Genomic DNA, 72,089 nt, shown 5'->3' on the forward strand with positions numbered 1-72,089 from the left:
GTTTCCGTTACAAAGGGTGTCCTGCAAAGCTACCTTATTCCAGCAAGAGACGTAGGCTGTGAAAGCTTCGATTTCCTGGTTGCTGGCGGTTGCCATGGAAATGGTGGCGTCCGCTTTGCAAATGAATCACGTTACATCCGTAACTTCAGCATCATGTGACCGCCCTCTCTGGCTCCTTGCTTCTGAATTTGTTTCCGTACTTCAAAGCCCTGCCTGGTGTTTTTGTTTTCTCAAACCTTTGCCTGCCTACGACTTGTCTTGGTCTGCTCCTTGCCTGTTCTGGTTATTTCCTCCGACCATGGTCTGCTTATTTGGATTGCCTTCGTTTCTGATTTTGTCTTTGGTCATTGCCCCCCTGACGTCTGACTCGGACTGCCTCACGGACTGCTTCGTCTACCCTTCCTGGATTCGAGCTCCGGTCACCACGTTGTACAGCCTCTCTTTGTCGGATATTGCTCGCAGCTACACAGGATCTCCCCCCAACCCATGTCCACCATCACTTGCATAGCGGAAAACAGCAGTTTCTTTGGACTACACAGCGAATGCCTTCCATCAGCCAAGCCCCTGCTGACAAGCCTTCTTGCAAAAGCAGTGTCACATTTGCCTCCTGTTTTGAGACCAGCACAAACTACTGCATTCTGTGCCTAGGATTCCTATGCCTCCTGAATTTGGGATTATTGCAGACACTTGGACTAGAGACTGCCTCATTGTGTCTGTTTACTAGGCGTCCTCATGCAGGTGGGAATAGTTCTCTGGGACAATTAGGCATCCCTGCGCTGTCAGAGCAGGTATTGGGACACTTTGCCAAATGAAGGAATAAATCTCGGGAACTTTTTGGAACCTATCCCCTGGTAAGAACTCTCTCTTCTTTGTTTCTTGTGTCTGGTAATTGTATAGCCCTGTCACTGATCATATTCTGTATTCTTGCAGAACCACCTTTCACCAGCAGCATCTATGAGCCCTTGTTCCCTGTTTTAGTCATCTACTTTTGGGGTCCAAACAGGTTAGTTTCGTTCTCAGCCCTAGCCTCCTATTGTTTCAATAGTACCTTAAGTCTAACCTGTGCATTGCTTTTCCTTGCAGCTGTTGGTGTGTCGCTGGGTCCAATCTTTCAATTAATTGACACCTCTGTATGTTCTCTTGAATTATCCAGAGGGGTACATTAGTGGGAAGAATTCTTCTTCTTCACTACGTGATCAACGAAAGAGAATTCTGACAATGAGTGGTCAGATATTGCTCAAACTTGATTGGAAGAGCATCGAGGGAGTAAGTCAAGAGGAAGATGAAGATGAGCAGAGGAAAAAAAGACAGGTTACGAGAAAAAAAGATTGAGAGAAGAGTAGACAAAGACGAGAACAGATGTATCAGGAAGAACAGTTAAGGAAGGAGGAAAGAACAGAAGAACAAAGAAGACATGACAATAGACAAAGAGCAATCGAAGAATGGGGCAGATTAGAAAAGAAGAGAGAAGATGAGGAAGAACAGAAATTAAGAGATACAAGAATGCAAAGACGAAGGGACGAAGATGTGCATAGGGCAAATGAAAGGAGAGAAGCGGAAAAACAAGAAGAAGAAAGGGTTAGAGGGAAAGCAAAGAAACAAAGGGAATTTTATGAGGAAATGGAACGAAAGAGAAGGCAGAGGGCACGCGATATTGATCGCATGGAGACAGAGCTAATGGAAGCAAGTCCAGTAGTATTGTGGTGAGACATATAGGAGTTTCCCCCATCACAAGAAGCAATGCCAGGACCCTTCAATGTAAGCCTAGAGGAGAATTTAGAGATAGGAAACATCGGAGACAGAATCAAAACAGCTTATCTGTAGATGAGGACAAATAGTGAATTGAGGAACAGAGGGAAAGAAGATCAATCTGAAATGCCCAGTCATGAGGCAAGGAAGGAAGCCTGTTTAGTCTCAAGCATCGAGGATTGTCTTTGTACAGACTGACACTAAACAGAGATGAGAAAGGTGATAGCCATGCTAGTTGGGGACAAGATTTGTCAGAAGAAGACAGGGAAACCTTCCGTGAGGAGGAGCATGTTAGTGCATGCCATCCTGAGTGATGTTTCCAGACAGATAAGGAAGTAAGATGGTAAGATTTGGACCAACCTAAAGAGAGGACACCAGAGTCTATGGCGTATCCAGTATGACCTAAAAGGCGATCTCACAGTGGGGAATCGCCATCATATGTGAGCAAACTAAGGTCATAACCAAGAAGAAGGCGATCAGGAACCATTTGTCCCTATTATGGATAGGCAGATGATGGAGCCGATTGCGATTTTGGGATTCCGCAACTCCCTTTGTTAGAGAAAGGAGGGGCCAGACCGCAGTATATCCCTTTGCCTCAAAAGGATAAAGACAATCTAAGATGCAAATTGCCCAACTTAACGACCAGGGCCGGGACATGGATTTATGAATTAGAAAAATGACATGAGTTAATATGCTAGCTATAGGGGACATTAAAGGTCTTCTAGCAGCTATCCTTGGGGACATGGCTGACGTCATTTGGACGGGAGCAGGATACTGAAGTGTCACAACAAAGAACACAGTGCATGATGGCGCACCATTTAATAATTGCAGAACGGCAGTCTGGAAAGCTCTTTAAGTACAATATCCTGATATATTGGATATGGGTGCAATTATGGCTGGTAAGATGCAGGAAGGTGAAAATCTGCTTGCTTTTATTCTGAATTTTCAGGAACAGTGGTCTTTGGAAACTTGAGAGCCTTGGGGGAAATCAATACATGTATTCTATTAAATTCTGTGTCAGAGACTGCCAGAGCAGGTCCAGAGACAGTTAAACAAGCTGGTGGGAATAAAAGCAAAGCCATGGCTGAAATGCAGCTGACCATTGTGCACCATTGCCGATTGTTGCAAGAGAAAAATCGGAAGAGGGAAGATGCTAGGAAACTCGAGGAAGCCAAGTTAGTTCATAAGAAATTGTCAAAATACACTAGAGAAGGAGCAATGTTTACAAGCGGAAAGGGGCTGTTGACAGAGCAAGTAGGGGGTGGGCCTCAGGCAAATAATCAATGACAATCAGATCAAGGAGGGAACAGTTTCAATCCGAGAGGCAGGGGAACATGTTTCAGAGGAAGAGGAGGCTTTCAGAATAATCAAGGTGGTTTTCAGAATATGCAGAATGACAATCAAGGCATGCAGGGAGGGCAGATCAGAAGACTCTCTTCTGTGTGTTGGACATGGAGAATGACAGGGCACATTGCACGAACATGTGGAAGCCAAGGGTATGTACGAAATGGGCAATTCTCAAGAGGGAGGACAGCTTAAACTCTGGGTAAGGCCAAAATGAGAGAGGTTAAAAGGTCAGAGCACCTAAAGTCCAACTACCATTTGTTCGCATAGATATATGTGGGGGGGTTAAAGGTAATAGAAAATGTATAGGCGTAAGGTGGGGGGCTTTGGGGGGTCTCCCCCCACATGTATATATGTGAACATATGGGGGGAAAAGAAAAGAAAAATCAGACTTTTTGTGGTTGGACTTTTAAACTCGGTCATTTCACGCATATCCTTAGCCTCCAGCATATAGCCCACAAAGTAGGGATGGGTTTGCCCAAGATCAGACAGTGGGCCTCATTCCAAGTCCGGTGGTAACCGAGCCGGAAAAAGCAGCAGGTTGCTGCCGTGACACCACCCGCCTGCAGAACTCGGAATCAGCCGCTCCGAAAACAACGGTGGCGGCAGGTTTACTGCCACCGTTGTTTCCGGACTGGCTGATTCATGATGAGGCCCAGTGTATCAAGCACAAGTACCGCAAACACGACAGGCTTTACAACCACAGCAAGCACCATCGAATCCTCTGCAAGGGCAGTCACAGCACGCACCCATGCAGATACAGCAAAGTGCAAACGCAACACAGTTATTGGGCCTCATTCCGAGTTTGGAGGTAGACATGCCCTTTATAAGGGCATGGCTGCCTCCAAACTTGGGTCCGGGTCCATGGTCCCTGAATGGGGAAATACCGGGACATTCTGACTTTGGAGGGCCCGGTATTTCCCCATTTAGGGAACCCGGACCATCCCCATTTCCATTTGAGCCCCCATAGGGCTCAATGGGAATGGGGAGCATGCTAACAACAGGCCCGTTAATGACGGGCCCATTGTTAGCATGCTGGTCCCCTCGCGGGACCCGCAAAGGACGTCTGGTCTGACCAGACGTCCAGAGCGGGTCCCGCGAGCGGACCTCGTAATGAGGTGGTACGGGGTTAACGGTGCCGGCACCTTTACCGGTGCCGTTAACCCCTTACCGCCTCACTTGTAATGAGGCCCATTGACTCCTAGAGTAGAAGGGGTCACTGTCGCTGGAGGGAATCCTTTTACAGGCACGGGAATAAGCATGTACCTACAATAGGACAGCTGACAGGGTGACTTGATGTGTTCAGTACTATCGGTGACACCAAATCCTCAAGAGGAACCAAGGGTTGATGTTACCATAGGAGGCAAATCTTTTTCTTTTTTAGTATTTTAGTAGACACTGCAGCAACTCGCTCATGTATACGAGAGGGAACATTTTCGTTATCAGGAAATGCCATGAATGCTCAAGGATTCTCTGGAGCTACAAGTAGAGTTCCTTTCACTGACAAGTTATGAGTCTCTATAGAAGAGTGTGATGTGTCTGTCCCATTATCGTATTCAAGGCAGACACCAGTCAATATTTTGGGACGAGATTTAATGACAAAGCTAAATATGATGATTTCCTTTACTGACAAAGGCATAGTGTGTTCCACGCCAGGAAAACATCATTTAAATGTGAGTGAATTTATCATGGCATTTACAGAACAAATAGCTCTGCGGGGAATACTGTTAGAGCCAGAGGTTTTCCACTATGGGGTATGCATTTTGTTAACGTGGCTACCCGGTTTAGTGGGCAAGATTATGACAATACCTGTTGAATTTAAGTTCAGGCCACAGATACCTAAGGATGAAGAGGGGGACATATTGTTCTTCTAGAATTGCAGACTGCCATAGTGCAAGGGGAATTGGCCATGCTCAAAGGATTTGATGATGAGGGCAGGCCATGGAGAACAGTAATTGCTATTGAGGAAGGGTACAGACTGACTGACGTCACTGATGAGGATATGTTTAAAGATGATTCGTCAGATGATGAAGTGGTGTTTGAAATGAGCATTACTTATTGGATCAGGATAGAAAGAAGAGAAATCCCACAGAGAATGGTGATAGTGTGGCAGCGTCCTGCATATTTTGATGAAGACATGGAGAAGTTTATGGACTATGGTCCCCTATGATATAGGCCCGTTGAAGGGGGTGGGAGAATTTAAGATTAAGTTGAAACCAGGACAAATTTTGCCTCGAGCAAGGCAGTATCTTGTGTGTCAAGAGGCATATGAGGGCATTTTTAAGACTATGGAGGTTATTACGACCTTGGAGGTAGCCATACCGCTATTTGCGGCATGGCTACCCCCATTCCGGTTACCAGGTCCGGGTTCCTGGAATGGGGAAATACCGGGCCATTCCGAACTTGGAGGGCCCGGTATTTCCCCATTCCAGGAACCTATCCCCACTCCCATTCGAGCCCCCATAGGGGGCTGTTATTAACAGGCCTGTTGTTAGCATGCTGGACCCCTCGCGGGTCCCACTAAGGTCGCCTGGTAAAACCAGGCATCCTTAGCGGGTCCCGCCAGTGGAACTCGTAATGAGGCGGTAGGTTGTTAACGAGGCTGGCAGCTCTACGGGCCCCTTTAAACCCCTACCGCCAAGGTCGTAATGACCTTCTATATCATCAAATGATGGAACAAGACATTGGGCCTCATTACACGGAAGGCGGTAATCCAGGGTGCTATTAGCACCCTGGACCATGCCGGTAAATTACCGGCACCGCCTTGGCGGAAAGAGGATTTACCGCCCCATTCCAAGGTTGGAGGGGCGGTAAATCCCCTTTCCGCCATTGCCCTTCCCCATTCCCATTTCTGCCCCATAGGGCTCTATGGGAATGGGGAAGGCGCTAATTACGGCACCGCAATTTTGCGGTGCCGTAATTAGCTCCGAGGTCCCTTAGCGGGTTGGTTTTTAACGCCTGCAAGAAGCAGGCGTTAATTCCTCCAACCCGCAAAGGGACCTCGTAGTACGGCGGTAAGGGTTAACGGTCACCGTTGCCATTAACGGTGACCGTTAACCCTTACCGCCGTCCGTGTAATGAGGCCCATTTTGGTGACGTCAGAGTCACCATGTAATACCGCAGTGTATCCAATTAAAAAATCAAAGGGTGTGCATTTAATTCAGGATATGAGGCTGATTAGCCATATTGTAGAGGCAGAGTTTCCTCTGGTTCCGAATCCTGTGCAAATTTTATTCAGTATTCCCCAGAAGCACAATATTTTATGGTGATTGACTTGAAAAATGCATTTTTCTCAATCCCATTGCACACTGATGCCCAGGATTTTACATCATTCACGTTCCGTCAGCCTAAGCTGAAAAGCACACATTTGCCCCAGGGGTACTGAGAGTCTCCATCGATCTTAAATAGGATCCTGCAGATGGACTTAAGCAATATTGATTTGCCAAGCATTGTGATGCAGTAAGTAGATGATATTTTGGTTTGTAGCACAACAGAGGAACAGTGCAGATGAGACTCGATTCAGCTAATGATTATTCTAGAATAAAAAGGATAGAAAGTGGATAGGGAGAAATTGAAATATTGTCAGGAAGAGGTGTTATACATAGGTCAGTTCATTTTGCATGAAGGAAAGAAAGTTACACCTGAAAGAGCTGAGGAAATCATGAAACCATCAAAATCGCACACAATAAAGCAAATGCAATAATTTCTGGGACTGTGTAATCATGTCAGAGCATAGGCAATTGATTATAGTTCATATATGAGACCCCTTTTGCAGGCTCTGAAGAAAGCACAGGTGAATGAGGAATATATTGGGCCTCATTATGAGGTAGGAGGTAAGGGATTACCGGCACTGATAAGAGTGCCGGTGCCGGTAATCCCTTACCTCGATATTCCGCGGTCCCTTAGCGGGTCCCTTCCTTAATGCCTGACCTGACCAGGTGTTAAGGATGGGACACGCTAAGGGACTTCAGAAATAATAACAGTACCGCAAATTGTGGTACCGTTATTAGCTACTTCCCCATTCCCATTGAGCCCTATGGGGGCTCAAATGGGAATGGGGAATACTTCTCAGAATGGGGACTTACCGGGTCCTCCAAGGTTGGAATGACCCGGTAAGTACCCATTCCGAGAACCCGGACCCGGTATGCGGTAAGGGGGTAGCCATGGTGCTAATAGGAATTCCCAATTATTCTGAGGAGTTATTTTTTTTTCGCACACAAATAGAACAGTTATGACAGCAATGCTCACACAGAGAACCACATTGTGGTACACACCTTTGGGATATTATAGTGGGATTTTAGACCCAGTTATGAGAGGTCACTTCCCTTGCGAACAATCACTGACAGCATGCGCGTTCCCTATGGAGAAATCTGCAAGCATAGTAATGGGGTGTTCCCTGACTTTATTTATCAAGCATGCTTTGTTTACCCTTTTGCAGAAAACTAAGGGTACACTGAGGTCTCAGAGAGCTTCTGCTTATGAGGTGGTTATATCGAAGCCAGTGATCAAAATAGTTAGGTGTAGACTAGTGAACCCTGCCACCTTTGTAGCCAAACCATTGGCAGCAGATGATCAAGTTCATGATTGCTCTAACTATAAGGAGTTCTATGATGAAATCCCGAGGGTAAGGGAGAATGATATAGCAGTGGTGGAGGTTCTCTTTATTGATGGGTCTTCGAAGATAGATCAAACTGATGGAGAAAGGCATTCAGGTTCAGCTGTGGTAAGGCACAGAGCTAACAAAGAAATTTGAAGTGGTAGCAAGCGTGAGACTACCGTCTCAATTTTCAGGCTGCAGAAATGGTGGTGCTTATTGTCATGCTCAAGAATCTGGCAGGGCAGGAAGTGATGGTGTACAATGACTCTGCTTATGAGACGTCAACCATGCACGCAGGGTTAGCATATTGGAAAAGGAGGGGCTACCTCCAAGCGGACGGCACTTGAGTGCAACAGGCAACATTATTGGACAGGCTTATTAAAGCACTACAACTCCCAGTAGCCATTGCAATAGTTAAGTGTGCAGCACATACTAAGAGAACTGACTTTATTTCACACAGAAACCAAGCAACAGATGAAGAGGCCAAAAGGGTTGCATACTCATCTGATATTTTTTTGTTTTGATACTCCAGATGTGAAAGAGAAAATGGTTTTAATCATGGTTGTAAATGAAAGGTTTCATCATTTGTCAAGAATGCAATTGATGGAAATTCAAGGTGGAGCTCCACAGGAAGAAAAATAACTGTGGAATACGACGGGGTGTTCTTTATCCCCTTCCGAAGCACTATGGCGACAAGACAGCACTGGTAAACCGATGATGCCTGTAGCCTTATTAAGGGTGGCGCTAGAACAGCTAAACTACCATCCGCATGTCACTAGGGAGAGCCTTGCAGCAACTATTGTGGAGGTCTGGTTCATACCGAAACTGTTAGAACACGTTGCTTGTTACATAGAAAATTGCATTGTTTGTCAAATGTTTACTGCTGGGCACAAGCTGCGAACAGTCAAAGGAGTAATTCCTCAACCAAATGATCATTTTCAGCATTTACATATTGACTATGTTGATATGCTGCAAGTATGTAATGGATACAGGTATATGATAGTGGTAGTGTGCCCCTTCTCGAGATGGATTGAGCTGGTCCATGCACCCATCCTGATGCCACTTTTGCTGCAAAGTTTTTAGTACAAGAAGTATTTCCTAGATGGGGATTATGTGAGGTGCTGAGATCAGACAATGGACCTCATTTTGTAAAGGTATTTGAACAGATTGCCTTATTGCTTAGTATTAAGTACAAGTTTTGTTCTGCTTATTATTTGCAATTCAACATGATATGTGAGAGACTCAATGATCTTCTCAAGGAAAGGATAGCAAAGCTGAAATTGACACTGAAGAAGGGGTGGCTGCATTGCCTGTCCCGTGCATTGTATGCATTGAGAAACCATCCCGGTTTGGACCACCACCTCACACCCAACAAGCTAGTTACAGGGAGGCGGATGAGGACGCCTCTGACTCCTCCACTGAGGACTACGAGTGATGCCCAGGCAACCGCAGAACTGTTAGGAAATGAGTTACATGCGTACTTAACATGTATGACCGCTAGTATCTCTGTCATGTCAGTTCAACTCAAGCGGACAGGGTGTCAGTCTCAGGACACAGATGAAGAGAATACAGCAGTGCTGAAGCAAATGAAAAATGCCAGATCTAGACTTCCTTTTCGACGACTGGAAAAGGGAACAGTTCCCTGACTCGCTTTTCACAGATTTTCTCTTTGGAGGTACACATGTTTCTGTCAGATGTTGCTGTACACAGACTACTTCTTGCTGACCTTGTTTTTATACTCAAAGTTTACCCTGCTCTTGTTGGGTGCAGCACTGACATGCATACTTTGTTCAAGATCCTAAAAATGTGACGAAGTTGCCGGATTAAAAATAATGTTTCCTTCCTTAAAAGTAATTACATGCATCATGTGGTTTGTTGTACATATTGCAGTTCCAGAGAGTGACCAGAGTCAACGACATGTGGAAAGACAATGATGGTGGGGGCTAATGTATTGGTGCACAATATATGCCTGTTTAGCATCTAGTATTGTTTTTCTGTTTCTATTGATCCACACTGTTTACTTTGTTGGCCCCAAAAGGGAAGGAGTTCCATTAATCCTTCCCACTCCAGTCACCTTTGCATAACTAGATACTGTAAGAAGTCCAAGGCCATATGTGATTGTTCCTACACCAGAGGCACATGTGAAGACATTGATTGCTGTGACAAATGGTCCAAGGCTTCCCTTTGGAGGTAGGTCTGTTTTTTATTTACTCCATGATCATTATGTGCAGAATCATTTGGCAAGAAAGAGACCCAAGAGAAGTGCAAGGGAGGATGATTATGAATTAAATGACTATTTAGACAGTACAGCACATTCGGGGAATAACATGTGGCATCAGCACATGAAAGAAGTGGGAAAAAGTACTTCTAAGGAGGATTTCTATATATGTGCTCTCATGCCTTATGCAAAGGTGGCGAGTATTAGTATGGCACAGAAGATAACTTGCACTTGGAATGGGCTTAGTTGCCCTCTTGATTTTAGAGACCCAATCACAACCCCCATCAGTATGGAGCATAAACCTAAATGTTCCCTTTAAGCCTATCAAATCCCCAAGTAGGTTTTCTTAGTTTGCCTCTTAGGATGACATCAGTAGTAACAAATTTGTAGTATAAGAATGTTGTTTTTTCATGAAATGCTTTGAGTGCGAGAAATCGAATGAACGTTCATTGATATCCGTTGTAACTCCCTGTTTTAGATAATTGTTAATAAAACAGTACTAAGTTTTGCCAACTTCCTGAGTCAGTTTGATTATTGATGTATGAGTACGTTCTGCATCCCCATCCATTTCTAAGTATTGCTACCTAGTCTTAAAGGGCCCCAGGTCCCAGGGTTCAGTTTTAAGAACAGCAACAACACCCCCACCCCCCTGCCACCATGGGCAGCCTCCACCAGGCCCCCACTCATGTCTACCACCACCCCCACCCCCCAGCCACCAGGGGCAGCCCCCACCAGGCCCCCACCCATGTCTACCACCACCCCCACCCCCCAGCCACCAGGGGCAGCCCCCACCAGGCCCCCACCCATGTCTCCCACCACCCCCACCCCCCAGCAGTGCAGGGGCAGCCCCCACCAGGCCCCCACTCATGTCTCCCACCACCCCCACCCCCCAGCTACCAGGGGCAGCCTCCACCAGGCCCCCACTCATGTCCCCCTGCACCCCCACCCCCCAGCATCCAGGGTCACCCTCCACCAGGCCCCAACTCATGTCTCCCACCACCCCCACCCCCCTGCCACCATGGGCAGCCTCCACCAGGCCCCCACTCATGTCCCCCTGCACCCCCACCCCCCAGCATCCAGGGTCACTCTCCACCAGGCCCCCACTCATGTCCCCCTGCACCCCCACCCCCCAGCATCCAGGGTCACCCTCCACCAGGCCCCCACTCATGTCTCCCACCACCCCCACCCCCCAGCAGTGCAGGGGCATCCTCCACCAGGCCCCCACCCATGTCTACCACCACCCCCACCCCCCTGCCACCATGGGCAGCCTCCACCAGACCCCCACTCATGTCTACCACCACCCCCACCCCCCTGCCACCATGGGCAGCCTCCACCAGGCCCCCACTCATGTCTACCACCACCCCCACCCCCCTGCCACCATGGGCAGCCTCCACCAGGCCCCCACTCATGTCTACCACCACCCCCACCCCCCAGCATCCAGGGTCACCCTCCACCAGGCCCCAACTCATGTCTCCCACCACCCTCACCCCTCTGCCACCATGGGCAGCCTCCACCAGGCCCCCATTCATGTCTCCCACCACCCCCACCCCCCAGCAGTGCACGGGCAGCCTCCACCAGGCCGCCACTCATGTCCCCCTGCACCCCCACACCCCAGCATCCAGGGTCACCCTCCACCAGGCCCCCACTCATGTCCCCCTGCACCCCCACACCCCAGCATCCAGGGTCACACTCAACCAGGCCCCCACTCATGTCTCCCACCACCCCCACCCCCCAGCATCCAGGGTCACCCTCCACCAGGCCCCAACTCATGTCTCCCACCACCCCCACCCCCCTGCCACCATGGGCAGCCTCCACCAGGCCCCCACTCATGTCCCCCTGCACCCCCACCCCCCAGCATCCAGGGTCACTCTCCACCAGGCCCCCACTCATGTCCCCCTGCACCCCCACCCCCCAGCATCCAGGGTCACCCTCCACCAGGCCCCCACTCATGTCTCCCACCACCCCCACCCCCCAGCAGTGCAGGGGCATCCTCCACCAGGCCCCCACCCATGTCTACCACCACCCCCACCCCCCTGCCACCATGGGCAGCCTCCACCAGACCCCCACTCATGTCTACCACCACCCCCACCCCCCTGCCACCATGGGCAGCCTCCACCAGGCCCCCACTCATGTCTACCACCACCCCCACCCCCCTGCCACCATGGGCAGCCTCCACCAGGCCCCCACACATGTCTACCACCACCCCCACCCCCCAGCATCCAGGGTCACCCTCCACCAGGCCCCAACTCATGTCTCCCACCACCCTCACCCCTCTGCCACCATGGGCAGCCTCCACCAGGCCCCCATTCATGTCTCCCACCACCCCCACCCCCCAGCAGTGCACGGGCAGCCTCCACCAGGCCGCCACTCATGTCCCCCTGCACCCCCACACCCCAGCATCCAGGGTCACCCTCCACCAGGCCCCCACTCATGTCCCCCTGCACCCCCACACCCCAGCATCCAGGGTCACACTCAACCAGGCCCCCACTCATGTCTCCCACCACCCCCACCCCCCAGCAGTGCAGGGGCATCCTCCACCAGGCCCCCACCCATGTCTACCACCACCCGCACCCCCCTGCCACCATGGGCAGCCTCCACCAGGCCCCCACTCATCTCTACCACCACCCCACCCCCCTGCCACCATGGGCAGCCTCCACCAGGCCCCCACTCATGTCTACCACCACCCCCACCCCCCTGCCACCATGGGCAGCCTCCACCAGGCCCCCACTCATGTCTCCCACCACCCCCACCCCCCAGCAGTGCAGGGGCAGCCTCCACCAGGCCCCCACTCATGTCCCCCTGCACCCCCACCCCCCAGCATCCAGGGTCACCCTCCACCAGGCCCCCACTCATGTCCCCCTGCACCCCCACCCCCCAGCATCCAGGGTCACCCTCCACCAGGCCCCCACTCATGTCTCCCACCACCCCCACCCCCCAGCAGTGCAGGGGCATCCTCCACCAGGCCCCCACCCATGTCTACCACCACCCCCACCCCCCTGCAACCATGGGCAGCCTCCACCAGGCCCCCACTCATGTCTACCGCCACCCCACCCCCCTGCCACCATGGGCAGCCTCCACCAGGCCCCCACTCATGTCTACCACCACCCCACCCCCCTGCCACCATGGGCAGCCTCCACCAGGCCCCCACTCATGTCTCCCACCACCACCACCCCCCAGCAGTGCAGGGGCAGCCTCCACCAGGCCCCCACTCATGTCTACCACCACCCCCACCCCCCAGCCACCAGGGGCAGCCCCCACCAGGCCCCCACTCATGTCTACCACCACCCCCACACCCCAGCAGTGCAGGGGCATCCTCCACCAGGCCCCCACCCATGTCTACCACCACCCCCACCCCCCCTGCCACCATGGGCAGCCTCCACCAGGCCCCCACTCATGTCTACCACCACCCCCACCCCCCTGCCACCATGGGCAGCCTCCACCAGGCCCCCACTCATGTCTACCACCACCCCCACCCCCCAGCCACCAGGGGCAGCCCCCACCAGGCCCCCACCCATGTCTACCACCACCCCACCCCCCAGCCACCAGGGGCAGCCCCCACCAGGCCCCCACTCATGTCTCCCACCACCCCCACCCCCCAGCAGAGCAGGGGCATCCTCCACCAGGCCCCCACCCATGTCTACCACCACCCCCACCCCCCTGCCACCATGGGCAGCCTCCACCAGGCCCCCACTCATGTCCCCCTGCACCCCCACCCCCCAGCATCCAGGGTCACCCTCCACCAGGCCCCCACTCATGTCTCCCACCACCCACACCCCCCAGCAGTGCAGAGGCATCCTCCACCAGGCCCCCACTCATGTCTCCCACCACCCCCACCCCCCTGCCACCATGGGCAGCCTCCACCAGGCCCCCACTCATTTCTCCCACCACCCCCAACCCCCAGCAGTGCAGGGGCAGCCTCCACCAGGCCCCCACTCATGTCCCCCTGCACCCCCACCCCCCAGCATCCAGGGTCACCCTCCACCAGGCCCCCACTCATGTCCCCCTGCACCCCCACCCCCCAGCATCCAGGGTCACCCTCCACCAGGCCCCCACTCATGTCTCCCACCACCCCCACCCCCCAGCAGTGCAGGGGCATCCTCCACCAGGCCCCCACCCATGTCTACCACCACCCCCACCCCCCTGCCACCATGGGCAGCCTCCACCAGCCCCCCACTCATGTCTACCACCACCCCCACCCCCCTGCCACCATGGGCAGCCTCCACCAGGCCCCCACTCATGTCTAACACCACCCCCACCCCCCTGCCACCATGGGCAGCCTCCACCAGGCCCCCACTCATGTCTCCCACCACCCCCACCCCCCAGCAGTGCAGGGGCAGCCTCCACCAGGCCCCCACTCATGTCTACCACCACCCCCACCCCCCAGCCACCAGGGGCAGCCCCCACCAGGCCCCCACCCATGTCTACCACCACCCCCACCCCCCAGCCACCAGGGCAGCCCCCACCAGGCCCCCACTCATGTCTACCACCACCCCCACCCCCCAGCAGTGCAGGGGCAGCCTCCACCAGGCCCCCACTCATGTCTACCACCACCCCCACCCCCCTGCCACCATGGGCAGCCTCCACCAGGCCCCCACTCATGTCTACCACCACCCCCACCCCCCTACCACCATGGGCAGCCTCCACCAAGCCCCCACTCATGTCTACCACCACCCCCACCCCCCAGCCACCAGGGGCAGCCCCCACCAGGCCCCCACCCATGTCTACGACCACCCCACCCCCCAGCCACCAGGGGCAGCCCCCACCAGGCCCCCACTCATGTCTCCCACCACCCCCACCCCCCAGCAGTGCAGGGGCATCCTCCACCAGGCCCCCACCCATGTCTACCACCACCCCCACCCCCCTGCCACCATGGGCAGCCTCCACCAGGCCCCCACTCATCTCCCCCTTCACCCCCACCCCCCAGCATCCAGGGTCACCCTCCACCAGGCCCCCATTCATGTCTCCCACCACCCCCACCCCCCAGCAGTGCAGGGGCATCCTCCACCAGGCCCCCACCCATGTCTACCACCACCCCCACCCCCCTGCCACCATGGGCAGCCTCCACCAGGCCCCCACTCATGTCTACCACCACCCCCACCCCCCTGCCACCATGGGCAGCCTCCACCAGGCCCCCACTCATGTCTCCCACCACCCCCACCCCCCTGCCACCATGGGCAGCCTCCACCAGGCCCCCACTCATGTCTCCCACCACCCAAATCCCCCAGCAGTGCAGGGGCAGCCTCCACCAGGCCCCCACTCATGTCTACCACCACCCCCACCCCCCAGCCACCAGGGGCAGCCCCCACCAGGCCCCCACCCATGTCTACCACCACCCCCACCCCCCAGCCACCAGGGGCAGCCCCCACCAGGCCCCCACCCATGTCTCCCACCACCCCCACCCCCCAGCAGTGCAGGGGCAGCCCCCACCAGGCCCCCACTCATGTCTCCCACCACCCCCACCCCCCAGCCACCAGGGGCAGCCTCCACCAGGCCCCCACTCATGTCTCCCACCACCCCCACCCCCCAGCCAGCAGGGGCAGCCTCCACCAGGCCCCCACTCATGTCCCCCTGCACCCCCACCCCCAGCATCCAGGGTCACCCTCCACCAGGCCCCAACTCATGTCTCCCACCACCCCCACCCCCCAGCAGTGCAGGGGCAGCCTCCACCAGGCCTCCACTCATGTCCCCCTGCACCCCCACCCCCCAGCATCCAGGGTCACCCTCCACCAGGCCCCAACTCATGTCTCCCACCACCCCCACCCCCCCAGCAGTGCAGGGGCAGCCTCCACCAGGCCCCTACTCATGTCCCCCTGCACCCCCACCCCCCAGCATCCAGGGTCACCCTCCACCAGGCCCCAACTCATGTCTACCACCACCCCCACCCCCCAGCCACCAGGGGCAGCCCCCACCAGGCCCCCACCCATGTCTCCCACCACCCCCACCCCCCAGCATCCAGGGTCACCCTCCACCAGGCCCCCACTCATGTCTCCCACCACCCCCACCCCCCAGCCACCAGGGGCAGCCCCCACCAGGCCCCCACCCATGTCTCCCACTACCCCCACCCCCCAGCCACCAGGGGCAGCCTCCACCAGGCCCCCACTCATGTCTACCACCACCCCCACCCCCCTGCCACCATGGGCAGCCTCCACCAGGCCCCCACTCATGTCTCCCACCACCCCCACCCCCCTGCCACCATGGGCAGCCTCCACCAGGCCCCCACTCATGTCTCCCACCACCCCCAGCCACCAGGGGCAGCCCCCACCAGGCCCCCACCCATGTCTACCACCACCCCACCCCCCTGCCACCATGGGCAGCCTCCACCAGGCCCCCACTCATGTCTCCCACCACCCCCACCCCCCTGCCACCATGGGCAGCCTCCACCAGGCCCCCACTCATGTCTACCACCACCCCCACCCCCAGCCACCAGGGGCAGCCCCCACCAGGCCCCCACCCATGTCTACCACCACCCCCACCCCCCAGCCACCAGGGGCAGCCCCCACCAGGCCCCCACCCATGTCTCCCACCACCCCCACCCCCCAGCAGTGCAGGGGCAGCCCCCACCAGGCCCCCACTCATGTCTCCCACCACCACCACCCCCCAGCCACCAGGGGCAGCCTCCACCAGGCCCCCACTCATGTCCCCCTGCACCCCCACCCCCCAGCATCCAGGGTCACCCTCCACCAGGCCCCAACTCATGTCTCCCACCACCCCCACCCCCCTGCCACCATGGGCAGCCTCCACCAGGCCCCCACTCATGTCTCCCACCACCCCCACCCCCCAGCAGTGCAGGGGCAGCCTCCACCAGGCCCCCACTCATGTCCCCCTGCACCCCCACCCCCCAGCATCCAGGGTCACCCTCCACCAGGCCCCCACTCATGTCCCCCTGCACCCCCACCCCCCAGCATCCAGGGTCACCCTCCACCAGGCCCCCACTCATGTCTCCCACCGCCCCCACCCCCCAGCAGTGCAGGGGCATCCTCCACCAGGCCCCCACCCATGTCTACCACCACCCCCACCCCCTGCCACCATGGGCAGCCTCCACCAGGCCCCCACTCATGTTCCCCCCCACCCCCACCCCCCAGCATCCAGGGTCACCCTCCACCAGGCCCCAACTCATGTCTACCACCACCCCCACCCCCCTGCCACCATGGGCAGCCTCCACCAGGCCCCCACTCATGTCTACCACCACCCCCACCCCCCTGCCACCATGGGCAGAATCCACCAGGCCCCCACTCATGTCTACCGCCACCCCCATCCCCCTGCCACCATGGGCAGCCTCCACCAGGCCCCCAGTCATGTCTACCACCACCCCCACCCCCCAGCATCCAGGGTCACCCTCCACCAGGCCCCAACTCATGTCTCTCACCACCCCCACCCCCCTGCCACCATGGGCAGCCTCCACCAGGTCCCCACTCATGTCTCCCACCACCCCCACCCCCCAGCAGTGCAGGGGCAGCCTCCACCAGGCCCCCACTCATGTCCCCCTGCACCCCCACCCCCCAGCATCCAGGGTCACCCTCCACCAGGCCCTCACTCATGTCTCCCAGCGCCCCCACCCCCCTGCCACCATGGGAAGCCCCCACCAGGTCCTCACAATCCCCAATCATGTGCGTAATGGTCAGCCTCCACAGCCAAAAAGCCCTACCAAGTAACCCATTCACCCACATGGAAATGGAAATCACATGTTACACCCCCAATGTTCATGAAGCTAATGAACCCATGTCTGTCACACACAATGGTTGCAATTGAATGGGAAAACACACAACATGACATGCATGAAACCAATGAGATGATACCACACAGTGAAGTATGGAAACAAAATTGTATTGAAAAAAATAAAGAATGCTAAAGAAAGAAAACAAACTACAATGTGAATGATAAAAAAAAGTTGCATATCCGTATAAAAACACAAAACTGCAAATCCGATTCCAAAAAAAATTAGTCCAAAGTCAAATGTAAAAAAATCTCCATGGAATAAAGAACTATGTACAAAACTACCAAGGGTCCATGAGCCCAACTGAACAAAGGAAACCTACTAAAAAACCTACCTAAAAATCAACTATATACAAAAAGTGGAGCAGTGTCCGTCGACTCCAAATCATAATGAGAAAGAAAAGAAACCTAAAATTAAAGAACTATATACAAAGGCGGCGGGCAAGTCCAGCGGCTCACTCCGTGGTGTCCCGGGCCAGGGCATCATCGAACTCCTGTTCGATGTCCCGGAGGCGGTCCAGTTCCTTGGCCCCGAGGGTCCGCAGGGACGACGCCGTGTCCTCCTCCAACCCCCTGCGGATTGCCTCGAGGCACTCCGCCCGCCTCAGGGCCCTCCGCATGGAGTTCTCCGCCCTGACCATTGTGAGCCGCGCCTCTTCCGCCCGCCGCCGCTCCGCACCTATGGCGTGGCCCAACCGCTGCCACACGGAAGACACTCTCTGTTCTGGGTCCCCCTGCCCTCCGGCCGATGCCTGCCCCTCCGATGTCGAAAGCCCAGAGCCTTCATGTCTCCCACCATGTTGCTGCTGCTGCTGCTCTGCCTCTGCCCGTGCACTGCCTCCTGCTGCCTGCACATCCTCCGTTGGCTGGGGTGCAGTTGTTGATGTGGCCACCCCTGCTGGACCTCCGACTCCCGACTGTGGCAGGGATGCCTCCTCCACCAGCCTGGCCGCACCGTCAGAGGCAGCTCCACAGGGCACCCAGGTGACTGATGGGTGGGAAGATGGCACAGAGGACGACTGGCGCGTAGGGGGTCCAGTTGAGGAGGGGGTTGAAGCAAGCCCAATCAGACAGCGGAATCCGGCCTGGGTGACCTGTCCCAGCAGGCTGACGTGGTCAACGAGCCATTCGAGATGACGTGCAGTCTCTCCATGAAAAGACTGCAGGTCACCTCGCATGGCCCGTTGACGCAACGCCACACCAGCCAGGACAGGCTCAACCCGGACCTGGATGGCCACGTCCGCAGGCAGAGGAAGGCCAGTTGATGTCAGCTCATCCCCTGCCTGAAAACTGGTCTGGACGTAGGCATCCCTGCTGGTGCAAGATGATGCAGGAACAGGATCGGGGACAGGATTGCACACAGGCACCTCCGCGGCCGCCTGTGCTGCCTCCTGTCCCTGGTCCTGCACTGCACCACTAGCACCAGTGGGATCCCCACCTCCAGACCCCGTCTCTGGTGCTTGCACGGCTCCCTCCTCCACCAAACCCCCCACCAACCTGGATGACTCCGTGCCATCTTCCCCTGTTGGGCCCTGTGGGGTCCCAGCTGCCCCTTTTCTGCCGAGGAGTCTAACTGCAACCTCCGCCTCTTGGACCTCCCCCTGGCAGCTGCAGCCTGGGACGTGGCACCGGACTCCTCACTCCCCGACGAGATGACAACACGGGAGGGGAGTCGGGCCTTGCGTCTCCGGCTGGCGGTTGGATCCCTGCCGCTGTGCTCCACAGCACCTTCTCCGCCCTCTTCATCAGTTGACGCTGCAGACAGGGAGAAATAAAACACAGGCATCAGGGCACTGTACAATGGACACATACACGCATGACTGTTGCACATGAGTGGCATTGGCAAACCTCAGACATGTCATCACAATCCCCAACACACATGTCATTGCAACTCGCACACATGAGCCATACCACAGCCATATCGCAACTGCCACCACCATCCATACACATACAACAGCATCAGCAGCCAAAGGGGAGCCAGACATCACATGCAACACAGGAAGTGCACCACACATGTACACACACCACCACACTTGCATGCATGTCTACACCTCTGCCAAGTGTCGCACTGTTCAGACGGGCATCCATGTCACATCTGCCAATCAGGCTTCCACATACCGCTGTCACATGCATCCATGTTGCATCACTGTTGCACCCTTGTCAAATACACACACATGCACATGTACACAGTGCTCATACATGCATCCGAAAACAACATACATGCCTGACATCATGGACATGTCTACTTACATACACATTCATCCACACATGTGTGCACGCACAACTGCATTTGCCATGCAAGCCCACACACACAAGCACCATCCATGTCTCACACATTACAGCCCTCGCATGTGTCAGCCCCACGGCCCTGTACACCCCCACCCATACTCGACCCCATACAAACAGATGTGCAACCGGCACAATACCGAATAATCACCACACGCACTGCTCACAATCAGGATGCATGTACACTCACCGCTCGACTCCAGACGGGTCTGCTTCTCTAGGACCTGGACGTGGAGCGCTGGGGATATGCGTTCCAGGACCCCCATCTGTTCTTCCGACAAGTTGCCCCGGCGCCCCTTGGCATTCGCTGCCTTCAAGAGGCGCCGGCCTTGTTCAGGGTCCTGGACCTGAAGTCCTCCCAGCGCTTCCTGACATGTTGTAAGTCCCGGACTGCCACCCCCTCCGCGTTGATGGCAGTCACGATGTCAGTCCAGATCCGAGTCCGTCCTTCCTTGTCGGCGCGGGAACATCCGAAGAGGGCATCATACTGCCCCAGGACTTGCTCCACCAGGACACCAACTTCGGTGGCACTGAAGCTGGTGCCCCTCTGCCTCTCTGGCCGGGGGTTGTCAGTGGTCACAGATGGTGTTTGCCCTGACATGACAACCCCAGAGGCAGGAGTGGGTGGGCAACTGGGTCCTGGGGCTGGGCTGTGGAGCGATGGAATTCCAGTCGGGAGTCTTCGGTTCCAGCAGGGGTGGTCACAGCAACAGCACCCCTGGCTGATGTGCAGGCAGCAAATGGCAGTGCACGTGTGCAGCAGGCAGTCAGGCAGCAGCAGATGGCAGGTGGGAGCATGCTCGGGGCTCTGGGGGGCAGTAGTTCGGCCTTCTGGGCAGGAGCGTGGTCTTCCATGTGGTTACGCGTGGCCAGCTTGGTACGGAGTGATTTGGCACGTGAAAATCGTGCACGTCAGCGTGAAAACTGAGGAAAGGCCCTTAGCGCGTAAGCGCGTCAGCCCGCATAAGCGATTCTATTGGACCAAAGGCCCTCAGCGCGTAAGCGCGTCTGTGACGTGACCCGCACGGGTATTTCCCACACAGCACGTGATGACAGACCACACGTGGAAAGACTGCACGTCAGAGTGTCATCGCGTGTGATTGGTGGAAATGGCCCTACACGCAGAAGTGACAAAGCGTGTAATTGGTGGAAATGGCCCTACACGCAGAAGTGACAAAGCGTGTAATTGGTGGAAATGGCCCTACACGCAGAAGTGACAAAGCGTGTAATTGGTGGAAATGGCCCTAGCGCGTACACGCTGCGTAAGTGATGCTGGACGTGTGGGCCTGTATAAAAGGTACGCGTAGAACACCATTTCCTTGTACGTGCTTTTCGTGGAGAGCGAGTGGGTGAATTCTGTACTTCTTGTCGTTTCACACGCGATTTACTTCACGGCGTTTCAAGTTCGTATTCCCTGTTACCTCTGACAGCTTTTTCTCTTTTTTCTCTTTTACTGGTTTACCTGGGCCTGTTCCCTCAAACAGTGTTCCCTTCTACTGTTGTCCTGTCTCCTCAGACAGCGTACAAATCTTCTTTTGGCGGGGGTGTTGCCAACCATACGCGCTCCTTTTTCACGCTCTTTTACCTGGCAGACGGTGAGTCACGCACGTATCTAACATCTGTGCTTGCCCCGTGTGTAGCCTACCCCTTCAGAGGTCATTCTAGGCTGCGTGTGACACGCATACGTTCATTCTTGTGTTACTGGGTGCCACAGCGTAGTGCAGGTTTTTCTTTCTGCACACGTGGTCTAGGAGGGGTTGCGTGCACGTCATCTCCCTTTTTTGGGGCTCCTGTGCGTAGCGTGACCAGTCATCTTTCCCCAGGGGTTACAATCAGCCTTGCAAGAGCACTAGGGTACAATTACCATCTGGTACCCAACCCCTTTTACCCCCAATTTCCCAGGACAATAGTTTACAGCCACTCCCATACGCACATTAACATCAGTGTCATGGCTGGGAGGCGAGGATTCCGTAAGGGTGGCAAAGGTGGAAGAGCCACAAGTGGTGGCCGTGGTGGATCCGGTAGGGGACGTGGTTGTTACTTGCAGGGTGAGCCTGTCCCCCCATGTGTGGAGGACCAGTCAAGGGCACCCATAATCCCCCCCCCCTCCCGTTGAGGCTAATGTGGCTGACACCATCCATGCTCAGCCCTTGTTGGACCAGCCCATTGTGGCACCAGACCTGGCTGACTTCATGGCTGACTTCCAGGTCAGCAGGCCTATGACACGTGCGCTGGTGCACGTTGATGTCACCATGCCACGTGCATCTGGGGCAGCAAGGTCATCTGCTGCACCAAGTAGGCAGGGCGGAGAGGCTGCAGGGGCAGCTGCGGCTCCATCCACCCCAGCCCTCACACACCCAGCCCGGACAGTGTCGGTCCTAGTCCATGCTGCTGACATTCCCCCTGACACCATCACACTAGACCCAATGCCTGCACCAACTCCCATGCTGAGTGTGCAATCCCACACTCCTGATACAGAGTCCACCAGGGCTCCTGCCCCTAGTGTCCAGAGCGGCGCAGGACACTCAGGATCACCACCACCTTCCAAGCGGAAGAGGAAGAGTGCTCGTCCGGCACAGGCTGATGCCCCAGACACGGCTACACAGTCCGGCCCGTCCAGGAAGCCCAGCTTCACGGATGACGAACTGAATGCACTTGTCGAGTATGTGTCCGCACATGACAACGAGATGGTCATTGTTGCAGGATCCAAGACCACACCTGCACAACGCCAGGCACACTGGCAGACCGTTGCGGACATCGTAAGTGCCCTTGGAATCGTGAGGCGCACAGCCAATGATTGCTATAAGCGCTGGAATGACCTAAAGCGCAGGGCAAAGAGTAAGCTGGCCTCAAGTCATGCCGCAACTCTAGTGACTGGAGGTGGGTCTCCAGTAGTAGACATGGAACTCACTCCACATGAGTCAGTCGCTGGGACCTACGTCACGGAGGAACAGATCCAAGGCGTGGGAGATTTGGCTGATTACGAGGCATTGTCCGGTGAGTGCACATGCATGTGTGTGTCATCCATGTGCATGGTGTGTGTGAGGGCTTCCATTTGGGTGCCAGGTGAGAGTGTGTGCACCTGAGTCATGTGGGTCAGCCATGTGCTTCATGCAATACATCCTGCGCAGCTGCATTTTGCCATAGCAGTATCCCTTCTGCCAACAGTAGACATCTAGCCCAACTGCACGCCAGTTGCGCTTGAAGTATCACCTTGCCACAACATCGTTGCTTAATTTTTCACTCTTCATTTAGTCAGATTGTTTGCATTCCACCACTTTTACTAGGCATGTCGCAGTCCTCTAGTCACATGTCTGACATGGCTATGGTAAAGTGGAGTGACTTTGTTACCTGGATATCATTTGTTCAAACATGTCCCTGTCCAATTGCACCATTTCGGACTGGCAGCTCCAGGTGAAGAATCTGACCTGTTTGAATTAGAAAAGCTATTACATGCGGGAACTGGACTGAATGAATAGGTGCTGCCCTCCTCTCCATCTTCACTCAATAGCAATGGTACATGCCATCTGTGTGATGGCATGTGTGTTTCACCTGCCAATCACAGGCCAATGTGTGATGCCACTGCCAGGCAGCATGCAGAAAATGTGTTAATCTTCCATCTTGGTGTCATCAGTGTGTGCCATTTGCCTGCCCTTCATACGCAGTGAGGGTGCATGCATGGGAGGGTTTTAGTCATGTTTTGTGTCAAACAAGTACTGGTTCTCTTGCTTCTCAGCCCTCATTGTGTGCCATGGTGCTAATGCCTGTTTCCATTTCTTTGTTTTTATGTCTTTGCAGGGGAAGACGCACCTGATACTGCTGGGGTTGTGGAGATGGTGCAGACCCAGGAGGGGTCCGAGGGCCGACCAACCACCAGTGAGGGACGTGGTGTGGTGGTGGGTGAGAACCCACAAGTGCTGCAGGTCGTGCTCTCAAGGGCTGTCTCTGGCTGCACCTCCCCCGAGCTGTACTCAGGTGTTGATTCGGATGAGACCTACGTGCCGTCGCAGGTGAGTGTTCCAGGGAGGGATTCTGTTCTGTCTCACCCACCTGCACCAGGGTCAGAACCCTCAATGGGGATGTCAGTGTTGGCAGCTACGCCTTTGGTGGTTACGGATGCAGGGTCACACTCCGCGACATCTGATCCTGTTCCTGGGCCAGCAGATCAGAGGGGGAATGCAGTCCTGCAGCCTCAGGCAGTGCCGGCACAGCAAGGCGCAGTTTGCCTTGCCCCAGACAGGTGTGGTGCCCGCCGACGTGGTAGCCGTACACCACCTGGCAATACCGCATGGGAGCAATCCATTTACGGTATGGCAACCCAACAGGCAGCATCATCCGAGATGATGGCTCAGGCCATGGATAGGGTGGCCACTTCCATTGTCCCCCCTGAAAGGCTGATGGAGCGACTAGAGCAGGCAACCGACTCCATCTGCCAGTCACACAGGGAGGACATGTTGGGGTCCAACAGGGACAGGCGGGCGGCACTGGCGACTCTGCAGGAGGCCATCTCCATTGAGTCCCAGGGCCACAGGGAAGCCCTGAGGCAGGAGCTCCTTCACCTCAGGGCGACTCTTGTTGAGCTTGAGGCTTCAACACACCAAAGGACAGAACAGCAGCTGGAGCGTCTCACCCGTACGCTCTCAGCTGAGATGCAGGCAACGAGGGCGGAGGTCCGGGCATCCCGTGAGTTGTTGCATGGGGACCTCCGCACACTCATCCTCCAGAACCAGACCTACCACACCCGCATGCTTGCAGCCATGGAGGAGCAGACTAGGGCCTTGCGTGGGCTGCCTCCCATAGTGCAACCACCTCCGGATGCAGCTGCACAGGGTGATAATAGCAACAGCAGTGATACTCCCACAATAGGGTAGCCGTGTGGGCCATGAGCCCATGGAGGTGTTTTATTTTCCCAGGATCCACGCAGGTTGGTTCTGGTGTGCATCCTGTCTTCGGACCTCCTGGGTGGCCTCCCCAACCCCCCCGGGCCCTTCAATGGCCATTTTTGATTTTATTTTTATTTTTATTTTTATTTTTATTTATTTTATTCCCTATTTTTTTGGGACGATTTGTTGGCTTCCGTGGTTCCTGTGGGCATACGCTGCATTGTGGCTGGGCACATGCAGGCTTGTAATGTATTTGTTTCAGATGCTTGGGTTTGAGTCACACACACCCCTCCTGCTTCCCGTTTCCATGGGCTTGCAAAGGGTGTGCCCAAGTGACAGTGAATTACACAGTGACGTTGGACTCCCATGAGCTGTGTGGGCAGTCTGTAGTCAATACTGTGTATACATTCCTAGTGCATATTGCTGTTGTGTTGTACACTGCATGTTGCATTGATGTGTAAGTCATCTTCTGTGTCTACCTCCCGATTTGCAGGTCCCTTCCTCATGTCTACACAAGGACCTCTATTCTGGAGATGTGGTCCATGTTGGCAGCAGTGCACCTACAATTCTACATGGCGCCAACACTGCACAGTTGGTAGTGGTGGGAGTGCAGGCATTTCCAGGTGGTGAGACTACTAATATTTAACATTAGTGATGTCATGTTAATGGTAGTACGTGCTCAAGTTTGTTGTTGGTCCGGCATTACTGTGAGCATTTCAGGTGTTGCAAGTTTCTAATAGGGACACTGTACATTGTGACACTAGTGTCATGTTGTGGGGATTACTTTGTTTACCTGCAAATAGCATGACATGGCACGGTGTGTCGTGTGGCGGTGCTGGGGTTGGGTTGGCTGACATGGCACTGTCCTCTTGTTGCGTTTTGCAAGTGGGTATTCATTTTAGCTGCTTGAATGTGTAACTTCACAAAACTGCATTGGTGGTGTCTGTGTGGGTAGGGATGCACACATTGTGACACTTCCAGGTGAACAATCTCAGGCTGATATGGTTTTCACGGTTCTTTCTCCAGACATTCAGGATCAGTGTCAGGTTGAGTCATCATTGATTGTCAGATGGAATGTGCCAGGGCAGTGTGCACTCCACAGGGGTGTGATTTCTATGTGAAGTAATTAGCCATTAGCTGTGTACGGGCTGCCTCCCCCCGTGCCCTTTCCCCTCCCATGCGCAGCGGCTGTGCATGTGGTTGGGGATGGGGGGGCACCACCATGTCCACGGCCAGGCCCCGGCGTGTTGCAACGTTGTGCAGGACACATGCTGCCACTATGATCCTGCACACTACTGGGGGAGCGGACAACAGCTGCCCGCCAGAAAGGTCAAGGGAGCGAAAGCGTGACTTCAGCACTCCGAATGTGCGCTCCACTATGCCCCGGGTTGTAATGTGGGCTGCGTTATATCTTACCTGGGGTGGCGTGGTGGGGTTCCGAATTGGCGTCATCATGTGGGGGCTGAGAGGGTAGGCACTGTCCCCTGTGGAGGTGGTGATTGGTATCATTGGTGGGGTTGTGACCTTGCTCAGTATCTGACATGCATGCATGTGCAGTGGCATTCATACTCACCAAGCAGCCATGTATTGCCATGCCGCCCAGCTTCTAGGTCCCGGCTTAGGGTGGACATTCGGTAAATGAAGCTGTCGTGGGTTGACCCGGGATAGTTGGCATATACTGAGGTGATGATTCCCTTGGCATTACATACTACCTGCACGTTGATGGAATGCCAGTGCTTGCGGTTCCTATAGATGTGCTCAGATGCCCTGGGGGGACGTAGAGCCACATGGGTGCAGTTGATGGCACCTAGCACTTTGGTGAATCGTGCCACAGCGTAAAAATCCAGGGCGGCAGCATGCCTTTCTGCAGGGATTCTGGGCAGGTATATGTGCCTGCGGACTGATGGGCGTGCAGTGATGATGTTCAAGACCTGGTGTAGGCAGCGTGACTGGGTGGCCTGTGATACACCACCCACAATGGCACTTGTCCGCTGAAATGATGCAGTGGCTAAGAAGTGCAGTACATTGAGGACCTTCTCCAGGGGGCTGAGTGCTTGGGAGCACAGGGTGGGTGATGTGAGGTCATCCTCCCACTCACTCACCAGGTCCAGTATGATGTGTGGTGGAAACCTGTACCTCCCATGCACCTGGTCATCAGGCATCCCGAAAAGGCTGGTTCTGGGAGTGAATATTCTGGCCCTGACTATCCTCCTCCTCCTCCTTTGGTAGGCCACGCCCACTGCTGCTAGGAACGGTATGTTCATCCTGGGTCTGAGCTTGTTATTTTGTTAGCGCGCAAATTTATGCGTTGCGCGTGTTGTAGGCGAGCGTGTGACCCGCGCACCCCTGAAATCCAGTACCCAGTCCAATAGCGTGTGGAAATTCCCGTGCACACCGGGACACGGGTGCGCTGACGTACTTGCGTGTGTAAGTGTCTGCGCACACCTGATATACACGTACATAGGCCAATCGCGTGTACGCGCACTTTTGTCCAATTACACGCGATGACACCCTGACGTGCTGTCCAATTACACGCGATGAGACTCTGCCGTGCTGTCCAATTACACGCGATGAGACTCTGCCGTGCTGTCCAATTACACGCGATGACACTCTGACGTGCTGTCCAATTACACGTAATGACACTCTGACGTGCAGTCTTTCCACGTGTGCTCTGTCATCACGTGCTGTGTGGGAAACACCCGTGCGGGTCACGTCACAGACGCGCTTACGCGCTGAGGGCCTTTGGTCCAATAGAATCGCGTATGCGTGCTGACGCGCTTACGCGCTAAGGGCCTTTCCTCGGTTTTCACGCTGACGTGCAGGATTTTCACATGCCAAATCACTCCGTACCAAGCTGGCCACGCGTAAGCACATGGAAGACCACGCTCCTGCCCAGAAGGCCGAACTACTGCCCCCCAGAGCCACAAGCACGCTCCCACCTGCCATCTGCTGCTGCCTGACTGCCTGCTGCCCACGTGCACTGCCATTTGCTGCCTGCACATCAGCCAGGGGTGCTGTTGCTGTGACCACCCCTGCTGGAACCGAAGACTCCCGACTGGAATTCCATCGCTCCACAGCCCAGCCCCAGGACCCAGTTGCCCACCCACTCCTGCCTCTGGGGTTGTCATGTCAGGGCAAACACCATCTGTGACCACTGACAACCCCCGGCCAGAGAGGCAGAGGGGCACCAGCTTCAGTGCCACCGAAGTTGGTGTCCTGGTGGAGCAAGTCCTGGGGCAGTAGGATGCCCTCTTCGGAAGTTAAAGCGCCGACAAGGAAGGACGGACTCGGATCTGGACTGACATCGTGACTGCCATCAACGCGGAGGGGGTGGCAGTCCGGGATTTACAACATGTCAGGAAGCGCTAGGAGGACTTCAGGTCCAGGACCCTGAACAAGGCCCGGCGCCTCTTGAAGGCAGCGGATGCCAAGGGGCGCCGGGGCCACTTGTCGGAAGAACAGATGGGGGTCCTGGAACGCATATCCCCAGCGCTCCACGTCCAGGTCCTAGAGAAGCAGACCCGTCTGGAGTCGAGCGGTGAGTGTACATGCATCCTGATTGTGAGCAGTGCGTGTGGTGATTATTCGGTATCGTGCCGGTTGCACATCTGTTTGTATGGGGTCGAGTATGGGTGGGGGTGTACAGGGCCGTGGGGCTGACACATGCGAGGGCTGTAATGTGTGTGACATGGATGGTGCTTGTGTGTGTGGGCTTGCATGGCAAATGCAGTTGTGCGTGCACACATGTTTGGATGAATGTGTATGTAAATAGACATGTCCGTGATGTCAGGCATGTATGTTGTTTTCGGATGCATGTATGAGCACTGTGTACATGTGCATGTGTGTGTATTTGACAAGGGTGCAACAGTGATGTGACATGGATGCATGTGACAGCGGTATGTGGAAGCCTGATTGGCAGATGTGACATGGATGCCCGTCTGAACAGTGCGACACTTGGCAGAGGTGTAGACATGCATGCAAGTGTGGTGGTGTGTGTACATGTGTGGTGCACTTCCTGTGTTGCATGTGATGTCTGGCTCCCCTTTGGCTGCTGATGCTGTTGTATGTGTATGGATGGTGGTGGCAGTTGCGATATGGCTGTGGTATGGCTCATGTGTGCGAGTTGCAATGACATGTGTGTTGGGGATTGTGATGACATGTCTGAGGTTTGCCAATGCCACTCATGTGCAACAGTCATGCGTGTATGTGTCCATTGTACAGTGCCCTGATGCCTGTGTTTCGTTTCTCCCTGTCTGCAGCGTCAACTGGTGAAGAGGGCGGAGAAGGTGCTGTGGAGCACAGCGGCGGGGATCCGACCGCCAGCCGGAGACGCAAGACCCGGCTCCCCTCCCGTGTTGTCATCTCGTCGGGGAGTGAGGAGTCCGGTGCCGCGTCCCAGGACGCAGCTGCCGGGAGGAGGTCCAAGAGGCGGAGGTTGGAGTTGGACTCCTCGGCAGCAGAAGGGGCAGCTTGGACCCCACAGGGCCCAACAGGGGAAGATGGCACAGAGTCATCCAGGTTGGTGGGGGGTTTGGTGGAGGAGGGGGCCGTGCAAGCACCAGAGACGGGGTCTGGAGGTGGGGATCCCACTGGTGCTAGTGGTGCAGTGCAGGACCAGGGACAGGAGGCAGCACAGGCGGCCGCGGAGGTGCCTGTGTGCAATCCTGTCCCCGATCCTGTCCCTGCATCATCTTGCACCAGCAGGGATGCCTACGTCCAGACCCGTTTTCAGGCAGGGGATGAGCTGACGTCAACTGGCCTTCCTCTGCCTGCGGACGTGGCCATCCAGGTCCAGGTTGAGCCTGTCCTGGCTGGTGTGGCGTTGCGTCAACGGGCCATGCGAGGTGACCTGCAGTCTTTTCATGGAGAGACTGCACGTCATCTCGAATGGCTCGTTGACCACGTCAGCCTGCTGGGACAGGTCACCCAGGCCGGATTCCTCCGTCTGATGGGGCTTGCTCCGACCCCCTCCTCAACTGGAACCCCTACGCGCCAGTCGTCCTCTGTGCCATCTTCCCACCCATCAGTCACCTGGGTGCCCTGTGAAGCTGCCTCTGACGGTGCGGCCAGGCTGGTGGAGGAGGCATCCCTGCCACAGTCGGGAGTCGGAGGTCCAGCAGGGGTGGCCACATCAACAACTGCACCCCAGCCGGCGGAGGATGTGCAGGCAGCAGGAGGCAGTGCACGGGCAGAGGCAAAGCAGCAGCAGCAGCAACATGGTGGGAGACATGAAGGCTCGGGGCTTTCGACATCAGAGGGGCAGGCATCGGCCGGAGGGCAGGGGGACCCAGGACAGAGAGTGTCTTCCATGTGGCAGCGGTTGGGCCACGCCATAGGTGCGGAGCGGCGGGGGGCGGAAGAGGCGCGGCTCACAATGGTCAGGGCGGAGAACTCCATGCGGAGGGCCCTGAGGCGGGCCGAGTGCCTCGAGGCAATCTGCAGGGGGTTGGAGGAGGACACGGCGTCATCCCTGCGGACCCTCGGGGCCATGGAATTGGACCGCCTCCGGGACATCGAACAGGAGTTCGATGATGCCCTGGCCCGGGACACCACGGAGTGAGCCGCTGGACTTGCCCGCCGCCTTTGTATATAGTTCTTTAGTTTTAGGTTTCCTTTCTTTCTCATTATGATTTGGAGTCGACGGACGGGGGTGGTAGACATGAGTGGGGGCCTGGTGGAGGCTGCCCCTGGTGGCTGGGGGGTGGGGGTGGTGGGAGACATGAGTTGGGGCCTGGTGGAGGGTGACCCTGGATGCTGGGGGGTGGGGGTGCAGGGGGACATGAGTGGGGGCCTGGTGGAGGGGTGACCCTGGATGCTGGGGGGTGGGGGGGTGGGAGACATGAGTGGGGGCCTGGTGGATGCTGCCCCTGCACTGCTGGGGGGTGGGGGTGGTGGGAGACATGAGTTGGGGCCTGGTGGAGGCTGCCCCTGCACTGCTGGGGGGTGGGGGTGGTGGGAGACATGAGTGGGAGCCTGGTGGAGGCTGCCCATGGTGGCAGGGGGGTGGGGGTGGTGGGAGACATGAGTTGGGGCCTGGTGGAGGCTGCCCCTGCACTGCTGGGGGGTGGGGGTGGTGGGAGACATGAGTGGGGGCCTGGTGGAGGCTGCCCATGGTGGCAGGGGGGTGGGGGTGGTGGTAGACATGAGTGGGGGCCTGGTGGAGGCTGCTCATGGTGGCAGGGGGGTGGGGGGGTGGTAGACATGAGTGGGGGCCTGGTGGAGGCTGCCCCTGCACTGCTGGGGGGTGGGGGTGGTGGGAGACATGAGTGGGGGCCTGGTGGAGGCTGCCCCTGCACTGCTGGGGGGTGGGGGTGGGGGGAGACATGAGTGGGGGCCTGGTATCCAGGGTCACCCTCCACCATGCCCCCACTCATGTCCCCCTGCACCCCCACCCCCCAGCATCCAGGGTCACCCTCCACCAGGCCCCAACTCATGTCTCCCACCACCCCCACCCCCCAGCCACCAGGGGCAGCCTCCACCAGGCCCCCACTCATGTCTCCCACCACCCCCACCCCCCAGCCACCAGGGGCAGCCCCCACCAGGCCCCCACCCATGTCTCCCACCACCCCCACCCCCAGCAGTGCAGGGGCAGCCCCCACCAGGCCCCCACTCATGTCTCCCACCACCCCCACCCCCCAGCCACCAGGGGCAGCCCCCACCAGGCCCCCACCCATGTCTCCCACCATTCCACCCCCCAGCAGTGCAGGGGCAGCCCCCACCAGGCCCCCACTCATGTCTCCCACCACCCCCACCCCCCAAAAGTGCAGGGGCAGCCTCCACCAGGCCCCCACTCATGTCAACCACCACCCCCACCCCCCAGCATCCAGGGTCACCCTCCACGAGGCCCCCACTCATGTCCCCCTGCACCCCCACCCCCCAGCATCCAGGGTCACCCTCCACCAGGCCCCAACTCATGTCTCCCACCACCCCCACCCCCCAGCCACCAGGGGCAGCCTCCACCAGGCCCCCACTCATGTCTACCACCCCCGTCCGTCGACTCCAAATCATAATGAGAAAGAAAGGAAACCTAAAACTAAAGAACTATATACAAAGGCGGCGGGCAAGTCCAGCGGCTCACTCCGTGGTGTCCCGGGCCAGGGCATCATCGAACTCCTGTTCGATGTCCCGGAGGCGGTCCAATTCCATGGCCCCGAGGGTCCGCAGGGATGACGCCGTGTCCTCCTCCAACCCCCTGCAGATTGCCTCGAGGCACTCGGCCCGCCTCAGGGCCCTCCGCATGGAGTTCTCCGCCCTGACCATTGTGAGCCGCGCCTCTTCCGCCCCCCGCCGCTCCGCACCTATGGCGTGGCCCAACCGCTGCCACATGGAAGACACTCTCTGTCCTGGGTCCCCCTGCCCTCCGGCCGATGCCTGCCACTCTGATGTCGAAAGCCCCGAGCCTTCATGTCTCCCACCATGTTGCTGCTGCTGCTGCTCTGCCTCTGCCCGTGCACTGCCTCCTGCTGCCTGCACATCCTCCGCCGGCTGGGGTGCAGTTGTTGATGTGGCCACCCCTGCTGGACCTCCGACTCCCGACTGTGGCAGGGATGCCTCCTCCACCAGCCTGGCCGCACCGTCAGAGGCAGCTTCACAGGGCACCCAGGTGACTGATGGGTGGGAAGATGGCACAGAGGACGACTGGCGCGTAGGGGTTCCAGTTGAGGAGGGGGTCGGAGCAAGCCCCATCAGACGGAGGAATCCGGCCTGGGTGACCTGTCCCAGCAGGCTGACGTGGTCAACGAGCCATTCGAGATGATGTGCAGTCTCTCCATGAAAAGACTGCAGGTCACCTCGCATGGCCCGTTGACGCAACGCCACACCAGCCAGGACAGGCTCAACCTGGACCTGGATGGCCACGTCCGCAGGCAGAGGAAGGCCAGTTGACGTCAGCTCATCCCCTGCCTGAAAACGGGTCTGGACGTAGGCATCCCTGCTGGTGCAAGATGATGCAGGGACAGGATCGGGGACAGGATTGCACACAGGCACCTCCGCGGCCGCCTGTGCTGCCTCCTGTCCCTGGTCCTGCACTGCACCACTAGCACCAGTGGGATCCCCACCTCCAGACCCCGTCTCTGGTGCTTGCACGGCCCCCTCCTCCACCAAACCCCCCACCAACCTGGATGACTCTGTGCCATCTTCCCCTGTTGGGCCCTGTGGGGTCCAAGCTGCCCCTTCTGCTGCCGAGGAGTCCAACTCCAACCTCCGCCTCTTGGACCTCCTCCCGGCAGCTGCGTCCTGGGACGCGGCACCGGACTCCTCACTCCCCGACGAGATGACAACACGGGAGGGGAGCCGGGCCTTGCGTCTCCGGCTGGCGGTCGGATCCCCGCCGCTGTGCTCCACAGCACCTTCTCCGCCCTCTTCACCAGTTGACGCTGCAGACAGGGAGAATCGAAACACAGGCATCAGGGCACTGTACAATGGACACATACACGCATGACTGTTGCACATGAGTGGCATTGGCAAACCTCAGACATGTCATCACAATCCCCAACACACATGTCATTGCAACTCGCACACATGAGCCATACCACAGCCATATCGCAACTGCCACCACCATCCATACACATACAACAGCATCAGCAGCCAAAGGGGAGCCAGACATCACATGCAACACAGGAAGTGCACCACACATGTACACACACCACCACACTTGCATGCATGTCTACACCTCTGCCAAGTGTCGCACTGTTCAGACGGGCATCCATGTCACATCTGCCAATCAGGCTTCCACATACCGCTGTCACATGCATCCATGTCACATCACTGTTGCACCCTTGTCAAATACACACACATGCACATGTACACAGTGCTCATACATGCATCCGAAAACAACATACATGCCTGACATCACGGACATGTCTATTTACATACACATTCATCCAAACATGTGTGCACGCACAACTGCATTTGCCATGCAAGCCCACACACACAAGCACCATCCATGTCACACACATTACAGCCCTCGCATGTGTCAGCACCACGGCCCTGTACACCCCCACCCATACTCGACCCCATACAAACAGATGTGCAACCGGCACGATACCGAATAATCACCACACGCACTGCTCACAATCAGGATGCATGTACACTCACCGCTCGACTCCAGACGGGTCTGCTTCTCTAGGACCTGGACGTGGAGCGCTGGGGATATGCGTTCCAGGACCCCCATCTGTTCTTCCGACAAGTGGCCCCGGCGCCCCTTGGCATCCGCTGCCTTCAAGAGTCGCCGGGCCTTGTTCAGGGTCCTGGACCTGAAGTCCTCCTAGCGCTTCCTGACATGTTGTAAATCCCGGACTGCCACCCCCTCCGCGTTGATGGCAGTCACGATGTCAGTCCAGATCCGAGTCCGTCCTTCCTTGTCGGCGCTTTAACTTCCGAAGAGGGCATCCTACTGCAGTGCAGGGGCGGCCTCCACCAGGCCCCCACTCATGTCTCCCCCCACCCCCACCCCCCAGCAGTGCAGGGGCAGCCTCCACCAGGCCCCCACTCATGTCTCCCACCACCCCCACCCCCCAGCAGTGCAGGGGCAGCCTCCACCAGGCCCCCACTCATGTCTACCACCCCCCCACCCCCCTGCCACCATGAGCAGCCTCCACCAGGCCCCCACTCATGTCTACCACCACCCCCACCCCCCTGCCACCATGGGCAGCCTCCACCAGGCCCCCACTCATGTCTCCCACCACCCCCACCCCCCAGCAGTGCAGGGGCAGCCTCCACCAGGCCCCAACTCATGTCTCCCACCACCCCCACCCCCCTGCCACCATGGGCAGCCTCCACCAGGCTCCCACTCATGTCTCCCACCACCCCCACCCCCCAGCAGTGCAGGGGCAGCCTCCACCAGGCCCCAACTCATGTCTCCCACCACCCCCACCCCCCAGCAGTGCAGGGGCAGCATCCACCAGGCCCCCACTCATGTCTCCCACCCCCCCACCCCCCAGCATCCAGGGTCACCCCTCCACCAGGCCCCCACTTATGTCCCCCTGCACTCCCACCCCCCAGCATCCAGGGTCACCCTCCACCAGGCCCCAACTCATGTCTCCCACCACCCCCACCCCCCAGCCACCAGGGGCAGCCTCCACCAGGCCCCCACTCATGTCTACCACCACCCCCACCCCCCTGCCACCATGGGCAGCCTCCACCAGGCCCCCACTCATGCCTACCACCACCCCCACCCCCCTGCCACCATGGGCAGCCTCCACCAGGCCCCCACTCATGTCTCCCACCACCCCCACCCCCCAGCCACCATGGGCAGCCTCCACCAGGCCCCCACTCATGTCTCCCACCACCCCCACCCCCCAGCCACCAGGGGCAGCCCCCACCAGGCCCCCACCCATGTCTCCCACCACCCCCACCCCCAGCAGTGCAGGGGCAGCCCCCACCAGGCCCCCACTCATATCTCCCACCACCCCCACCCCCCAGCCACCAGGGGCAGCCCCCACCAGGCCCCCACCCATGTCTCCCACCACCCCCACCCCCCAGCAGTGCAGGGGCAGCCTCCAACAGGCCCCCACTCATGTCTACCACCCCCCCACCCCCCTGCCACCATGGGCAGCCTCCACCAGGCCCCCACTCATGTCTACCACCACCCCCACCCCCCTGCCACCATGGGCAGCCTCCACCAGGCCCCCACTCATGTCTCCCACCACCCCCACCCCCCAGCAGTGCAGGGGCAGCCTCCACCAGGCCCCAACTCATGTCTCCCACCACCCCCACCCCCCTGCCACCATGGGCAGCCTCCACCAGGCCCCCACTCATGTCTCCCACCACCCCCACCCCATGGTGAAGGCTGCCCATGGTGGCAGGAGGGTGGGGGTGGTGGGAGACATGAGTGGGGGCCTGGTGGAGGCTGCCCAAGGTGGCAGGGGAGTGGGGGGGTGGTAGACATGAGTGGGGGCCTGGTGGAGGCTGCCCCTGCACTGCTGGGGGGTGGGGGTGGTGGGAGACATGAGTGGGGGCCTGGTGGAGGCTGCCCCTGCACTGCTGGGGGGTGGGGGTGGTGGGAGACATGAGTGGGGGCCTGGTGGAGGCTGCCCATGGTGGCAGGGGGGTGGGGTTGGTGGGAGACATGAGTGGGGGCCTGGTGGAGGCTGCCCATGGTGGCAGGGGGGTGGGGGTGGTGGTAGACATGAGTGTGGGCCTGGTGGAGGCTGCCCATGGTGGCAGGGGGGTGGGGGTGGTGGTAGACATGAGTGTGGGCCTGGTGGAGGCTGCCCATGGTGGCAGGAGGGTGGGGGTGGTGGTAGACATGAGTGGGGGCCTGGTGGAGGCTGCCCCTGGTGGCTGGGGGGTGGGGGTTTTGGGAGACATGAGTTGGGGCCTGGTGGAGGGTGACCCTGGATGCTGGGGGGTGGGGGTGCAGGGGGACATGAGTGGGGGCATGGTGGAGGGTGACCCTGGATGCTGGGGGGTGGGGGTGGTGGGAGACATGAGTGGGGGCCAGGTGGAGGCTGCCCCTGCACTGCTGGGGGGTGGGGGTGGTGGGAGACATGAGTTGGGGCCTGGTGGAGGCTGCCCCTGCACTGCTGGGGGGTGGGGGTGGTGGGAGACATGAGTGGGGGCCTGGTGGGGGCTTCCCCTGCACTGCTGGGGGGTGGGGGTGGTGGGAGACATGGGTGGGGGCCTGGTGGGGGCTGCCCCTGGTAGCTGGGGGGTGGGGGTGGTGGGAGACATGAGTGGGGGCCTGGTGGAGGCTGCCCATGGTGGCAGGGGGGTGGGGGTGGTGGGAGACATGAGTTGGGGCCTGGTGGAGGCTGCCCCTGCACTGCTGGGGGGTGGGGGTGGTGGGAGACATGAGTGGGGGCCTGGTGGAGGCTGCCCCTGGTGGCTGGGGGGTGGGGGTGGTGGGAGACATGAGTGGGGGCCTGGTGGAGGCTGCCCATGGTGGCAGGGGGGTTGGGGTGGTGGGAGACATGAGTGGGGGCCTGGTGGAGGCTGCCCCTGGTGGCTGGGGGTGGGGGTGGTGGGAGACATGAGTTGGGGCCTGGTGGAGGCTGCCCCTGCTTTGCTGGGGGGTGGGGGTGGTGGGAGACATGAGTGGGGGCCTGGTGGGGGCTGCCCCTGCACTGCTGGGGGTCGGGGGTGGTGGGAGACATGGGTGGGGGCCTGGTGGGGGCTGCCCCTGGTGGCTGGGGGGTGGGGGTGGTGGGAGACATGAGTGGGGGCCTGGTGGAGGCTGCCCATGGTGGCAGGGGGTTGGGGGGGTGGTAGACATGAGTGGGGGCCTGGTGGAGGCTGCCCCTGGTGGCTGGGGGTGGGAGTGGTGGGAGACATGAGTTGGGGCCTGGTGGAGGGTGAACCTGGATGCTGGGGGGTGGGGGTGCAGGGGGACATGAGTGGGGGCCTGGTGGAGGCTTCCCCTGCACTGCTGAGGGGTGGGGGTGGTGGGAGACATGAGTGGGGGCCTGGTGGAGCCTGCCCCTGCACTGCTGGGGGGTGGGGGTGGTGGGAGACATGAGTGGGGGCCTGGTGGAGGCTGCCCCTGCACTGCTGGGGGGTGGGGGTGGTGGGAGACATGAGTGGGGGCCTGGTGGAGGCTGCCCAAGGTGGCAGGGGAGTGGGGGGGTGGTAGACATGAGTGGGGGCCTGGTGGAGGCTGCCCCTGCACTGCTGGGGGGTGGGGGTGGTGGGAGACATGAGTGGGGGCCTGGTGGAGGCTGCCCCTGCACTGCTGGGGGGTGGGGGTGGTGGGAGACATGAGTGGGGGCCTGGTGGAGGCTGCCCATGGTGGCAGGGGGGTGGGGGTGGTGGGAGACATGAGTGGGGGCCTGGTGGAGGCTGCCCCTGCACTGCTGGGGGGTGGGGGTGGTGGGAGATATGAGTTGGGGCCTGGTGGAGGCTGCCCCTGCACTGCTGGGGGGTGGGGGTGGTGGGAGACATGAGTGGGGGCCTGGTGGAGGCTGCCCCTGCACTGCTGGGGGGTGGGGGTGTTGGGAGACATGAGTTGGGGACTGGTGGAGGCTGCCCCTGCACTGCTGGGGGGTGGGGGTGGTGGGAGACATGAGTGGGGGCCTGATGGGGGCTGCCCCTGCACTGCTGGGGGGTGGGGGTGGTGGGAGACATGGGTGGGGGCCTGGTGGGGGCTGCCCCTGCTGGCTGGGGGGTGGGGGTGGTGGGAGACATGAGTGGGGGCCTGGTGGAGGCTGCCCATGGTGGCAGGGGGGTGGGGGTGGTGGTAGACATGAGTGGGGGCCTGGTGGAGGCTGCCCCTGGTGGCTGGGGGGTGGGGGTGGTGGGAGACATGAGTTGGGGCCTGGTGGAGGTTGACCCTGGATGCTGGGGGGTGGGGGTGGTGGGAGACATGAGTTGGGGCCTGGTGGAGGCTGCCCCTGCACTGCTGGGGGGTGGGGGTGGTGGGAGACATGAGTGGGGGCCTGGTGGGGGCTGCCCCTGCACTGCTGGGGGGTGGGGGTGGTGGGAGACATGGGTGGGGGCCTGGTGGGGGCTGCCCCTGGTGGCTGGGGGGTGGGGGTGGTGGGAGACATGAGTGGGGGCCTGGTGGAGGCTGCCCATGGTGGCAGGGGGGTTGGGGTGGTGGGAGACATGAGTGGGGGCCTGGTGGAGGCTGCCCCTGGTGGCTGGGGGTGGGGGTGGTGGGAGACATGAGTTGGGGCCTGGTGGAGGCTGCCCCTGCTTTGCTGGGGGGTGGGGGTGGTGGGAGACATGAGTGGGGGCCTGGTGGGGGCTGCCCCTGCACTGCTGGGGGGTGGGGGTGGTGGGAGACATGGGTGGGGGCCTGGTGGGGGCTGTCCCTGGTGGCTGGGGGGTGGGGGTGGTGGGAGACATGAGTGGGGGCCTGGTGGAGGCTGCCCATGGTGGCAGGGGGTTGGGGGGGTGGTAGACATGAGTGGGGGCCTGGTGGAGGCTGCCCCTGGTGGCTGGGGGTGGGGGTGGTGGGAGACATGGTTGGGGCCTGGTGGAGGGTGACCCTGGATGCTGGGGGGTGGGGGTGCAGGGGGACATGAGTGGGGGCCTGGTGGAGGCTGCCCCTGCACTGCTGAGGGGTGGGGGTGGTGGGAGACATGAGTGGGGGCTTGGTGGAGGCTGCCCCTGCACTGCTGGGGGGTGGGGGTGGTGGGAGACATGAGTGGGGGCCTGGTGGAGGCTGCCCCTGCACTGCTGGGGGGTGGGGGTGGTGGGAGACATGAGTGGGGGCCTGGTGGAGGCTGCCCCTGCACTGCTGGGGGGTGGGGGTGGTGGGAGACATGAGTGGGGGCCTGGCGGAGGCTGCCATTGGTGGCAGGGGGGTGGGGGTGGTGGGAGACATGAGTGGGGCCTGGTGGAGGCTGCCCCTGCACTGCTGGGGGGTGGGGGTGGTGGGAGACATGAGTTGGGGCCAGGTGGAGGCTGCCCCTGCACTGCTGGGGTGTGGGGGTGGTGGGAGACATGAGTGGGGGCCTGGTGGAGGCTGCCCATGGTGGCAGGGGGGTGGGGGTGGTGGGAGACATGAGTGGGGGCCTGGTGGAGGCTGCCCATGGTGGCAGGGGGGTGGGGGTGGTGGTAGACATGAGTGGGGGCCTGGTGGAGGCTGCCCATGGTGGATGGGCTGCCTGCGGGACATGAGCAGGGGTGCAGGGTAGTCCCCCGTGGTGTGGGCTGCCTGCAGGGGCTGTGGAGCTTGTGGAGCGTACACCTGGGAGGACACACAGGGCCAATTCACGTGTAGTACTCCCCAGAACCCCTGAAATAGACATTCCCTGCTGGTATTGCGTGTGCAACTTCCCGCGCACCCCTGAAATACACGTACCCTGCTCGCACTGGGCCAATCGCGTGTGGAACTTCCCGCGCACCCCTGAAATACACGTACCCTGCTCGCACTGGGCCAATTGTGTGTGGAACTTCCCGCGCACCCCTGAAATACACGCACCCTGCTCGCACTGGGACTATCGCGTGTGGAACTTCCCGCGCACCCCTGAAATACACGTACCCTGCTCGCACTGGGCCAATCGCGTGTGGAACTTCCCGCGCACCCCTGAAATACACGTACCCTGATGAAATGGCGTGTGGAACTTCCCGCGCACCCCTGAAATACACATACCTTGCTGAAATCGCGTGTGGAACTTCCCGCGCACCCCTGAAATACACGTACCCTGATGAAATCGCGTGTGGAACTTCCCGCGCACCCCTGAAATACACATACCTTGCTGAAATTGCGTGTGGAACTTCCCGCGCACCCCTGAAATACACGTACCCTGCTGAAATCGCGTGTGGAAATTCCCGCGCACCCCTGAAATACACGTACCCGGCCAAATCGCGTGTGAGACTTCCCGCGCACCCCGGTATACACGCACACGTATTTTTTTGTCAGCGGGTGTCCGTGTTTGTGGGTACCCCTTTGCACGTCATTTGTCCTGGAGGGCCACAGTATAGGACATTCATCATGGCAGTATATAGGTGCTATTTGTTGGCGCACCTTTTGGCGCATATTTCTTACAGCCGCAGAGACGCTACCGCCTGCTTTCTTGTGGCGGTCGTGTTTGTGCCTGTGCGCTGGTTTGAGCGTGCGCTTTTTTGCCCTATTCTATTCCATGAATATGTGTTGTAGGCGAGCGTGTGGGCGTTCCGCGCACTTGTGCCCTGTACTTCCCCCGTGACGCCCACGTTTTGGCAAGTTGTTCCCCATTCCGAGTGTTACGCCCGTGTTCCGCCTACTTTTGTTGCGTGCGCCGTGCTATGTGCGATTTTCGCTGTGGCCTGTGCGATTTTCGCTGTGACCTGGCGCACGCTGTTAGATGGCCTGTGTGCCAACGTGCGCCGCGCACTTTTTTATCGCACATCCGCTGGTATTCTTGCGCACGGACTTCCATGACTCGATGTGCGCTGCTTTTCGTGCGATTTTCGCACTTGCACTGCGATTTTCGCTATTCCACTGCGATTCGCACGTTATTGCCCACTTGCGCCGCGCTAATTATTCCATGAATCGGCCTCTTAGTGTCATCCATTTAAGCAAACACTTACATAAACAAACTCCTGCAGTTGCAGACATTCATCCATTCAAAAAAGTCTCACTTCACAGTACAATTTACTGCCCCTTTTCATTCATCAACTAACATATGTAAGCTAGCAAACCAACATATGCAAGTGAAAAACCCTAATGGATATACATATTTTGCAATAAATAGGAGTTGTGCATTTGAGAAGTAGTGGAGTATTAAAAGAATCAATCCTAGATGTTTCAATCAGATCTTTGTTTACAAAAGATGGTTGTAAAGTATTTTAAATTCTCTAGAACTGCCTCCTCCCAAATCAGACCGTGAGATCACTGTCCCGTTTGTAGAGGAGGAGTCAAGTGCCTCTACCAGAAGTCCCGCCCCCTTTTTGCCTATATGTTGGAAACCGGAAATTGCAACATGCGTGAAGCCAATAATGGTCCCTCGAAACAAGGTATCCATTGAGAAAGCCCTTTATGATGTAGTCGCAGAGAACTGAGGTTCGGAAGAAGTGTGAAGATGAATGAAAGAGAAGACTGGTGACATCACATGAAGCAGAAATGACGTACCCAGAAGAGATGTTAATGAAGAGAGTACATAGACATTATAGAATCTGATGGCAAAGTAAAGATTTGAGCAACATTTCATAAGCAAAATGAAGATTGCACGTGCGGAAAGCACTGAAGAAAATGCAAGCCATTTTATAATTGTACAGGTGCTACAATTGGCTATACGTAGTGAATAGACTGCAGGCGGTGCCGCCAATATATATATATATATTATGGGTGTATAGAATCTGGATGTTACACAATGTATATTAGCAAACTAGGAGCCCGTGAATAGAACTACTGAATGTATGGTGCAGTAGAAGAAAACAGCTGATGATGAGGGAAGATTCGGGAAGGTTGTCTGGCCTAGTGTCAAGATTTGGTGCAGCTAAGAAACTGGTTATCTATTCGAGAAGATACAATGAACGTGAGAAGCGAGGCAAGCTTCTGTTGAGGTGTATTGGAAAAACACTAGAAGTGCCACGTTTTATTCATTTAATAGTGTTATATGCGAACAAGAAACTCAAAACAAGGTCTCCTGTCACATGGTCAAGATGAAAATAGACTTTGGGCAAGCTACACGAGACTTGAAGATAAGACCATGCTCACAATCCCTTCTATTCTCAGGTGCAGTGATACTTTGCAAGGCCGATCTCAAAAACTCAAAGACTAATTCGAATGTAAGACAGCAGGAGTGATGATGGATGTTGGGCTAATTGGGTGGGGAGGCATGGTCCAGTCCAACCCTCCAGCACCTTGGGTCCCACCTTGCATGCTGCTTGCGAGTGGAATATTCCAGAAGTGCACAAGTGTGCCAACTAATCATAGAGGGCCTCATAGTAAAGAGCCCTATAGTTTGAAAGCAAATAAAACGTTGTGAATTTTATGACAGCGAAGATGACATGTACTAGGGGTGGGTATAGGTGTCCACCGGACCTTAGATGCCCAATCACAATCTTATCTTCCATAGAAAGCATGCCTAGATGTTCCCCACAGAGCAACCACAATATCGCATAGGTTTTCTTATTTTGCCACGTAGTACGATGTCAAGAATGACAAAGGGCCTCATTACAAATCGCCCGGTATGGAAACAACGGTGGCGGTAAACCTGCCGCCACCATTGTTTCCATGCCGGTGATCAGAACTCCTGCAGGCGGGAGGTGATGTTCCCGCCAGGTCTGACCTGGTGGGTTTAACACCGCCCGCCTGCAGGCAGACGAGGAAACACCGGCAGCATTACGAGATGCTGCCGGTTTTTCCATGATCCCCATTCCCATAGTCCAATAGGACTCAATGGGAATAGGGATTTACACCATTCCGCCTCCGTGATTCCTGGGAAACCGGGGTTGTAATGCCCCGGCAATTCCGGGAATCACAGAGGCGGAATGGTAATACGAGTCTGGTGGTAAACAGGCGGTTTTACATCTGCGGTTACCGCCGGACTCGTAATGAGGCCCAAAGTTTTGCTACATAAATGTAATTTTTTATGAAATTCTTTGAGAGTGAGTTGAAAAGACTTGAGCGAACGTCCGTTGACGTCCATTGTACTCCCTGTTATAGATAGTTGTTAATAAAACAGCTAAAGATTTGCCAACTTCCTGAGTCGGTCTTATTATTGGTGCAAGAGTAAAATCTGCATCCCCATCCATCCCATAGAGCTTTACCTCACTTAAAGTGCTTACAGGTTCATGTGGTAGCAGAGGGAGGATGGTTTTATAAAAGACCCATCGATTAGTAGCTCTCAACAATTTCTGATAATCGGACACCCTCTGCCGTCTAGCCGGAAGATCACAAAGTTTCCTGTTGAGAGTGGAATATATAGAATTCTTGCAAGAAGATCGATACGGGTGGGACGAGTCCCTCTATGATGAAATCCCTTCTGGTTTCCACAGGCGCTGAGCGGACAGAAGGCAACAGTGGTCTTTTGGAGGAGAGGAGATGATACTCAGGGCCTTGAGCTGAAAGCGAATGATGAGTAGATTGAGGGGAATGGCACAATAAGGGGATGGGATTGTGATAACAGAGAAAAGTAACTGGGGATTGTGTAGTATAAACAAGTAGTCTTTAAATGAGAAGTATTTTATAGAGGCTGGTTTCCTACCTCAAGGCAGGTCTAGAAGGAGTCATTTTAAAACCCCAACGGGGTAATAGGCTGCACATAAACAGGTTAATGATAGGGAATGACTCAAACTCCAATCGGGGTATTTTAGGGACTAGGAGAAAAAGAGTACCATGCTGTATATGTGTAAAGTCGACTAGTCTGTCTGTTTCTGTATTTTATAATTGAAAAAAGATGTCAAACAGCGACGAGAATAAACTGTGAGGCTAAAGAAGCAATACAAAGTGTTATCTACTTTAGGACATTGTTGGCGCCAACTGAAAAGGTAGATTGAGATAATTGAGAAGTAGAGGCTTTGAGCGGCGAGTGTTGGAGCACGCTCATATTTGTTGTTTTTCTGATACGTATTCTGTGTACTTAAGGGTAAGTATTGACAGTCAATTGAGACTTGTCACAATGGGGGATGTTACTCCACTGATGCATCTGTGCAAGACGCTGCTAAAACATGCGTCTAAGCTCAGACAGTATAGTGCGGAGTGGGTAAAGGGCACAGCAGACAAAATGTGCATGCCATGGCCACAAGAGGGATTGCTGTCAAAGGCGGTTTTGCAACAAATGACCACATACTTGCACGCTGCGTACACAGGGAAGGAATTGGAAAGGTGGTTAACTATTTTAGAGCTCTGGAAAATGTGCCAGGAGGAGCGGAAGCATCTGCCTCTTGGGAATTGGATGCTTAATCAGTGTAGGGAGAGAGGTGTTGAGCCGTCTGCTCCCCTTACCTCACCTGAAGTAAAAAGAGATAGTACAGAAGATGTAGGATTGTATCAGTTAAATTAACTAAAAGCGGCAACAGGATATAGTAATCTGATATATGAACCACCTGCCTATAGCAGTGATGATAGTCCAAAAGAGACTAAAAGAAAGGAGGAGATCTTTAAGATCTTACAAGACAAGGGGGAGAAAAGTAAACAAATGAAAAAATAAATAGACATGGTACGAGAGATTAGGAGATGGAAAGGAGAAAAGGATGAAGCTGACAAGGTAACGCTCATGCAGAACAAATGGATGGGTGGACAGCTCAAGCTCGATGGGAAAAGAATCGAGGAAGTTAGGCAAAGGGAAGATCAAGGAGAGAAAAGAAAGGGAACAAGAGAAAAGATTGGATGAAGATGAGCATAAGAGAAAGAATAGACAAAAACGAGAACAGATGTATCAGGAAGAACAGCAAAAGAAGGAAGAAAGGGCAGAGGAGCAAAGAAAGTGTGATAATAGGCAGAGAGCAATCAAACAACGAGATAGGCAAGAGAAGAAGAGAGAAGAGGAGGAATAAGAGAAATGAAGGGATAAAAGAATACAAAGACAAAGGGAAGAAGAAGAGCGTGGAGCAAATCAAATAAAAGAAGGGAAGAGGAAAGAGTTAGATGGGAAGCAAGAACACAAAGAGAATTAGACGAAGAAATGGAGTGAAAAAGAAGACAAAGGGAAAGTGATATTGATCGCATTCAGAAAGAGTTAATGGAACTGAGTCCAGTAACATCATTGGGTAATATAGAGGAGTTCCTCCCATCACAGGGAGCAACGTCAGGACCATCTAGGATAACCCCAGAGGAGAATTTTGACATAGGGAGCATCAGGGAGAGAATTTATAAAGCCTATCAAGATTTAAGAGAAAGTAGCAAGTTGGGAAGCTGAGGGAAGGAAGAACAATCCCTGGTCCTCCGATCACAAAGCTAAGAAAGAGACCTGTTTAGTCTAGAGCATATAGCCTTGTTCTTAGACAGGCTGACTTTAAATAAGGGTTATGGGGACAAAAGCCATACTAGTTGGGGACTAGATATGTCAGACAAAGAGAGAGAAACCTTCAATGGGGAGGAAGTGCGAGCGGTCCTGAGGGATGTCTGCAGACCGATAAGGAAGTGAGATGGTCTGATCTAGATCAGCCTAAGAATAGGATGCCAGATCCTATAGAATATCCAGAGCAACCTAAAGCATGGTCGTATAGTGAGAAAAGAGAGTCACTACCATATGTGAGCAGGCTGAGGTAATTGCCAGGTAGAAGACGATCAGCAAACATTGTCCCCACTATGAATAGGCAAACAATGGGAGCTGATTGTGGATTTGAGTTCACACAGTTCCCTTTTTTGGAGAAAGGAGGGGCCAGTCTGCAGTATATTCCCTGGCCGCAAATGATATGGATAAATTAAGGTGTAAACTTCCCAGTTTAACGACAGGTGCAGGGAAATGGATTTATGAGCTCGCAAAGATGACAGAAGGAAATACTCTGGCAATAAGGGACATTAAGGGTCTACTAGCAGCCATTCTTGGGGAAAGGGCTGATGACATTTGGACGAGAGCAGGTTACTCAAGTGTCACGGCACAGAACACATTGCACGATGGAGCACCATTTAATAATTGTAGAGCAGATGTCTGGAGAGCACTCAGGGTACAATATTCTGATATGTGAGATATGGGTGCAATTATGACACGTAAGATGAACGATGATGAAGATCTGCTTGCTTATAATGAAAGTATTCAGGAACAGTGGACTCTTGAAACATGGGAACGTGGGGGAAATCAGTGGCAGTATTTTACCGCGTTTTAGTCAGGGATTACGAGAACAAATAAGGAGACAGCTCAAGAAATTAGTGGAAATGTAAGCAAAGCCATTGGAAGTGACAAAGTTGTCTATAGCACATCACTGCTGGCTGTTGCAGGAGAAAAATAATAAGAAGGAAGATGCTAGAAAACTTGAGGAAGCCAAGTTAGTTCGCCAAGTTAGTTCAGTAGAAATGATCAAAGTACGCCATAGAAGCGGCGGTACTGACAAGCGGAGAAGGATTGGGAATGCAACAAGCAGTGGGTACATTGCAGGCGAATAATCAATGCCAAATGGATCAGGGAGGGAATGGGTTTATGCCACGAGGCAGCGAAATGGGCTACAGAGGAAGGGGTGGTTTACAGACTAATCAAGGTGGTTTTCAGAATATGCATAATGATAATCAAAATGTGCAAGGAGGATTTAACCAAGGGGGGCTAGTCAGAAGAGCTCCTCCTGTATGCTGGACATGTGGGTTGACAGTGCACATTGCGTGCACATGTGCAAACCAAGTGTATGTAAAGAATGGGCAATTTTCAAGAGGGGGGACAGCTTATCCTCCAGCATATAGCTCACAAACTAGGGATGGGTTTGCCCAAGATCAAAAAGTGTATCAAGCACAAACACTACAGAAGCAACAAGCATTGCAGCCACCGCAAGCACCTTTGAATACGCCGCAAGGGCAGTCACAGCATGCACCCATGCAGATACAGCAGAATGCAAACACAGGACAAATATTGACAGCAAGAGTAGGTGGTGTCACTGTGGTAGGAGGAAGTCCTTTTACAGGTACAGGGATAAGTATGTACCCACAACAGGACATCTTGCAGGGTGACTTGATGTGTTTATTACTATCAGTGACACCAGAGCCCCAAGAGGAACCAAGGGTTGATGTGAAGATAGGAGTCAAATCTTTTTCTTTTTTAGTAGACACTGGGGCTGCTCATTCATGTATACGAAATGGAAAAAATCCAATCACAGGAAATGTCATGAATGCGCAAGGTTTCTCTGGAGCTTCAAACAGAGTTCCTTTTACTGATGAATTACCACTCTCCATAGGAGAGCGTGACATGTCTGTTCCATTACTGTATTCAAGGCAGACACCTGTTAACATTCTAGGATGAAATTTAGGGATACATTATATGAATTTGGGCAGATTTATATTGGCATTTATAGGGCAAACAGCTCTGTGAGGCATGCCATTAGAGCCAGAAGTATTTCTTTATGGGGTACGCATTTGGTTGACATGGTTAACTGGCTGAGTGGGAAAGATTATGAGAGTACCTGATGAGTTTTTGTTCAGGCCACAGATGTCTATGGATGAAGAGGGGGGACAGATTATTACCCTAGAGTTAAATGCACCCATAGTGTGAGGGAAATTGGCCATGCTCGAAGGAACAGATGACGAGGGCAGACCATGGAGAACAGTGTTTGCCATTGGGGTAGGGTATAGATTGACTGACATCACTGATGAGGGTATGTTTAGAGATGATCCATCAGATGATGAAGATATATTCGAGATGAGTATTACATATTGGATCAGAATAGCGAAAAGAGAAATCCCACTGCGAATGGTGATAGTGCGGCAGTGCCCAGCATTTTTTGATGAAGATTTAGAAAAAGTGCCAAACTCTTTATGGACGACAGGCCCCTATGACGTAGGCCTATTGAAGATGATAGGGGAGGTTAAGATTAAGCTAAAGCTAGTAGCAATTTTACCTCAAGCAAGACAGTACCCAATGTCTCGGGAGGTGCATGAGGGTATTTATAAGACGTTATCAGCCCTGATGGAACAAAGTATTTTAGTGACATCAGAGTCCCTGTGTAATACCGCGGTTTATCCGATTAAAAAATCGAAGGGAAGGTCGTCAAGATTTATTCATGATATGAGACCAATTAACCAGATTGTGGAGGCAGAGTTTCCTTTAGTTCCAAATCTGGCGATGATACTATGTAGTATCCCAGCAGAAGCACGCTATTTCACGTGATTGACTTGAAAAATGTGTTTTTCACAATCCCGTTGCATAAGGACTCCCTAGACCTTACGTCATTTACGTTTCGCCAAACTAAACTGAAGAACACTAGTTTGCTCCAAGGGTACTGTGAGTTTCCATGTATCTTTAATAGAGTCCTGCAGATGGGCCTAGGCAATATTGATTTGAAAAGTGTTGCGCTGCAGCAAGTACATGACATTTTGGTTTGTAGCACCACAGATGAGGAGTGCTGTCAAGATTCAGTTCAGTTAATGGCTATTCTAGTAGATTAAGGATATAAAGTGGATGAGGAGAAGTTGCAATATTGTCAAGAAGAGGTGTTGTACATAGGTCAGTTAATCTCACATGAGGGGAAAAGAGTCACACCTAAAAGAGCTGAGGCGATTATGAAAACAGCAAAACCGCACACGATAAAACAAATGCAGCAGTTTCAGGGATTATGCAACTATATTAGAGCATGGGTATTTGATTATAGTTCACACACAAGACCCCTTTTAAAGGCTTTGAAGACAACACAAATGAACAAGGAAAGAATAGAATGGACTGAGGAAATGGAGGATGGGTTTGAAGAATTGAAGAAAGCAATTTGTACAGCTTCAGTTTTAAGATTTTCCAACTATGATGAGGAATTATTTTTGTTTGCATATACGAACGGGACAGTTATGACATCGGTGCATACACAGAGTACTACATTGGGGTACAACCCCTTGCATATTACAGTGGTATTTTAGATCAAGTTATGAGAGGGCACTTTCTTTGGGAACAGTTGCTGGCAGCAGCAGTGTTCGCAATGGAGAAGTCTACTAGTATTGTGATGGGCTGTTCTATGAAATTGTTTGTTGAGCATGCTTTGTTTGCCATTTTGGGGAAACCTAAGGGTACATTTACATCTCAGAGGGCTTCCGCATATGAGGTAGTTATATCGAAATCCAGCAGTCAAAATAGTCAGGTGTAAAATAGTGAACAGTGCCACGTTCGTAGCTGAGCCTGTGGCGGAGGGTAAGCAGGTGCCTGATTGTGCTAATTATGAGGAGTTCTACGACGATATTCCACATGTAAAAGAGAATGCGTTAGCAGGGGGAGATTCTCTTTATTGATGGGTCTTCGAAAATTGATCAAACTGATTGGGAAAGGCATTCCGGTTCAGCTTCGTAAAACACAGAGCCAATGGTGTATTTGAGGTTGTAGGAAGTGGAAGACTATCATCTCACTTTTCAGTGCAAACCCAAGAATTTGTGGTGCTTATTGTCGCATTCAGGAAACATGCAGCACAGGAAGTCACGCTGTACAGTGACTCTGCCTATGTGACGTCGACCGTGCATGCATTGCTAAAATGTTGGACAAGGAAGGGCTACATGCAGCATTATTGGACAGGCTTATTAAAGCACTGCAACTTCCAGTAGCCATTCCAAAAGTTAAATGTGCAGCACATACTAAATGCACTGATTTTATCTCTCGCAGGAATGTAGCCGCAGAAGAAGAGGCCAAAAGGGTTGCATATTCACCAGATATTTCAAGTTTTAATACTCCAGATGTTAAATGAAAAAGTAGTCAAAATTATGATTGTAAATTAAGGGTTTAATCATTTATCAAGAACAGAGTTGATGGAAGTTCAAGGCAGTGCACAGCAGGAAGAGCAGCAATTGTGGAAACACAGTGGGGTCTTCTTTATCACACTATAAAGCATTGTGCTGACAGGACTGCACTAAAGATCCAGGGATGCCAGTAGCCTTGTTAAGGGTAGCGCTTGAACAGCTGCACAACCCTACGCATGTAACTAGGGAAAGCCTTGCAGCAGCTATTGCGGAGGACTGGTTCGTTCTCAACCTGTTAGAACACGCTGCATTTAATGTAGTAAATTGCATCGTATGTCAAGGGTTTACTGCTGGGCATACACTGTAAACCATCAGAGGAGTGATTCCTCGGCTGAACGGTCCTTTTCAACATTTACTTATTGACTATGTTGATATGCTGCAAGTATGTATTGGATACAATGATATGATAGTGGCGGTGTGTCCCTTCTCTCGGTGGATTGAAGCAGGTCCTTGCACACCCCCTGAAACCACTTGCGCAGCATAATGTTTAGTCTGAGAAGTCTTTCCCAGATGGGGAGTATGTGAGGTGCTGAGATCCAACAATGGGCCCCATTTTGTTAATTAAGTATTTGAACAGATTAGTTTATTGCTTAGTATAAAACACAAGTTTTTTTCGGCTTATCACCTGCAAGTGAACGGAATATATGTAAGAGTCGCAACGGTCGCCTTAAAGAGAGAATTGCAAAATTGAAATTGACATTGAGGAAGGGATGGCTCTATTGCCTGCCCCTTGCATTATATGCATTAAGGAATCAGCCAGGGTCAGACCGCCACCTCACACCCCACAAGCTAGTGACAGGGAGGCGGAAGAGAACGCCTTTGTCTCCTCCATCGAGGAGCAGAAACGATGCCCAGAAGACTGCAGAAATGTTAGGAAATGGTTAACATGCTTATTTGACATGTATGGCCGCAGGTATCTCTTTCATTTCAGACCATCTCATGCGTAAGGGAGGGTTGATCTCAGGACATAGATAAAGACCATTCAGCAACCAGACTTCAAGAACTACTTCCTGCACCTAAATAATTGTTGGATATTCAGTCCTAGCGCGTAACTTCACAAAGAAGTGGCACAAGCCCTGTTTTAGTGGTCCCTATATTGTTGAGAACATTACTCCCTTAGAAATAAAAGTCCAAGAGAGATGCACCTGGATCCACTTAAGTGATGTAAAGCCTTATGCTTGTGAGACCGACACCCCCCCAACTGTTGATTCACATGCAAAACAAGAAGAAGTTCAGCTCGTGCAGACTCGATCGATGACGAGGAAGAAGGATGCTAAGATTGCTGATTAAATAAATGCAAGTGTGCATTTGGACTATGGCTCACCCCAGACACTCTTTATAAATATTATTGCAGAAGTCCAAAGCAAAGTTCTCGAGTTACAGACTTTAAAAAGTGTTGATGTGATAAATATGCCAAATCTGTAGTTCGAGTTTGACGACTGGAAATGTGAGCAGTTTCCAGATTCATTTCTCACTGAGTTTCTCTTTGGTAAATCCAAAGGTTCTATCAGATACAGATGCCCATAGACTACTTCTCGCTGTCTTTGTTTACATACTTCAAGCTTATCCTGCTCTTGTTGGGCATAGTACTAATATACATGTTTTTCTACACGATCCTACAAATGGCCCTGCAATTAGGAGGCTACTTGTGATGACATTTGAACAGATCCTGCAGTAACATGACCATTTAACAAGGTTGCCTGATTAAAACATTTTTTTTCCTTCCAATGAGCAATATTGGAAGTGGAAAAGTTTTGGAATGTGCGCAAACTCAACAACGTGTGGAGAATCGTAAATGGTGCAGATTAATATATTGGTGCATAATATATGCATGCTCAGCATTTTTTCTTCTTCTGATTTTGCTGATCCATACTGTCTACTTCACTGGCCCAAGCAAGGTAAAAGTCCCTTTAATGCTTCCCACTTTAGTGAATTATGCACAATTATTGGTTACAGAGAGACCAAGGACATTAGTGATTATCCCTAAATCAGTGTAAGGTCACCCCATTCTCTGACAAGTGTTCCTATGATTCCCCCCGTGGGAAGGACCCTTATTGATGTACTTGATGAGCATTATGCACACACCCTCCTTGCAAGAGGGAGACACAGGAGAAGCACAAGGAAAGATGATTATGAGTTAAATAATTATCTAGATATTACAGCACATTTGGGGAATAACATGTGGTATCAGCACATGAAAGAGGTGGGAGAAAGGACATCCAAAGAGAGTTGCGATGTTTGTGCTCTCCTACCTTATTCTATGGGGAATTCTAAGATATTCATAGCTATAGAAGTAGCAGCACAGAAAGCTCATTGCCTGACGCAACTTGCTCTCTGCCATACGAGAGGTCAGTCACAGGGTTGACGAGTGGACAGCTCCAGAGGAAGATGATTATGAGCAAGATTTGAAGACAAGGGCGAGAGCACACACCAGAGATCTTGTGATAAGACATGAACAGCCTGGAATGAAGGGAGCAGGAATCAGATGGGAAATCAACAAACAACTAAATTGTCAATGAAAGAACTCTGAAGAAATATGAACATGCAAGGAGAGAGGTCAGCTGCAAATCAAGGGAACGGTACTTTCTCCAGGTGGAAGGGGGGAAGGCCTGGTTGTGTGTAAGGTGCCAGCACTTACAGGATACTATGAGCCAGTTATAAATATTGCAGACAAAGAATGCAAACATCAGAGGCTGAACATTGCAAAATTGCTGACATGTATTGATAATAAAGGAGGCCTGCTGCAGCTAGTGCCTCTAGCCAGTGCAGAACTATGTTTTAGAAACAATGGCGCAAGACAGGTTGGAATTAATCAGCAATGCAGTTGAATTGCCTATTTACCAGGAATGTAGGATGGAACAGTAGTGATAATGGACCACTACTTGCCCTCTGGATCCAGAGCTTACATGAAGTTGCCCAAGGACCGGAGAGGGTTGTGTTCTATAGTGATCGTTCATGTTCCAGCGTTGGTGATTCTGAAGAGTGACCTGAAAATTGGAAAGTCTCCAAAAGCAGATGTTCACCTGATAAAGAGGAGATCAGTTGAATTTCTTAATTGATCAAAGAGGGAGAACTGCTTTTCAGCTAAATCGATAGAAGCCTTTGATTCTATTCCATATGAACACAGGATATTCAGTCACACTTCAACAGTATTTGCGACAATCTTCATGCCAGGGATCCAGACGATGGTGAATGCCAAATGGTTACAGATTACTAGATGGGAGCTCCTGCAGAAAATAAACACTACTATAAAGGGATTCAATGCTATCAAGGAAGAATTGAGATCCATACGACTGATGACCCTACAGAATAGATATGTCTTGGATGGAGGTGTTTGTGCCAAAATTGGAGAATCTTGTTGCACATTCACACCTTCTCACAATGATGAGAACGGGACTTTGTCAGAGGCCACAACAATGCTGATGAACTTGCACATCAATGGAAGACGAAGTAGAAGATATTGCAGATGACAGCTGGTTTGCGTCAATCTTCTCATGGGTTCCGCAATAGATGGCGAATATCTTCAAGTTCCTCAGAGCATTGTTGGTGATGATCATGTTTGGATTCTGTGTGATCAGAATATTAATCATAGTAAATGTAGCAGAAACCCAATGGTTAACACATTTCTCTAATCTCTACACCCGACCTACTTCAGAAATAGACATTCCAAAATCTACTCCACAACTACAGCTGACAAAAAAACAAAAGAAACAAGATCTTGGAACATTTGCATTGACAAGGCAACTATTTTGATAATGGTCAAGAAGCTTAACAACTCAAGAGCACCAAGACCCGACGGGCTGAGCAACTTAGAGCTAAAACAACATCCAGAATTATGGGCCAAGATGATTAAGGAGATTTTTGAAAACTGTAACACCAACCAGGCGATCCCCCAATCATGGACAAAAGCCATTGTAGTCCCAATTTTTAAGCGGGGGGCCCCGGATGATCCGAACCAATATCGGCCTATTTCTCTGCTCTATGTAATCGACAAGGTCTTTGCCTCCTTGGCCTTGGAGAGCTTCCAAAACTGGCTCGGGAAAGTGAACTACATAGATCAATTCCAATCAGGCTTCATGAAGAACGCAGGAACATCAGTGAACATCCTGACAATCAACACACTAAAGTCAAAGGCGTTCCAAAGTGGTACAACAGTGTATATGGCCTTCATCGACCTGGTCCAAGCGTTCGACCATGACGACAGGGAACGTCTCTGGAATAAACTACAGGCTAGACGCTGTCCAGCGTCAGTTTTGGAACTGATTCAGGCACTGCACAAAGGAACCTCTATGAGGGTTCGATTAAGCTGCGATGGCGCCCTATCTGAAGAAATAAAAATGTACCGAGGCGTTAAACAGGGGTGCCCGTTGGCTCCCACCCTTTATAACGCATATATAGTGGATTACGAGGAGTCTGAGGGGGAAGTCCAAAGCTTTTCACCATCATTAGGCGGGGAAAAAATGTCAAGGATCATATATGCGGACGGCATACTCCTCCTAGACTTAACACCAATAGGGCTACAATTCCAAATGGAGCACCTGGTTCATTAGCTGGAAATCAACAACTTACGCCTAAATAAAGCTAAGACCAAAATCATGCTGATGGGCAAGGTGAAGAAAAACAGAAGAAAATTTGACTGGAAGTTAGACGGCCAAGCCCTGAAGGAGGTTCTTGGATTCAAATACCTCAGAGTTATGCTGTCTAACCATCTAAAAGAAATAGCTATGCAAGAATCTCTCTGGGTAAAGCTGAAGTCCTTGACAACACAGGCAAAATCAATGGACCGTAAATACAGCCGATTCTCCCTTGTCCCTGTGTTGAATTTCTTCAAGATAAAGGTGGTACCCTTTCTAATCTACGGTGTAGATGCAATGCCAAGTCTTCCAGACGAAATCTGGCTGAAGATGGAGAGCCATTTCTGGAGAGCCATTCTGGGTCTGGCAAAGTCAACACCAATGATACTAATCAGGTGCGAACTCTGTTTACCATCGCTTGTAACCACAAAAATTAGATCTTCGATAATGCTCTACAGAAAATTGCTGTGCACTCCAAAACCCAAAGCACTGGATTTAATAAGGAAGGACTTGGATTCAGACTCCAACAACATGTTAACAAAATGGAAGGAGATTAACCGTTGCATCCTGCAAAACCTGGACTGCTCTGAAGAACTCCTGGTAAATAACCCTAACAAAGTTACAAAGAAGATGTACGAAACCAACTGGATTTCGACGTTGGAATCAGCTAGCAGGTACCGTCTGACCTCCACCATTCCGGCTCCTGCAATGAAAATCCAAGAGGTGAGAGGCTACCTAAAGAAATGTCCTGACTAACAGGTGAGCCGACAATTTTTAATGTTCCGTCTTAACCAGATAAGGACAAGTGAAATCCAGGCATTGAGAAAAGAGTCAGACTCTACAACTTGTCGATTCTGCTTGAAAGACACAGTGGAATCTACCTGCCATTTGCTATTGGAATGCTGCTCCTTAAAAGAGGCCAGGTCAAAACATCTAGCAAGAGCCTTAACAAACTACCCAACCCTAGATGAAAATTAACTTTGGGCATTGCTCACGAGTGGGGAGAACTCTAGATGTGTGATTGGTGTTACTCAGTTTTTAAGACAGTTGGGCTTAAACACTGGAGAACCTCTTGGAAAGATGGCTGACACTTAACTAAACCGGCCCCACCAGGGAAACCGGAAGGACAAGTGGTCTTGAACATAGACCTTTTTTGTTTTGAAAATGTTAATTGTAAAAATTGCCATGCAATTAAATCAATAAAAAAATAAAAATAAAAAAATATATTAATCACACTTTGCAAGAAGACGGCAAAAAGCAGTAGGAATAAAGATCATGATCGATGTTGAGTCAGGGTTTGGACCCAAAGAGCTGACAGATTAAGTAATCAGAAAGTGTACAGAAGCAAGTATTCTAGCACCTGAGGGAAAAAAGTTCCTGTATACAAGAAACCACAAGAAGTATGTGGGAATGTGGATCTACTACACCCTGAATGGACAATGTAGTCTCATGACCTGGAGTGTTGATGACCATGTGAAATCAGCAGGATCTCTGAAAGGAGTAATGAAGATGTGGACTCTGAAGAAGCACTTTTTCAGATGAGGATGTCTAGATGTGAAGACTGATGGGAGAGTGGTCGATGAATCAATCAGAGCGGAAGTGTAGAGGAGGAGCCAAGTTCCTCTACCTGAGGTCCCGCCCCTATTTTGCCTATATGTTGGAAACCGGAAATTGCAACATGGATGATGCCAATAATGGTCCCTATACTGCGAAGAATCCTCGAAACAAGGTATCCATTGAGAAAACCCTATATGATGTACACGCAGAGAAACACAATCTTTTAAAGGAGGTTCCGGCAGATGTTTGAAAATGAATGAAAAAGAAGAATGGTGACGGCAAATGAAGCAGAAATGATGCACCCAGAAGAGATGTTAATGAAGAGAGTATATAGACCTTATAGAATCTGATGGCGAAGTAAAAAATTGAACAACATTTCATGAGTGAAATGAAGATTGCACGTGCAGAAAGCACTGTAGGAAATGCAAACTGTTTTATAATTGCACAGATGTGGAAACGCAAGTAGACTAAGTAATCATATGGCTGGCTATACATAGTGAATGGACTGCATGCGATGCCACCTATATATATACATATATATGTGTGTATAGAATCTGGATGTTCCACAACGTATTTTAGCAAACCATGAACCCATGAATAGAAGAGCTGAAAGCATGGAGGAGTAGAAGAAAACAGCTGAAGATGAGGGAAGATTCGAGAAAGGTTGTCTGGCCCAGTGTCAAGAGTTGGGGCAGCCAAGAAACTGGTTATCTATTCGAGAAGATGCAATGAATGTGAGAAGCGAGGCAAGCTCCTGTTGAGGTGCAATGGAAAAACACTAGAAGCGCCATGTTTTATTCATTTAACAGTGTTAAATGCGATGAAGGAGCTAAAAAACAGTCTCCTGTCAGATGGTCAAGATGAAAATAGGCTTCGGGCAAGCTACACCGAGACTTGAAGATAAGACCATGCTCACACTCCCTTCTATTCTCAGGTGCATTGATGCTTTGCAAGGCCGTGTTCAAAGACTAATTTGAATGGCAGACAGCAGGAGTGATGATGGATGTTGGGTTATTTGGGTGGGTAGGCATGGTCAAGTCCAGCCCTCCAGCACCTGGGGTTCCAGCTTGCGCGCTGCTAGCGAGTTGAATATTCAAGAATGGTACAAGTGTGTCAACCAATTATAGAAGGCCATGTAGTAAAGAGCCCTGTAGTTTGAAAGCCAATGAAACGTTGTGTATTTTATGACAGCGAAGATGACTTGCTCTAGGGGTGGGCATAGCTGTCCACCTGACCTTAGAGGCCCAATCACAGTCGTATCCCACATAGAAAGTATACCTATATGTTCACCGTAGAGCAACCACAATCTCACATATGTTTTCTTATTTTGACATGTAGTATGAAGTCAAGAATGGCAAAGCTTTGCTATATAAATGTAATATTTAATTAAATGCTTTGCGAGTGAGTTGAAAAGACTTGAGCGAATGTCCGTTGATGTCCGTTATTCTCCCTGTTTTTGATACTTGTTATTAAAACAGCTAAAGATTTGGCAACATCTTTAGTCGGTCTTATTATTGGTGCAAGAGTAAAATCTGCTTCCCAACCATCTCATAGAGCGCTACCTCGCTTGAAGGGCCTACGGGTTCAAGTTGTTGTTCGCTTACAAACTATCAATTGGATACAAAGGGGGTCATTTCGAGTATGGTGGAAGCAATGGAGCAATTAGCTCCATGGCTGGCTCCCATACCGGTACTGACTCCGGTTTGGTTCAATGGGTACTTACCGGTCCATTCCGACCCTGGAGGGACCGGTAAGTCCCCATTGATGAAACCATTCCTCATTCCCACTTGAGAGCCCATAGGTCTCGATGGGGAGGGCGCAAATAACAGGCGCGCGAATGGCAAGCACGTTATTTGCGCCCTGGTCCCCTACCGGGACCCGTAAGTTACGTTTGATTAGCAATCAGGGAGTCAGGAATGGAAGAGAAGGAAGTGGAGGGAAGCTGGAAGGAAAGCTGCGTGTTGTCTGTATAACTCTGTAAGTGAGCAAAGAAGGTGGAGATCAGGTGGGCCAGAGTGTCAAGGTAGATGTTGAAAAGCCGGTATCAGGTAATAATATCCCCAACAAAAATATTGCCGTAAATATGGCCGTTTGGTTCGCCATAGGCGATATTTTTATTGTGGATATTATGTGGGAGCGGGGGCTGCGGGGGTGACCCCGCATATTAAAAAGTGATGCAGGGGTTGTGGGGGTGTCCCCCGCAGGGTCCATTGTGAATTTAGCCGAAAAAATTTGGCGATATCTTTGTATGGTGATATTTTTGCGGCGAAATTATCACATGGAACCGAAAAGCCACTGTGAGAAGATAGAGCCCTGATGCATGCTGCAGGTGGAGAGTCTGGTGGAGGACAGGAAAGGGCACTGTTGAACCTGGGAAAGTTAGTCAGATAGAAAGGAAGTCAACCAGTCCAGGGCCAGGGCCTTGATGCCAAGGGTATCACAGAGCCAATTTATAAGAGTGCATGATTGACCATGTCAAAGGCAGAAGAAATATTGAGAAGTATGAGAATGGAGGGAGAGTTGGAATCAAGATTCAAGAGCAAGTATTCACGGTTGTTCAGGAAAGTTGTTCTGGCTGCTCTGAAGCCAGACTGGTGGTCATGGAGACAACCAACATATCTAGTGTGGTGGATCAGTTGGGAGATTACCAACTTGTTCAAAAGTGTGCCCAAGAAGGTGGCAATGGAGATAGGGTGGTAATTAGCAAGGCAGGAATGGTTGACAGAAGGATTTTTAAGGAGAGAGTGCACAAGGGAGTAGTGGGAAGGAGCCAGTGAGGAGTAGTGGGAAGGAGCTCATGGCAAAGGAGTGATTGCGGAAATCTGCCAAGGCTGGGGCAAGTGAGGCAATGTTGTCTTTGATAATTCTGGAGGAGCAGGGGTGCACCTGATTGGAGGAGACATCCATAATTTTTCCCGTCCTGGTGTAGGAAGGAAAATCTTTTACCAAGATGGCCACCATGGAAAGGGAAGGCGGGGTGTATAAAGAACACAACAGGGCATGAGCGGGGGGTGGGGGGGAACAGGGGAGACACATGGGTATGAGTGGGGGGTGAGAGGGAACAGGGTACAAACGGGGCATGAGCAGGGGGTGGGGGGAAAAGGAAGGAAACACGGGGCATGAGCGGTGGTGGGGGGAACAAGAGAGAGACACGGGGCATTAGCAGCGGGTAGGGAGGAACATGAGGGAGACACAGGGTTTGAGCGGGGGGTGGGGAGGAACACGAGGGAGACACGGGGCATGAGCGGGGGGGTACAGGGCACACACGGGACATGAGCGGGGGTGGGGGGGAAAGGAGAGAGACAAGGGGCATGAGCGGGGGGTGGGGGGAACACGAGGGACACACGGGGCATGAGCAGGAGGGTGGAGGGTAACACGAGGGAAACACGGGGCATGAGCGGGGGTGGGGGGAACACGAGGGAGACACGGGGCATGAGCGGGGGGTGGGGGGACACGAGGGAGACACGGGGCATGAGCGTGGGGGGTGGGGGTTAACACAAGGAAAACACGGGGCATGAGCGGGGGGTGGGGGGAACACGAGGGAGACACGGGGCATGAGTGGGGGGTGGGGGGCAACAGGAGACAGACACGGGGCATGAGCGGGGGGTGGGGCCAACAGGAGAGAGACACGGGGCATGAGCGGGGGGTAGGGAGAACAGGAGACAGACACGGGGCATGAGCTGGGGGGTGGGGAGAACAGGAGACAGACACGGAGCATGAGCGGGGGATGGGGGGAACAGGAGACAGATACGGGGCATGAGCGTGGGTGGGGAGAACAGGAGACAGACACGGGGCATGAGCGGGGGTTGGGGGGCAACAGGAGAAGACACGGGGCATGAGTGGGGGGGTGGGGGGAACAGTAGACAGACACGGGGCATGAGCGGGTGAATGGGGGGCAACAGGAGAGAGACACGGGGCATGAGCGGGCGGTGGGGGGGTACAGGAGACAGACACGGGGCATGAGCAGGGGGTGGGGGGCAACAGGAGAGAGACACGGGGCATGAGCGGGGGGTGGGGGCAACAGGAGACAGACACAGGGCATGAGCGGGGAGTGGGGGGCAACAGGAGACAGACACAGGGCACAGCGGGGGTGGGGGGAACAAGAGATAGACACGGAGCATGAGCGAGCGTGGGGTGGGGAGAACAGGAGACAGACACGGGGCATGAGCAGAGGGTGGGGGGCAACAGGAGACAGACACTGGGCATGAGCAGGGGGTGGGGGGCAACAGGAGAGACACGGGGCATGAACGGGGGGTGGGGGGCAACAGGAGAGACACGGGGAATGAGCAGGGGATGGGGGAACAGGAGACAGACACGGGCATGAGTGGGGGCAAAAGGAGACAGACACGGGGCATGAGCGGAGGGTGGGGGGCAACAGGAGACAGACACGGGGCATGAGCGGGGGGCAACAGGAGACAGACACAGGGCATGAGCGGGGGGTGAGGGGCAACAGGAGACAGACACTGGGCATCAGTCGGGGGTGGGGGGGACAGGAGATAGACACGGAGCATGAGTGAGCGGGGGTGGGGTGAACAGGAGACAGACACGGGGCATGAGCAGGGGGTGGGGGCAACAGGAGACAGACACGGGGCATGAGCAGGGGGTGGGGGGCAACAGGAGAGACACGGGGCATGAGCGGGGGTTGGGGGAACAGGAGACAGACACGTGGCATGAGCGGGGGGTGGGGAGGAACAGGAGACAGACACGGGGCATGAGCGGGGGGTGGGGGAACAACAGAGACAGACACGGGGCATGAGCGGGGGGTGGGGGGCAAAAGGAGACAGACACGGATCATAAGCGGGGGGTGGGGAGAACAGGAGACAGACACGGGGCATGAGCAGGGGGTGGGGGCAACAGGAGACAGACACGGGGCATGTGCAGGGGGTGGGGGGCAACAGGAGAGACACGGGGCATGAGCGGGGGGTGGGGGGCAACACGAGAGACACGGGGCATGAGCAGGGGATGGGGGAACAGGAGTCAGACACCGCGCATGAGCTGGGGTGGGGGGAACAACAGACACGGGGCATGAGCGGGGGGTGGGGGGAAACAGGAGACAGACACGGGGCATGAGGGGGGGTGAGAGGAACAGGAGACAGACACGGGGCAAGAGCGGGGGTGGGCGGGAGGGGGAAAGAGACACGGGGCAGGAGCGGGGGTGGGTGGGTGGCGGAAAGAGACACGGGGCAGGAGCGGGGGTGGGCGGGAGGGGGAAAGAGACACGTGGCAAGAGCAGGGGTGGGCGGGAGGGGGAAAGACACACAGGGCAAGAGCAGGGGTGGGGGGAGGGAGACAGACACACGGGGCAAGAGCGGGGTGCGGGGTAGGGAGAGAGACACACGAGGCATGAGCGGGGGTGGAGGGGAGGGAGAGAGACACACGGGTCATGAGCGGGGATGGGGCGAGGGAGAGAAACACACAGGGCATGAGCGGGGGGTGGGCGGGAGGGGGAGAGAGACACGGGGCATGAGCGGGGGGTGGGCGGGAGGGAGAGAGACACACGGGGCATGAGCGGGAGGTGGGGGGAAGGGCAGAGAAGCACACGGGGCATGAGCGGGGGGTGGGCGGGAGGGGGAGAGACACACGGGGCATGAGCGGGGGTGGGCGGCGGGTGGGGAGAGACACACGGGACATGAGTGGGGGTTGGGCGGCGGGTGGGGAGAGACACACGGACATGAGCAGGGGGTGGGCGGAGGGTGGGGAGAGACACACGGACATGAGCGGGTGGTGGGCGGCGGGTGGGGAGAGACACACGGACATGAGCGGGGGTGGGCAGCGGGTGGGGAGAGACACACGGACATGAGCGGGGGGTGGGCGGCGGGTGGGGAGAGACACACGGACATGAGCGGGGGGTGGGCGGCGGGTGGGGAGAGACACACGGACATGAGCGGGGGGTAGGCGGGAGGGGAGATACACACGGACATAAGCAAGGGGTGGGCGAAACACACGGGGGTGGGAGAGACACTTGGGGCATGAGCGGGGGGTGGGCGGGTGGGAGAGACGAGTGAGGCATGAGTGGGGGGTGGGCGGGAGGGAGAAAGACACACGGACATGAGCGGAGGGTGGGCGGGAGGGAGAAAGACACACAGACATGAGCGGGGTTTTTTTCTATATATATATAATTTATATATATATATATATTCCCACTTTGAGGACATAAGATGTTAGTGGTCTTCATCTATTGAAAAGGATGTTATGGTGACGTTGCACTAATAAAAACCTTTAAAATGTAGTAAAAAAAAATGTTACAGGGACGTTAAGGTTAAGTTGTACTAATAAAAACCTATGAAATTCAGTGAAAAAACTTTGTTAAAGGGACGTTATGGTTAAATTGTGCTACTAAAAACCTATGAAATTCAGTGAAAAAACTTTGTTAAAGGGATGTTATGGTTAAATTGCGCTACTAAAAACCTATGAAATTCAGTGAAAAACTTTGTTAAAGGGACGTTATGGTTCAAAATAAAACCGAAAAACCCCTGAAATTAGGCAGTTATGGTAAGATAGGCAACCATAACTCGCGCCGCCACCGTGCACTGCTAACACTAACACCCAGGACATCAAAGATGACATCACAAATGTCATTGATGACATCACTGATGACATCACATGTGCATTTACCTTTCATGAAAAGTCTGTACAAGGGATTCTTAGTGTAATGTTAATAAAAAAAGAGTCAAAGATTATTGGAATAAATATCAAGTGCTAATCAGTGCATTAAGCTATGCATTGATATGAATAGCATTCTATTATTAACTTCAATCCAGTATACTAAGGTACTCATGTAGAAACATAGGCATTCTGTGCAGCATACATGATGGAGGTGCAATATTCATAAGTTTGCCATGTTGAATATTGAAATGATAACTGTTTTCATATTAGAGTTTTGCATACAGTGAAACTTGTGATAAGTAGGTAATAAAACCCACTTACTACATAATTGCATTATTATACACAAATCACAAAGAGACAACACCACATACAAATATGAATATATACAAGGGAATTGAAGTAGGAAAAAGAAAGTGTTCATAACCTAACTGATTACCTATATGAAGAGAAATGATTGCTCTGTTTCAAAGCTGTTACTTACCCTATCTATATAAATCACATGATGTGTCTGGACCCTAAGGAAAATAGTGTGAGTACAACATATAAAAACATGAGCATATACAGGGAAAGTACAGTAATAAAAAAACATCAAAAGTATCAGAAAGTGCTGATTAATCTACTGATAATGTTAATGCACAAAAAGGATTGCTGTCTTTCAAGGTTGTGACTTCTCCTATGTATATGTTTCATATGATATGACTGGACCATAAGGGAATTATTCTAAGAACAAACTTGAAGGATAAGTCTACGAATATAGTAATTTACAATTTTTAGTTCCTGACTGTTACTGAAGAAAATCATGTGGCCTAGATATATCAGGAAAGGAAAAAAGGGAGAGACAGCCACGTGATGTCATCAGTGATGTCATCAATGACATTTGTGATGTCATCTTTGATGTCCTGGGTGTTAGCAGTGCACGGTGGCGGCGCGAGTTATGGTTGCTTATCTTACCATAGCTGCCGAATTTCAGGGGTTTTTCGGTTTTACTTTGAACCATAACGTCCCTTTAACAAAGTTTTTTCACTGAATTTCATAGGTTTTTAGTAGCGCAACTTAACCATAACATCCCTTTAACAAAGTTTTTTCACTGAATTTCATAGGTTTTTAGTAGCGCAACTTACCCATAACGTCCCTGTAACATTTTCTTTTACTACATTTTAAAGGTTTTTATTAGTGCAACGTCACCATAACATCCTTTTCAATAGATGAAGACCACTAACATCTTATGTCCTCAAAGTGGGAAAGTTTTTTTTTACTGAATATATATATACATGGTTTAAATTTGGTTTCTGGTTTTCAGTGTTTATGTTTTGTCAATTGCAGTGGTGTTTTTCCAGTGTTTTCACAAAATGTAAACATCCGCTTGTGTATGTCAGTATGTATACATATGTTGCAGAAAATAATGGTTCACAACAGTATTTTCCAGTGTATATTTTATTTTGTTTAATTGTATTTTGGCCAAAGGAGCACAAAAGTAATATCACTTGCAAGTCACAATCACAAGATGTAAAAATAGCAAGGATTAAGCACATTCATATAAATTGACATCATTTCATGTAAAACTTCAAAAATGCAGTTTTAAAAAAGTGGTAGAGTCCTAGAAAGAACAGCTTTGATGAAATAGCACCCAATCACGCCCCCAATGTTTTGCGAGATGTAGCGCTAGGTAATGCAAAGTAATCATACCCTCCATGCTCTCACCAAATAATTTACAACTGAGTGCACTGCCAGATCATCTTTCGAATTAACACAAAGTGCCAACACTTGCTTTTCAATTCTGTCATCTCAGAACCTATTTTTTTAAAATGACATGGAAGAGAGGGCAGAATAAAAGAAAATGTGTTACATTCTCGGTTTCATTTGCACATGAGGGGCATTTTTTGTGAACATCACAGTTCCATTTATGTAATAGTTGGACCAAAGGTAATGTGCCCAAACAAAGCTTAGGATAGAGAGCTCTGGAAAATGTTGGACATACAACATCCAAAAAGCTTTAAGAACCAAAGCTCTGCTTCTAGTCCCAGTATCTCCTTCCTCTCCGATTACTTATTAATCGGCAAGAAGTATACATACTTCATTGTGCAAAGGGGTTCTTTGATCTGTGTTTTTGAGCTTCAGTTAATAAGCTGAGGTTCTGACCAACACTCATAGTATCCTAACAAGTTAAAAGCTTCCTTTAAATATTCCATCCAGGGTAAATATCGACCGCCCTCCTGTGATAACATTTCTTCCAGGGACAATCTATACATAGTTAGTCCAGGAGAGGACCAGACCCAAGCCCAATAGGGTTTTGACTTAAATAATGGCCCATTTCTCCAGTCACCAACCTCTAGGAAGACAGTAATAGTAGGAGTGCTTCTGGTGAGTCCTAGCAAATTATTCACAAATTTGTTTTTGGTTATGCTCAGTTGATCACAATGAGTTCCTCCATATAACTCTGTAACATGTAACAAGTAATATGTCTGTCCTGTAATTAAGAAACTAGCAAGACTAAGGTCACAGCTGCAAAGAATAAAAACTGAGCTGAAGTGTGCACAAGGCAAGTTGATCAGGGAGAAGGCACATACTGCCCCCTGAAGGAAAACATCCACCTGGAAGTGGGATCACAAACACAGAACAACACGAACACCCCAACTCAGGAAGAGTTCGATATCCAGGACAACGAGAAGCCAAGAGGTCCTAGTATATAATGAGGAAAAGCCTAAAGATTACATATTGATTCCTGCTGATAGCCCCTGAATTATAGATGTGCATAAGTAATAGGGCCATCCACCTCCATGCATACAGAAATACACTATTTAGATGGCACATGGTCCCAGAGTTAGAGGCCAATACACATGCCGCATGAAGTCTTGCAAGGCACATCATGAGAATGGTTAGAGAAGGTTTGCATGTTTCCAATGAAAAGTAACGATATTAACTGTCAGTTGAACACGTGAGAACGGTAAGTCAGTGCCAATGTTTGAGTCTCATGGGAAAGGATGTGAAGTATTCTTTTTTCTTTCCACACTGTGCACACCTCACAATTCTATTGGCTAATTATGATGGAAGCAACCCTCCGCAGGGCATCCAAAGAAACATGTCCAATCAACGAGCAAGTTGTTTGTGAAGCATTTTAACCTGTCAACTGTCCAATCAAAACTGTGTGAAACTAGATGAACGCATCATGAGTTCATTGTCAAGAGGGAGTCAATAGAATGGTCTAACGGATATGATAGACCAATAGGGCTAGGTATTGTGTAGAATGCCTATAGAACAACCAAGACTGTGCAATCAGTGAATGTGAATTTACATTAATCTTGAAACATTGTTTTAGTCTTTTAATGATGTAATGTTTCTTGATTTATAAATTATTCCCTGCTGGGTTTGCATGTGATAAATATTTGGTTTTTCTTGCTTCCGTGCACTCTTTTTGGCTCATTGGATTACTTTTATAATATGGATTTATTTTTGGTCCTTACACTACAAAGATGTGTTTTTGTTTGTAAATAAAACTCAGAGCATAAATCATGATAACCCACTCCAACAAAATGCACATCCTTTTAGAAATATGTTAAGCGAAAAAGAGGATTATTGTAGCTTTGTTTGCCTCATCTTGAACAGAAGCCTAATTGTATCAGAATGCAAAACAGCGTGAGACTAAATAATGATTTTTGAGTTTTGTAAATGTACTTTCAAGTCTTATGTGCAACAAAATATGTTGATGAGGTCACCTGGTTCAGACATTATGCAAGCATTTACATGGAGACTGGGGATGTTTGGCAGTGGTCTGGCTGATTGGAGCAAGTGCAGTCAAATTTCAGCTGCATTTTTATTTTTGGGAGCAAGTCAATGCATGGTCGCAAAAATGGCTAAAAGTGGGCTAACATTTCCCAAAAGAGCCAATGTCCACTGACAAATATTGCATTTTACAAAAAATAGGATGTTAACAGAGATTTTCCACTGCCTGTGGATGAATTATTCTAACACTCACTACATTTATTGGAATAGCCACAAAGACAGCTGGCGGGCACAAATACATATGCTGAAAAATCTATATTGCATCCTTGTTTTTTTGAAAAAATAGTATTTGTCCACAGTTGTGGGCTATTTTGAGGAATTATGATATTCACATTGAAAGTCTCAAAATTGGCTACAATTTCTCAAAGTAGCACCTGCCCACTGACACATACTTTCTTTTACGAAAAAACGATGTAACATACATTTTTCTGTGTCAATGCATGTCTTACTCAAACCTGACATTCAAGGGAGGGGGGAAAAAGAGGGTCTAGAGGCACAAATAGAGACAGTAAAAAATCCAAGTGAAACCATTTTTAGTAAACACATATATTATTTGTCAGTGGTCAACGGCTAATTTGAGGAATCTTGGCCAATTGCTGCAATCATGGCTCAAATGTGTCTACAATTCCCTAAAATAGCCCCTGACCACTGCTATATATATATATATATGTATATATATATATATATATATATATATATATATATATATATATATATATATATATATATATAATCCCTTTTTTTTCTTCCCACTGATGAGATCCGGCAGGATGAGTAGCACTCTTCACTTCTCCAGTATAAACAAAGTCCGGACATCCAAGTCAAAGTAAAATCCAGTCTTTAGTGATGCCTTGCAAACGGCTCAAACAAGTTAAAAAGCCATTAACATTAGGCTCTCCCAAAGTGCAAAGAAGATTGTGCGCGTTGGGAACGTTAACGCGTTTCGCGGCTTTCCTCGCTGCTTGGTCACAACAATGCGTCCCCATCAAACCACAGAGTTTTGAAACAGTGGTGCAGAGCAAACGGCGACCATTTCCGCCGAAACAGCTGAGGGACTCCATTGGAGAGTACACATGCCTGGCGCAAGTTGAAGGTGGACATGTTAGACTGTTAAAGCCACTGTAGCAAGGTAACAACTGCATGAAAATACCTACTCTTATCCCCATAAGTAATTCATGTGAGTTTACTTTCTATATGAATTAATGCAGAATTATCGTCTGTTAAGCTCCCGCTGTTTATCCGGCGTGACTTCCCCCTAGTGGTGAGCGTCTGTCCATGGAGCCCCTCCATGCTGTATGTGTGCTTAATTGCCTCACAGGTGTTAGTCGTGCGTCTTTTGTGACATTTAGAACCTGCAGTGTACATTCACATTGTTCACAGGTCATCAACATTGCAGTTAGTTTGATTGCTCAAATGGTGCCCCGTGTGATCACATAAATGCCAAAACATCTCCAAAACAGATTATATTAATTGTTTGATGGGACGCAGATCACATTGTCAATTGCCTCGGACGACTCGTAATACATACTATATGTAATTTTTTTTCTTTTTCAAAGAAAACCATGTAACAGAGAATGTGCAGTGTTTTTGAATAAGGTAAGGGGATAGGAGAGGAAGCAGTGGGAGCAAGGACAGAGGCATAGTGGGGGCACGGGGTAGGGCCCTTCTATTGTATGCCAAGCCCACTATGGTAAGTCAGACATAGGTGATAGACAAGAGGAGATGGTTCAACAACTGACTTCTATTTAAGAATTTAAAGAAAACCTTCTCTAACCATATTTCTATGAGGGTTTGCGTGTGCTAGAAAATAACAAATGGGTGCTCGTCACGGCGTCTCACAAATAAATACTGTCCTTGGTCAAATTCTATCTGCCCAATCACTATACAAAAAAAGAAAGAAGAGGAAAATCTAAGTCTGAGTTTAGGATCATTTAGCTTGCCCTTTTTTGCCAATTTCGTGATTTCTGGTTTTCTGACCCCCCACTAAGGAGTTTGTCAGTTATATTCCACTTAGTTAAATATCAAAGTTAAAAGAAAACAAACATGTATTTTGGTTGTCCTTTTTGGTTGCAAACTAAGAACTTGTCAAATAGACCAAATAGACTTTGCTTTATCCCTTCTCCTGGGAAATCTCATCTGGACCTCGATAGGTCAGTATTCACAAGGGTCATGGATTATTCTTTCTAAATGTTTCACCTCACGTAGGCGAAGGCCTTGTCCATCCCTCATTGTTGTGTCCTTTCACTCACCTACTCGTTGGGTAAACGGTTTCTCAGCCCCGGGAGTGCTCCGGGTGTGTTCAGCACTACTGTGAAAGCTGCTTCTCTCTCCCCCTTCTGGGGTACTCATACTGAAATGCTGCCATGGACTAAGTGCTGTTTCCTTCTTTCTTGGTAGTTTGTTTCTCACACCCCCTTCTGGGGTATTCGGGTACACAGCCCATTGTGGGGTGATGGCTTTCAGTGCATTTCTTCTTTCTTCTTCTTCACCCTTTGGTGGGGTATTTGGTCTGTGTGGGCTTGTGACTTGCTCATCCTTACATTTCTTCACTGCTGCAGCCCTTCGTAGACCATTTGGTCTTGCAGCCGGAAAGGGCTTATGGCCTGCTCAGCCTTAGTTTTCTTAGTTTCTTCGCCCTTTCAAGGGTTGTTTGTTCATGCAGCCCTGTCTGTGCGCCTGGCTGTTCAGCCTAAGTATTCTCAGTTTCTTCATCATTTGGTCTTTCAGTCGTGTGCATGCATCATGCTGGCTTCACAGTCCTCTGCCCACTTTTGACGTTTGGCCGTGTACCTCCTTTCAAGCAGCGGGGTCTGTCCGGCTCTTCGGTGTCTCTGGCAGGCATAGTTATGTGCCCCAGACCTAGCGTCGCTCTGAGTGGTTTTGTTTTTCATGGCAGCTTCTTCGCTTGAGACTCGCCAGGCTTTAGATGTTGCTAACGTTAGTGATGAGGCTCTTTGCTCTGCTCCTTCCTGCGAGAGAGGGGCTCCCTCCTCTGTGCGGATACATAAGCCACATTTCTCGCTCTTGGGATGTCTCTCTCCTGTGCTACTGTTCTCCAGGTGTTTGTGGGTTCTTCCTTGGAAGGAAGGGCACGGCATTGGTCTGGAGCTGACAAGGAGTTTGCAAATACATGTCAGATTCTAAGCCATCCACCTTAAAGGGACCTTGTATAGTTTTGTCAACTCTTGTGCAACCAACAGACATTGAGCTTTAGAAGTGAAGGGAATTGAGATGGAATACGTATTTGGGAATTCCTTTTCTTCAGAGGGGTAGGAGGGGCCATCCGCAGTGGGATCCTGCTTGCCCTGTCTCCTACGGAGGGTGTTGCAGAGCAGGCTCACCTCCCTAGTACTAAAGGGAGTGGCTCGGCCTTGAGGAGAAGGGCCCATCTACAGCCACCTCTTCACCTGCCCCAAACGTCCTCCCATACCTGCTCACTCTAAGGATCCACTGGAAGGGGGGGGCAACAGAGTTTGTTAGCTTAAACCAAGGAGACAGTTTTTATTGCTGTGGTGTTTTTCCATGGTTTATCGGATTCAACTGGAAGCCAGACAGCCTATATATATAGTGATGTATAGCTTTTATGGGCTGATAGCCAGGAAAGCTGTTGGCGAACAATAAGGCCCTACAGACTGAATCATTCCTGTCTTCTGTGTGCCCATGTGAGCTCTCCAAGACCAATTTCATGAGAAGTTTATTTCAAACTATTCAAAAGTTTTCACCTGTTCCAGCTTTACTTCATTTAAGGTAAGAATTGGGGCGCGGCAACCTCTACCTCCTACCACCATGATTTTAGACGTGGCTGCATTTACGGTTAAGTGGCAACTTTTCATAAAATATGTGCTTTCAAGAAGTATTGTGTCATCTGCATAGCTTAGTACCAGAGTTTAATTACCATTTACCAAAGCTATATCTGAAGATAGAGCTTTCAGTAAACCGTGAAGAGTGTTTGTGTAAAGGTTAAACAAGAGGTAGGCCAGCATACAGCATGGGAGTTTACTTCTTATCATCTTAATGAATTTGCTACATTTGCCATTTGGACCATAGCATACTATTACCTCTTCATCATTATGCAGATGTTTGAGTATAGACAGGAGTGGTGGCATAGGGAACCTGTAAAAGACCCCCCACAAGGCACTTCTCTCTACAACATTGAACACCAAATAGAGGTCCATAAAAGCCAAATTGGTTGGAGTTGTGTGGAAAAAGTGGTATATGACCACTTTTAAATATAAATGAAGAGCTTGCTTTTTGGTCCCAGTACCTGCTTTAAAGCCTCCCTGAGAATCCGCCAATATGTGTTTGTTGTTAGTGACCCTGATAAAAATAATTATTAGGCAGTATTCTGAAATTAGTCTCACCACTATAAAAAAAAAAAACGCTATAAAAAGATATCACCATAGAAAAAATACCACAATAAAAATAGCATGAAGTAATAGACAAAACCCCAAATATATCTAACAGTCCCCGCTGAACACTTGTACCATTATGTTATCTTACTTAGCAACTCAGCTCTTATACTGTGCTAGCAACCAAGTACATACAGTATAATAAAGAAATGCATTAAGTGCTAGAACTGTTGTAAACGCTTTTATTGCAGGAGCAAGAACACAAGTGCAGCAGAGTATAGTAAAGTGTACAGTAAAAGCAAAAAGCTGCCTACTCGGTGTAACTGAAGGAGGATAACGTGAAGGAACAGTCAAGGCAGGCTTGGCAGAGGGTTGATGGCTGCCACTAGTGCTGAGGGCCAATTGGAGGAGCATTGCAGAGCTATGGGGGAAGGTCTGATGGCTGACTCAAGTGTTAGGGCCACGGGGAGGAGTGGTGAGTCAGGTATAGGGGGAATATTGCTGGGAGAGAAAGGGGGAGTGATTCATTGGCAGAGGGAGGACGCAAGCGGGTGTTGGGGTTCTGCCTTTGCTTCTACAAGAATTGGTTTTATTCTTGCCATGCCTAGTGGGGTCATCCTCGATAGTTGCCTGCACAAATGTATTCATTTATTTATTTATGTATTTATTTAAAGCATTTCTAAAGTGCACCTTCACAATCAAGGGGATCATGGTGCTTCTGGTAAAAGAGGCTTAACTAAACAAACCCGACAGAAACTGAAAATAATCTAAACAGCTAGTTTAAAAAGATAAGGCTTTAGTGCACGTCGAAATTGCAGATTATCCTGTTCCATAGCCTAGCCGATGCCACCGCAAAAGCTCAACCTCTGGTTCTAGAGCAGTAAAAGTGGGGCACCGGAACCAAGAGCACGGAGGCAGAGTGATGTACCATGGGGGAACACAAGGGAGACATTTCTCCTGCAAAAACTAAGGGCTATGGCCATAGAAGGCCCGGTGCACCAAACAGAGTGACTTAAAATCAACCCGCCTGGCTACAGACAGCGAGTGCAAAGAGGCCGAGGCACAAAAAGGGGCTCCTTTAGCCATTCTTGCTCCAATATTTTGCAGGATCTGAAGGCGGCAAAGTAGATAAAGGGACTGTGTCAGATATAGTGCATTACAGAAGTCCAGGCTACCTGCCACCGTAGAAGATATCACCACAGGATGAAGGTGAGAAGGTGAGAAGGAAGGTAGGGGAGGACTTTACCAAGATCCTTAAGTTTAAAAGAAGACTGACTGGCACACTACACTAACCTGCAGTGTGGATGAGAGTTTAATACCTAGATGTTTCATGACGAAAACTGTCTCCGGCAAAGGGCCCAGAGAGAGGGGCCAGGAGTCAGCAGTCCAGGGAGCCTCACTGGCAGTCGAACCCATGACAGAACTTCCATTTTGTTGCTCTTTAGGTGGAGCCAATTATTTCCCATCAAGGAGTTCACCGCCGTCAAGCAAGCCTGCAGCGGGCAGTCGTCTGCTCCTGAAGAAGGTCAAAACGGATCAGTACCTGGGTGTCATCTGCATACGAATAACGCCTGAACGCAAAAGAGCAGATAAGAACACCCAAAGGCAGTATATAGAAAAGAAGGGGGGATAGAGCAGACACCTGCAAATGCAAGGATGGTTGTTCTCAGAAGAACAGACAGGCCCACGTTGCTGTCCATTTTTTGGCA

Source organism: Ambystoma mexicanum, chromosome 8, assembly GCF_040938575.1.
Source record: "Ambystoma mexicanum isolate Mex_15411 chromosome 8, UKY_AmexF1_1, whole genome shotgun sequence".
Lineage (NCBI taxonomy): Eukaryota > Metazoa > Chordata > Amphibia > Caudata > Ambystomatidae > Ambystoma > Ambystoma mexicanum.